General features: G+C 45.3%; 1 long non-coding RNA gene across 2 annotated transcripts; it reads left to right on the top strand.

The window, feature by feature from the left end:
* The first annotated feature begins 12,197 nt into the window (after positions 1 to 12,197).
* On the top strand, positions 12,198 to 37,505 carry LOC122240198. 2 transcript variants are annotated; one of them, XR_006219570.1, is made up of 4 exons: positions 12,198 to 13,067; positions 21,623 to 21,747; positions 24,013 to 24,113; positions 36,849 to 37,505. It is a non-coding gene; the product is annotated as an uncharacterized LOC122240198 (long non-coding RNA). The 2 variants fall into 2 exon arrangements; XR_006219569.1 differs by lacking the exon at positions 12,198 to 13,067 and having other exon boundaries at positions 21,328 to 21,747.
* The last annotated feature ends 34,584 nt before the right edge of the window (positions 37,506 to 72,089 follow it).

Raw genomic sequence — 72,089 nt, forward strand, 5'->3', positions numbered from 1 at the left:
TGCTTTAGCGAGGTGGTTGAGGCCCCAGGCTGCCGGGTCTCTTGCAGTTTTGGGGAGGGGAAGGGAGTTTCCAGGTAGCCCTTGAAACGAATCAGGCACCCTAGAGGTTGGTGGGGCCAAGATGTGTGGGGGCACCCAGAGAAGGGGAGGTTTTGAGAAGGGCTGACCGCATACGTTTTTGAACACCACCCCCACCCCCACCAGTGCCGAATCTCTTTTGTGTGAAAAACGCGGATGGGGTGCCCGAGCAGAAAGCCGGATCCCCATCTCTCAGTTTGAGTGGAGAAGGAAGTGTCGTGATATGACTCAACCCCCTCATCTTTCAATTCTGTCACATACTCCATGCCGCACGGAAGGGCTAGGTCTGTTCTCCGTCACATCCACATGTCAAGGACAGCGGCTGGCCACTCGAGGCTCTCACACCCTCACTCAATAGATGCCAAACAAGCCTTCACTGTGGATAAAGACAACTTCTAAAGCCAGGTCTTATCGTTCCTTGACCATATCTGAAAAATGTTTGTTTCGATGTAAAGGTATACATCAGCAATGCAATGAGATCCTTGTATGGAGTCACATCAAATCTGATTTAGAGTAGGACTATTGATTTCTGCAGACTGAATTATAATCTCCTGGGGGGAAGTGAGTGGCTTTATTCGTCTCTGTTTCATCCAATGCGTGTAGCACACAGTGCTTGCTTTTCTATGTGGACCCTCCAAAACTTTTCCTGCTATCAGATTACATTTAATCTATTGAAAAGAACCAGAGTTGGTGGTCTTTGAAGAGAACGAATAAAACCGAAACTTTAAGAGTACCCCGCTGAGGTATAGAATGACAAAACAATTGATGTATTTAGTCAGAAGTTTTGGGCTATAAGTGGACAAAACAGCAAAAATTGCCTTAATTCTGCATGGAGTTGGTTGAATGAATCACGCCATTTACCATTAGACACACCTTTTTTTTAATCCAAATGAATAAAATTTTAATGAGCCGAGCATATCTTAAACACCCAAGATACTTAACTGAAGATTTTCCAGGAGAGGGGGATAACATTTCTTACCTATTTTCCTCTTGTGAGCATTTCATCTATGTAATAACGTTTTGTTGAATGGAAACATACACGTGTGTGATTGAATCTTCATTAGTTATTTTAATGTGAGTCATACATCTGTAAAGTGAATTTTAAAATTTGTTCAAATTAATAATTAAGAAGTTTCCAGTTATTTATGAGATCTCTTAATAAATGTGCCGATTTATTACCTCTGTTAACAGTGTTAGTAACTCTCTAAATACACTGACTTATTGAGGAATATTAAACCATTCGTCAAGTTTTTTCCCTATGAGGGGCTTGAAAATTACATTGACTCAGTTGTGACTGTTTGAGTTCTAGTGAATGTAGAGAAATGGCCCCTTCCTTCCTCAGGTGATGTACAGAGTTTGTTTGTTTGTTTGTTTGTTTGTTTTTTTAAGCCAAACTGCTTTCTGATTTTTCTCAAGTCGTTTTCTTTGGAGATTATTTAGTTATGGAATCATACCTTTTATTTATTTATTTTTTTAATATGAAACTTATTGTCCAGTTGGTTTCCATACAACACCCCGTGCTCATCCCAACAGGTGCCCTCCTCAATGCCCATCACCCACCCTTCCCTCCCTCCCACCACCCATCCACCCTCAGTTTGTTCTCAGTTTTTAAGAGTCTCTTAATGTTTTGGCTCCCCTCCCTCTCTAACCTTTTTTTTTCCTTCCCCTCCCCCATGGTCTTCTGGTAAGTTTCTCAGGATCCACATAAGAGTGAAAATATATGGTATCTGTCTTTCTCTGTATGACTTACTTCACTTAGCATCACACTCTCCAGTTCCATCCACGTTGCTACAAAAGGCCAGATTTCATTCTTTCTCATTGCCACGTAGTACTCCATTGTGTATATAAACCACAATTTCTTTATCCATTCATCAGTTGATGGACATTTAGGCTCTTTCCACAATTTGGCTATTGTTGAAAGTGCTGTTATAAACATTGGGGTACGAGTGTCCCTATGCATCAGCACTCCTGTATCCCTTGGGTAAATTCCTAGCAGTGCTATTGCTGGGTCATAGGGTAATTCTATTTTTACTTTTTTAAAGCACCTCCACACTGTTTTCCAGAGCAGCTGCACCAGTTTGCATTCCCACCAACAGTGCAAGAGGGTTCCTGTTTCTCCACATCCTCACCAGCATCTCTAGTCTCCTGATTCGTTCATTTTAGCCACTCTGACCGGCTTGAGGTGGTATCAGTGTGGTTTTGATTTGTATTTCCCTGATGAGGAGTGACGTTGAGCATCTTCTCATGTGCCCGTTGGCCATCTGGATGTCTTCTTTAGAGAAGTGTCTATTCATGTTTTCTGCCCATTTCTTCACTGGATTATTTGTTTTTCGGGTGTGGAGTTTGGTGAGCTCTTTATAGATTTTGGATACTAGCCCTTTGTCCGATATGTCATTTGCAAATATCTTTTCCCATTCCGTCAGTTGCCTTTTAGTTTTGTTGATTGTTTCCTTTGCAGTCCAGAAGCTTTTTATCTTGATGAGGTCCCAATAGTTCATTTTTGCTTTTAATTCCCTTGCCTTTGGAGATGTGTCGAGTAAGAAATTGCTGTGGCTGAGGTCAGAAAGGTTTTTTCCTGCTTTCTCCTCTAGGGTTTTGATGGTTTCCTGTCTCACATTCAGGTCCTTCATCCATTTTGAGTTTATTTTTGTGAATGGTGTCAGAAAGTGGTCTAGTTTCATCCTTCTGCCTGTTGCCGTCCAGTTCTCCCAGCACCATTTGTTAAAGAGAATGTCTTTTTTCCATCGGATATTCTTTCCTGCTTTGTCAAAGTTTAGTTGGCCATACTTTTGTGGGTCCAATTCTGGAGTCTCTATTCTATTCCATTGGTCTATGTGTCTGTTTTTTGGGCCAATACCATGCTGTCTTGATGATTACAGCTTTGTAGTAGAGGCTAAAGCCTGGGATTGCGATGCCTCCCGCTTTGGTCTTCTTCAAAATTACTTTGGCTATTCGGGGTACCTTTTAATTGAAGTGAAATCAATCAGTTAACTAGTTAGCCTCTTGTCAAAGGCAGGCAGAAGTCCTTTGGACCCTTGGCACTTGCTACTTGCAAGAGCAAATTTGCAAGTTATTGACTGAAGACAATGGGGCAGAGATAAGGGTCTCTCCGAATGGTGGAGACACACAGAGGCTCGACTCTGCGTTCTTTGCAGTACTTTCCAGCTGGAGACCACGCACTCTGGTTCTTAAATTACTGCTTTGCACCTTAGTGTACTTAAAGAATCAGTGATGTCTTTGGGACAAAGTTAGGCCGGGGGTATCTAGCTATACCATTTCCCGAGAGCCTGCAAAGGTGTGATTCTAGTAACATGTGGTTATTTGTTACTGCTTGTATTTTTTACCAGCTGACCTAAGTAATCTGGTATTCTTGTCTCCCCCAACAAGAAATAATGCAAATAAAACAAATCTGATATGGAGTCAAATGTTATGACTGGGTTTTCTTTGACCAGATTCCCTGGATGATTGACAAATCGTCAATCCTGCTTTGGCCACACAGAGTTGGTGAAGTGATAAGCGGCCATTCCCAACTATTCTACCATTCGTCGAGAGCCCGCTGGGTGTGGAGAAGGGAAGGAACTCAAGCCAGCATGTTCATTTCTGATTCCTGCTTCACCGGTGTTTACTTAATCTCTCTGTGCCTCAGTTTACTTCTCCAACATATGGTACCTACCTCATAGGGTTCTTGCGAGGATAAAGTGAGTTAATCCACTTCAAGTAATTAGAACAGTGCCTGGAATGCAGTGATTCCTGTATTTGTGTTGACTTTTCATCTTTCCAATAATGGCAATAATAAAACTCACCATGTCCGAATTATCTGAGACGGTTTAAACATTAAATTTAAATCATAACACTTGAACGAATTTTCTGTGACGTGCCTGCTTTATTTTTTAATGGCAAAAATTTTATGACTGATGGTATCTTTCTAGCACATGTGAGTGGTTTCAATCATCTTTATTAGTTTAATAGTGCCTTGGAGTGCTTTCATGGCATTTCCACACCTCAGTGATTCCTTGGGAATTTTCTGTAGCCCTCTGGCTTGCACACAGCAGAGTCGCACGGATCGCCTTTAGAATCCCACCCAGTCAGCCATCCACCCTCTTGGGTTAGGCTGGGCAAATGGGATTCAGGGCCCGGTTTGGGGATGATCTCTTCTAGAATGAGAAATGCAGAGCATTCTCGCATTTTATTCGGCTTTAAAAAATATTCCTTCTAAACACAATGTGTCACAAATCCCTCCCCCCATGCTGGTTATTAGGGGGCTCAGAGAAGTGAGGGGCAGATAGTGTCCAGGGACTGAAGGCAATGGTAACACTGGTCTAATAAGCGTTACATTGGATTTCTAGTGTGTTCACAATGCGTGTATTGTGTTATTATAATTTTATCAGTACCTATTCAAATGGACTGAGACAATTTAAATGCTGCAATGATGTGCATTTTAATATATTCCTTCATTCAACATGGAAGTGTGCGCTTGAAATGGACTGACCCATGGAGGAAATTCGAATAAAGTGAGATTAATCCAGGAGAGGCACTGAAGGCAGCTAGGGGCAGTTCTCTGCAGGGGAAGCATTGGGCGGAATCCAGGGAGGCCCCTGGAGAGAGCAAGGCAGTGTCTGGCGCTGTCCGGGCAGGTGGGGAGGTGGTGACATGGTCAGGGGTCTGTGTCCTTGCTCGATGGTGCTCAACCCCGAGGCTGGGGCGGGGGGGAGGGCGGCGATCCTAGGGTGAGACTGGAAAGGGGGCATGTGCCTGGCCCACTAAGCAAGGCCAGACTGTGCCTTAGAAGTGATGGAGGGCATCACTGCAGGATTATAAATGAAGAGACTGTGTAGCCAGACAGGGAAAACACAGCAAAAATAAATATAACAGCAACAGAAGCAGTTTAGCGAGTGTGAGCGAGCCTCTAGAAGCTTATTGCCGATCTCCGCTCAGCTCATCTCAGAGGAGGCCCCCCTACGTCAAGAAGCAGAATCCGTTTGGACCCCCTTGACCCATTTGTTGGACAATAAACCTGGAGCTTCTAAACGAGACTGACACAATGTGTCCTTGAATATGGGGAGGAGGAGGTGGGGGAAGGGACGAAACAAGGCTGTGGGAGTGGGGTCCACTTCAGACAGAAGGAACGGTGAGTGGCTGCGAACTCAAAACCCGATGAGAGATCTCTTCGCACCTGTCTGAGCGGCTGTCACCAGGGAGACAAGAATGACAAGTGTTGGCAAGGATGTGGAGAAAAGGGGACCCTCGCGCACTGTTGGTGGGAATGTAAATGGTGCAGCCACTCTGGAAAACAGTATGAAGTTTCCTCGAAAAATTAAAAATAGAATTGCCATATGATTCAGTAATTCCGCTGCTGAGTATATCTGAAGAAAACAAAACCACTAACTCGATCGGTGCCCCCGTGTTCGCTGCGGCGTTGTTTACAATAGCCAAGATGTGTCCATTGGTAGACGAATGGATAAGGAAGAGGTGGTGTCTCTACACAATGGGATACTATTCAGAGGTAAGGAAGAATGAGGTCCTGCCACTGCAACAACATGGATGGAACTTGGGGACATCATGCTGAGTGAAATAAGTCAGACAAATACAGTGTGATCTCTCTTATATGATGTGCAACTGATAATCATATGTCAGTCACATTTTTATTTTTATTTTTTTTTTAATTTTTTTAACGTTTATTTATTTTTGAGACAGAGAGGGACAGAGCATGAACGGGGGAGGGTCAGAGAGAGAGGGAGACCCAGAACCCAAAGCGGGCTCCAGGATCCGAGCCGTCAGCCCAGAGCCCGACGCGGGGCTGGAACTCACGGACCGCGAGATCGTGACCTGAGCCAAAGTCGGATGCTTAACCGACTGAGCCCCCCAGGCGCCCCTGTCAGTCACTTTTTAAAAATACTAATCCTCTTTTGATTTTTTTCAGCCATTTAAAAAGGTAAATATTATTCTGAGATCGTGGTCATACAAAAATAGGCAGTGGGCTGGAATTATCCTGAGGGCTACTGTTTGCAAACCTTGGATACCACCAGGCAGGGAGAATAGGGCTGTGGTCTTGGCAATGATTCCACCCGTGATGCTCAGCGTTCCCAGAACAGAAGGGTAACACGTACTTGTTCACTGGAAGGGCCAATGAACTGGATGGTTGCTGTGGAAAATGCTGTTGGTTTTAAAATTATTGTTAGTTTTTTTAAAATATTTATTTATTTCTTGAGACAGTGGGAGAGACAGAGTGAGAGTAGAGGAGGGGCAGAGAGTGAAGGAGACACAGAATCTGAAGCAGGCTCCAGGCTGCAAGCTGTCAGCACAGAGCCCGACGCGGGGCTCGAACTCAGACTGCAACATCATAACCTGAGCCGGAGTCGGACGCTTAACCGACTGGGCCCCCCAGGCGCCCCAATTATTATCAGTTTTGTAATTCCAAAATACTGTTGGTTTTTGAAAGATGAATTTAAGTGTACTTACTGTTCCATAAAACACGCTCTATCCAGGACCAAGACTTCAGCCCTAACTCCTTAATCGGAGTCCTCAGGAACTGACCCTTGAATTCATCCTTAGTCCTCTAACGTGGACCCTCCTCAGCTCCCAATCATATTAGCACAGTCTGGAACCCTGCTCCCTGCAGGGCTGAGTCAGCTGAGCCCAAGAGAAATGGGGGTTTCGGTCAGCGCTCTGGCCAGTCAGACGCTAATGCGGGAAGCTGGCCCCACACCAATCCAATTTGGTGCAAAAGCAAACGGAGACTCGAGGTTGGTCGTGCTGGTATCCGACATAGTCAAGGGGAGCTGAGACATACAACACCCCACAATCGAGCGCTGTCCCCAGCTGCACAGCCCATCCAGGAGAGCCCACGGTGCATCAGCCAATGAGGAGCTGGAGTGCAGACTGATCCCCAGAGAGCCTCTTGGGAGTGCGCTGGATAGCGGGTTTTCTAGACGTTGCTCTAGCCGTTCTATGGAGATTCCAGAGCTATTTTAAGCTCGCTGTTAGAACAACTGAAATGTAGAACAGTGCCGTCAACGCATTACTATTCACTACAAGATACGGAATGATTCCTGGCCGTGCGCCAGGCATTTTGCTAGATGTTGGGAACAGGGTGGTAAGACAGAAGTAATATCTGCCTCCAGGAAGTTTACAATCTGCAAATTATCATTACTTGTATCTGCACCTACATATCATGTCTCTGTATCCGTCTGTATCTTTATCTATCTTTGTGTGCGGGCACAAAGTCATGATGATGATGTGTTATTTAAATTAAGGACTAAGATACAGTAATAACATTGAGTTATTTAAAAGTTCACAAGAGTAAGAATAAAAATATTTACTTTTTGGTATGTATACACAGAACATTTTCGGAGAATAAGTGCGCGCGCAGGCACACACACACACACACACACACACACACACACACATTAGTCTTGAAGGAAATGCACGGGGATATGGGCCTAGGGGGCCCTTGCCTCACTGCACAGTCCTCAATCTTGCAGTTTGAGGTGCACCTGCGAGGTTAAAGCGCACACAGCGACACGCTCGATGAAATTTCGGGAAAAGGCCCAGAAGTCCGCTTTTTTCACAAGCTTTCTAGAAGATTCTGTGGGAGGTGCTATAGAAGTCACATTTTCGTTTTCGTAAGCAGACATTGTCTCCTTAGACTGACTTTGCATACAGAATTGTCTGAATATTTTTATCTAAAGTCATCGCTGGGCTTTAAGCTGCATGACACCCAGGGATGGAAATTAGTTTTGATGTCATTTTAAAAATATCTTTCCTCTTATTGTTTCTTTGTTGTGTTTTTTTTAAGCGGAATTTTCAGTACAACCGGCAGATTTATTGTTTGCTATAGTGTAATAAGTGTTTTACTCAGTAATTTTAACACACATTATTATCTAATCAGTCCCTTGAGGAGTACTTAGTTTTAGGCATTTTTTCTTCCTTCTCTTTCATTTCTTGAGACATATCTGGGTTAACGAAACACTCAGAATAATCAACTCCGCCATTGAACTAGCCATAGCTGTTGAACTGAACCAAACTGGGATCTGGGGGGTTATTTAAATATGCCAAATAGCTAATTACTGTGAGTTCTGGTTTACAGAAACATTGGCCTATCAGATGTTATTGTTCACTGGAAATTAGTAGGGACTCCTGATTCTTGACATGGAAATATATCTGAGATAATGTCTCACTGTATATGATTTGTTTTTACTTCTATTATTAATTAATTTGTTTTTGTATACGATTATTAAGCATGCTTTTCTCCCTGTCGACCTGCCCCTTGCAAACATTGCAATAGAGATTCCCGTTATCCTTAGAGATGTTAGTAATCTGAACAATTTTAAATACTGTTTTCCTTATTATTGAAATTTCTTCTTCCCTACAGGTCACATATTTTCCTGTTTGGTGCGGTGGGCCTGTGTTAATCAGTAGAGTTCTCAAGTAGCATAAACGCTGGGGCCAGTATTTACTCTTTAGCTCATTTTCTCATAAAGTGATGTCTATGAGACTGATTTCTGTATCTGCTCATCTAACTGCTCGCAACATAGACGGACTTGAACGTAATTTGAATCCAGCAAGGATGGCACACACTTGGGAGAAATGGGTATTTCATTTTTGTAAGTCCATACGGAGGAGAATTTTCTCCTCCACGTGATGCTAGATTTCCCACTGAAATTCGAATACACAGTCTGAGTCTGTCAAATCAGATTCTTCCATCAACCCCTTGACCAGAGTGCTTATGTACTAAGAATATTTAAGTTTTGTGAGTTTTAAGTCACTTGAGGACATATCTCTTGAAAACTTCACTAATGACGTTCTGCCTACGTGCAAGGCTTCAGCCCAGCCATGGCTGTGTCTTCTCTTCCCCCTCATTGCCCCCTGCTTCATCCTCACCAGCTGTCCTGGGTTTGTGCCTGACATCGAATGGGCTGCACAGATAGACTGTCAATCCTTTTTAAAAGAGAGTCTTTCATACGATGCAGAATCTTAGGCGTAGAGCTACACTTCATGATGGAATATTTTATTACATTATGATATGTGATGCCACTAAAGTTCTTCAGTAGTAACATCCTAACCAGATTTAGTCATTACAAATGATCAGATATCAAATAGGCTTTTACAAAATTTTATTAGAAATGGGACATGGTGAGCACCTGGGTGGCTCAGTCAGTTAAGCGTCCAACTTCGGCTCAGGTCATGATCTCACGGTTCGTGGGTTCGAGCCCCGTGTCGGGCTCTGTGCCGACAGCTCGGAGCGTGGAGCCTGCTTCGGATTCTGTGTCTCCCCCTCTCTCTGCCCCTCACCCACTCACGCTCTGTCTCTCCGTCTTTCAAAAATAAACATTAAAAAAATTTTTTTTTAAATTAGAAATGGGACATGGTGAGCGTGTTATTTCCAACATGGACTACTAATTGTTAGGCCAGCCATACGACCAGATAAGTGTTGCATTTATTTCACGGACTTGGGAGTTCTACGGCCCATTCATCTCATGTACTATATTTATTAATATCAATATTTTTTAATCCCTCTAAGAAACTTCATAAGAAGGTGAGATGGTAAAAAGGACGCTTTCACTGACTTAAGTTTTTATAACTCCAAAGTGATTCATAAATTCAGACCATCTCCCCTTGGGTACAAAACTGCACACATTCATTGCTTGGAAGTAAATACTCAAAGACGTTGGTTGTTCTCTCTAGTGGTTATTTTTTCAGCCTGGGTTCTAATTTATATAAAACCCAGAGTCCGTAGATGAGCTCCGGGTGCTTCAAAAAGCAAACATACTGTTTTGCTTGGGGTCAGCTTTGTGATTTAATATAGAAATGACTAGATAAGAGTCAGTCCTCTAACATACTGAAAGTGGATCATTGCTTCTCTGCAGCTTTGTTCGATCTTGATGTTAAGATATTTGGAAACAGATCAATAATCATCAGATGCCTCAAATCTACTGAAAAAATAATTACACAATAGTTAACTGGTGTCATAGAATGACAGAATGCTATTCCTTAAAATACAGAATGATAGTTATGTTACTATCTTTAACTCAAGACAGAGAGAGGAACCGGGCATCTCTCTCTCTATGTGTTTATGTGTGTGTGAATGCGTGTAACTGTGTATAACTGTAACTATGTATAATTTATATATTATACATAAAGTAGAATAATTTTATGTATGTTTTATATATAGCAAAACATATGTAGTACATATATATTTATATATTAAAGTATCTATTATTAAATAGAATATTAATACGATATGAATATAATAATAAATATATTACATTATATTTATAAACCTTTATCCCCTCTGTTCCATACTAATTGAAACAATTTCAATAAAAAAAATATAAGGCACCCTGAATCTAGAAAAGTGGCCGTGGAGATTCTAGGTAATTTCACTTCAAATTTACTGAATCAAATGATTTGCTGCTGAGTAGAAATGAACTATATCAGTAACCTTTATGAAATAGTGATTTAATTTTTGGAAAATCTGTTAACTGGAACTCCTTATAGGGGTTAACCTCTCTACTTGTTTTGGGCGGGGGCTGGTGAATCTCTTTCTTCTTTCTTTCTTTCTTTCTTTCTTTCTCTCTTTTTAGAAAATTCTCGCTCAGCACTAGTCAAGGGGGAGATGCTAGTGGGGGGCGTCACGGAACAGGGGGAGAAAGTGTGAGCTGAGATTGTGTCACGTACGGTTTCACTGAGGGGCAATAAAACCACAAGAATGTCGCTGTTGACGACCATCACATTCCCTCGGCTTGCTGATCCAGTCTTACTGGCCATGAGGAGTTTTATGTTTTCCACAAGGTCACTGTCTCCCAGCGAGTTTACTCCATTTGCTGGAAGAAAATCATTGAAAGCATAGCACGTGTAATTTAAGTTGTATAACTGGGTACGACATTTCATATACACGTAAAATTACTAATCTGAAAAAACCATGGGTCAGGTCGTTAATTTTATTTTGGGTCAGAAAGTATATACGTGATGGTTCAAGCGGCAGAGGAGGCTTTGGGAAGGCTCTCTCGCTTCCGTGTATGATGATCACGTGTTTTTCTTTTGCGTCTCCGGGTTGAAATGTTAACGTGGGAGCTTCTCTGGTTTGAATGAGTTTATCACCTGTCTTACTGAAGATAAAGATACTTTGTGTACGTGCCTGACTCTGGAGGAGTAGGACAGGGTACGCCATCAGTGTGATGGAGTAGGGGCATCCCAGAGAGGTTGGGGTGCCCGGGACTTCTCGGCACCCCACGTGAGGAGCACCTCTGGTCTATGGAGTCCTTTCGCGGCCTGGGTAAAATGATATTAAATCCTTACATTATGGGGAACATCTTGGCATGTTAGTCTAGCCCAATAGATGAATTTTAAATGAGATGCAAGAAAAAAAATAAAGTTACTCTGTTTTTGTCATTTTCACCCTTAAAACTAAGTGTTTCCAAGTCTAAGATAAGTTTCTGTAAAAGAGCTGGGGCACCACTTTTGTAGGTTTTCAGAGTAATCCAAATCATTGAAAAGCATATTTATCTGGTCATCACTAACTGTTAAAACCTGCCCAGAAGGACATCTATAGGAAACAGCCTCTTTAAGAATCACTTTCGAGGCCCATATATGATTTTTGTTACTGTCTGTAAAAATGGTCATGGCCTTTAAAGATGCCAATGTTTGGTTCTGATGAACTATATCTTCTAGTAGTTACTCAAGGTTAAAGTCAATACTAGCCCGTGGACAGATCAGAGATGAGACGAGGCTCCACATCGACCCACGAAGCTGGGAGGCACATGGCCAGGAGAGGCCCACATGTGACCACAGACATCCAGAGTTCCAGGGACCAGCCGAGTCACAGGAGTGGGGTGGTAAGATTTCGCAGAACTCTTTTCGACAGCGCAGAGTTGAGCACCGAACGGCTCTCGCTTAAGTGATATTTTAACGAACGATTCAGTGACAGACACACATGATTTTACCCCTACAGCCTTCATAAAACAAACAGGACAATGGGTAGGGAAGCAAGTTTCTTCAAAAACAAGCTGTATGCGTTGGGGGTAAGGGAGTGCGATATACCACCCTATCACAATACTTGGCTTCCTCTTTAGAGGCTGACAAAGCTTCTATGTTTTCTTAAGATCTCCCAGAAGCAAACAGACAATGCCGGAGTGGGGGGGGAGGGGGGAGGAGGGGAGAGGAGGAAGCTAAACAATGATTTGCTAAATTTGAAAGAAACCCAACTTTTCACATGATACCAAACCTTTCCCGAACGCAACATTCTCTGCCCCGTTCTGTTCTCCAATTTTCCAGCTGGAGCCATCCCGAGCAAGTGGTGTCATCAGCTCAATTAAAAATACTTCCTTCGTCTTGGCTGTACAGTGGCCTGTGGGCTTTCTGCATTTTGGCTGGATTTTACCAAAAGGAGTGACTCAGCCTCTTACAAGCCTTTGCTGCGAGTGTTACTATAGCTGATGGCTACGGAAACCCCTTTCACATGGGCTCTTTCGGGACCAGGAGTTCGGTTAGGTAAACCCCTCAGTGTCTTCGGGAAACAGAACGGTTATTGAAGCTCCAACTATGTCGGTCGGGTTAAACTTTGACCAACTCAGGTGACCGGTCAGTCGAGCTCAAAACCTGGCGGAATACTTCGTATCAGCCGAGACCACACACCCAGATTCCTGGAGCATGTCTGGTGTTTGTAATCAAACATAACCCCAGAATGTTTGCTCTCCTAAGTAGTGGAGACACGTTCTTCTCAGTTGAAAGCTTTGTGTCTTACTCAACAAGGTCTGTATCTGAACTATGTTAAAGGTGCATAGTAAAGGGATGACATCACAGGGCTGCTTTGGTTCTTTGAGCTCTTGTGCTGAGCTGAAGTTGAGCAGTGACAGTGAGTCATGTCGTCTTGTGACCGGCCGGGCACTTTCCCAATCAGAGAGACTGTTGAGATCTTAGACAATAGAACCTGGGGTTGTTTGAAGAGGAGGGATCCACAGGACCCGTATGCTTGGTGACACCAGGCTTGTGTGAGTAACAAAATACGTTCCTATGCCTGCTGAATAGCAAAACGCCAATGATGAGGTAACACTTAGTAAGGCTGACTCATTTCCTCATTTGCAGATGAAAGGGATTGTTTGAGAAATGACTGTCTCACAGGTACAGGTGATGCGTGGTGAGTCTTTTTAAAGCAAGGCTGGCCATGACCTCGGCTCGTCAGTTATCGGGTCTGTTGAAAAGCACGTTTTGTTAGGAAATCATGTCAGGGGTTAAAAGCCAGGTCCATTTCAGTCCTTAACGGTGTGAGGGTGGCTGATGCCAGACAATATTCACGAGAAAGAGCTCGTGTAAAGCTTGTACAAATCACGTGTCAAGACGGTTGAAAATTGAAAACAAAAATGTGGACTCAACGCAAGGTTTCTTTTTATCTTCCACCAGACATGTTTTACTGGTGAGGCCGCAGCTATTACCCTGGACATCTGTGTAGGACATCTGTGGGCGGGTGCTGGATGGCCCCCTCCGTAGGTAGGGACGTCCCGATGGTACGGGGGCTGTGGGATTTCCAGCCGTGTCCTGTTGACTTGAGCCCGCTTGGCAGGCACTGCCATCATGGGAAACCGAGAACCCCCCTCCTCCCTGACTCGCTGTAATCTCCTGGGCTTTATAATCAGGCTGCCTTTACAAACACATTCCTCAAAGCTACTTTGGAGCGTACTTATTTTTAAAAATACGAGAAGCCTGTTGGGAGAAAAACATTAGATCAATGCGTTCCTCCCCCAAAGTCATAACTCTTTCCTTCCTGGCGTAGATTTTACTAGGAGGTTACCAAAATGGCAATAAGCTCTCTGAAGAGGATTTTGTTATTTTCATTCATTTGTAACGTGTGACTTGCCCTCGACCGCCTCCTTCCCTACTTGGTGTGCCTTCTTTTGAATTCTCGTGTAATTTCAAAGGTCGTACAACTCTTTTTGTTGTCGGGAAACCGCAGATTGTGAAACACGTTAAATGGAGCACATTTAAAAATAACCTCGCCTTTTCTGCCGTTTGGGTAAGGCCGTTTGCTTGTTTGGGGTTGCTAATGGGAATAAGTGACCATGTGTGGAGTACCTCCAGCGCCAGCTTGTTTGCTCAGAGGAAAGAATTCATTGAATGGCCATAGACTACATTCCAGAACGTTAGCCAACCACTTTGCAAAAGTGTACTGTTGGGTCACAGCAAAGCTCTCCAGCACTCCTCAAAAAGCAACGGCAAAGGTCCGCCCAGGGGACAGAGATCTCGTTGCAGGACATCCATATGAGCTCTCCTAGCAAGAATTTTTATTAGCGGTTCTTGCCTCCTCTTGGTTTCCTGATAAAAGGCTATTGGAATTTTTAGTCTCTGGGAATCCACGGGACTCTATTTTTTTTGTTTGTTTGTTTTTTTGAAGTTACCTCCTACGTTTTGCGATTAATTCTTCCAAAGAGCTCAAGCTAAATATTGTGATGCAGGGTGGAGGCAGGGATAATTTCAGATACTTCGGGGCCTAGAGTAGATTCGTCGCGTGGTATTTGTCTCCTTCCTCGCGCACAGATCACAACGCGAGGGCTCAGCATTTGGAATCTGAGAATCTGCAGAGGCATCTCGTGGGTCTCCGGGGAGGACGACAACGAACTTGGGGGGTGGGATGCTGCACATCCCGACTCCCCCCACCTCGTTTATCTGTGTGAGGAATTGGGCAACTCTACTTTGATCTGCTTTCAGACGAGTTCTTTTTAACACGAGCGGATAAATACATGCATTTCAAGGTTGTTTAGAAGGGAATGTCAAAGCCGACAGAGAAAGAGGCCGACGCACCTCATCTGGCCGTTCACAAGAGGAGTCAGGGCAGGGTGACGAGCCGGTCTGTCGAGGTGGTTCCTCCTCTGGATTCTCAGCACAGAACGGATCCTGTGCTGGTGCCTGGTATGCCCAGGTGGAGTCCGGACCCCGTCCTCTGCCCTCTTTCCCCCGTCCCTTCCTCTTGACCGTCTCTGTGCTATGTGGCCTTACAAGTGGTGGGACTCTGCAGGAAACCCACTTTCTGTGATGGGGACGGCTAAGGCGGCAGGTTCAGTCTCTCCCCGTGAGACCTCCCCGCCCCGGTGAATGGTGACCTCTTCTCCCGAGCCAGTAAGCCCGAGATCCCGAGAGCCAACTTTCTTCCCTTCCCAACCCCACCACTCCCCCCTTCCAAAGAGCAAATGGGCCTTCTCGGCGGCCCTCAGATTTGTCCACCCCAGCCTGCCCGTCCCCACGGCCACCGTCCTATTTTGGGCCTTCCCTATGTCAGGCCCATCTGTCTTCCCAACGTCTTCTTGCTTGGGCCACACTCCTCCCTCCGGCTCTCGTGAATGCTTCACATGACGGCCAGATGGGTCCTCAAATGCTGCTTCGAAAGTGTCACTTTTCTAATAAAAATCTTTCCCCCTTGTCTCAGGGTATTCGAATCCCGCTGACTCATTTATCTATTAGTTTACTCAATGAATATCAAAGCACTGCTCTTTCATTGTTGACCATGGTGTGCATAGAGCGGCCTGAATGCAACCATTTTAACTCGACATACAAAGCCGTTTTAAATGTAAGGGCCAACGATGCCCTTCCTAGATGACGAGGACCAGGAGATACTTAGAGCACACGTCCGCGACGCCCGTCAACCATCCTTCCTTCAAACCAGAGTGAGCAGCTGTGTGCCAGGGGCTGTGTCCCCTTGCGAGTGTGTGCTTGCGAGTGCATATTTCAGCAAGGGGCTGAGGGGGAGAATCCCATCTGTCTTCCACGAGCACGTAAGCCTCTGTAGGAGATCTCTCCCGTAGAGCAATCGAGTAATAAAGAACGACAACAAAAAAGTCACTTCCCGTAGCTCATAGCTAACAATGCAGTCTCTGGAAATCACATGTGTGTGAAGACAGAGATTATAACTCCCGTCTCTTTCATCTCTTCTGGGGGGTCATTTCGAGTTGTTTGGGTGAAAAGCAAAGGCCCGTCGAGGGCACGTGAACAAATTCTGGGGCTGGGGCCACCGGAAATCAGACTCTGAGGGTTTTGCACCCTGCAGTGTGACAGTAGTGGCCTCTGAGAGACGTGCACTTCATGCCTCTGAAGGAGACAGCCCAGACTCACTGTCGTGCAACCCGCATGACACTGACCCAGCTCTTCCGTGGCCCCCTCCAGCCCACGGGACTGCTGCAGACTAAATCACGTCCCTCCACAATTTATAGGTTGAAGCCCTAATTCCCAGTGTGACTGTATTTGGAGATGGGCCCTCTAAAAGGGTGTAATTAACATTAAATGAGATTATAAAGGTGGGACCCTGATCCAATATGACTGGAGTCCTTACAAGAAGAGGAAAGAACACCAGAGAGTTCTCTCTCACCCTCCTCCCTGTGAAGACACAATGAGAAGGAGGTGGTCTACAAGCCAAGAAGAGAGCTCTCCCAGAACCTGGCCATGCTGGCACCTTGATCTTGGACTCGCAGCCTCTAGAGCTCCGGGAGATAAATGTCTGTGGTTTAAGCAGCCCGTCTGTGGGGTTCTGCTCTGGTGGCCCAAGCCAAGACAAGGTGTCTTCAACCACCATTACAAGGAGGGTGCTGGCAATGTTTTTCCCTCTTTGTCTCTGCTCCGTGGTGCTCTGGGATCCCCCACGGCGTGTGTGTTCTTACCTGCCCAACTTGATTAGAAGCGCTGCTGTTAGGACTCCAGGAATGGGTCATGTAATTATTTGTACCCTGGGGGACTAGCCAGATATGTTCTTCACACTATGAAAAGTAATATTTGTTGCCTGATTAACTGGTCTGCCAGATGACTAGCCAAGATGTACCTGGGTGTGCTGAAACAGTTTGTTTTTACTTCGGCTTCAGGATCGGCAACGAAATATTGAGAATATTCTGCACACAATTCTGGCTGTTTTGAGATTTGAGAGTTGTTTATTTTCTCCTGGAATGATCCAGAGAGTTAGCTCAGTTCTGCCCTCCAACTGGGGTATAGACATAAAATAGGGCATCAGACACCAATTTCTATGAAAGGCTCACTTTGATTTTCTTTGAACGGGGAGTGTCTTATCAATAAAATTAAAACCCTCCATTTCCATTCTCTGGTACTTGACCAGGGAGCTTCATCCTGAAACCCTTTCTTTAAAATTATCCCATCTTGGGGCGCCCGGGTGGCTCAGTCGGTTGAGCGTCCGACTTCGGCTCAGGTCATGATCTCGCGGTTCATGAGTTCGAGCCCCGCGTCGGGCTCTGGGCTGACGGCTCAGAGCCTGGAGCCTGCTTCCGATTCTGTGTCTCCCTCTCTCTCTCTGCCCCTCCCCCGTTCATGCTCTGTCTCTCTCTGTCCCAAAAATAAATAAACGTTAAAAAAAAAAATTAAAAAAAAAAAATAAATAAATAAAATTATCCCATCTCTTCTTAGTACAAAAAGGGAAAATACCTTTCCCTTTCACGGCGTTCCTTTCTTCATCCTGCATGAAATTAATTTCAAAGAAAGGAGGTGAACTCTTTGGCGCAATAGCAAGATTTTCGATTAACAGCAATAACCTGGACTGGATCAGAAAATAAAGCCATGTGGGCTGAAGCCACCCAGGATGGACACTTCTCAATTGTTCTCACAGATAGCGCCCGTGCGTCGTAAAAAACAACCCCCAAAACCATTTTCATGTGCATTTCTAACCTAACATGACCCCGTGTGTGGTGCGTGATCCAACTGCTTGATGTGGGGCCACTGAAGCATGAGTTACCTTTCTGTTCAATTACAAAAGTGATCTTTCATTCAGACCGCATGTTAGGAATATTTTGCTTATTCGACAGTGATGTTCAGACATTTGTTATCCGCGAGGTTAACCGTTTCTATCTGAGCTTGGCAAATACATTTTTTAAAACGGTTCTGACATTATTTCATTAAATTACAACATCTGGGTCTAACGGCCACACGGCAAGCTAGTTGGGTGATGTCGCGTGCCTGAGCCCCACCTCACAGATGCCTGGTGCCTTCGGCTCAGGCTCCAGAAGTAAAGGAAGGGAAAGCATTGACTTCACTGCTTCAGTAATTGTAACGACTGTCTCCTTCGTCAGCAAGGCCAAACTGGCACTTGCAAAATGATCAGGATTGTTGATGTTATAAACGTTTTGCTCGGACTGTTTACCTAGTTAATTGCCTGAAAAACCTCTGTGTTGTCAACTTCCCCCTTTCCGAAATGACTCTACATAACTTCATGCCGTTGGGGTAACTTTCAGCTGCAAGTTACAGAGGGTACAATGAACAGAGATATTCACAATTGACCTCGTATTTAGTTCACATAAAGTTAAGTGCCAAGGAGGAGGATCTGGGGCTGAAGGAACCTCTCAGTAACATCTTCAAAGATCCAGTATCGTTTTTCAATTTCTGATTCATCATCTCTGCTTTGCAGTTTTTATTCTCATGGTTCTAGGATGCTTGCTGCCTGTCCAGGCAGCTCCAGGTTCAGGTTAGGAAAAGGGGGGAGATTGTTGTTCAATAGGCATAAAGTTTCACTTATGTAAGATAAATGAGCTCTGGAGATCTGCTGTACAACCTTATGTCTGTAGTTAGAAATACTGTGTCGTGCGCTGAACAAAGGGAGAGGGTAGGTCTCACATTAAGTATTCTTACACCAATAAGAAAGAAAGTGAGAAAGGGAGACGGAGAGAGAAGAAGGAGGAGGAAGAAAGAAAGGGTGAACAGGGGCACTAAGAAACTTAGGAGGTGATAAGTATGTCCATTACCTTGATGGTAATCAATTATATAATTGAGTTATCAATTATTACTCAGTAAAGCTGTTAAAAGAAGAGTCCAAAGATTTCTCCTGAAGAAACTTTCCTTTTTATCTGTTATCTTTTATCTTTTTTTTCTTTTTTTTTTTTTAAACACATTTGGAAAGTATAGTCCTCCCAGGAAAGTCTGCCTACCTCTCACGATTGCGAACTTTGCCGTATGTCTGCGCCCCAGTTCAAAGGAGGCTTGGAGTCAGCTTTCTGGTCTGGACAGTGACTTGCATGGTTTCTGGGTAGCAAATCCAGCCCTCTGCCATAGCGTCTTTCATGTATGTGTTACGAGAGGCATCACAGAAAGTCAAGTTGTGGGTTCGTCTCATTATTTGGTGACCTCACCCAAACAAAATACCAATAGAGAAAACAATGCCTGATGATTTTTTTCTAATTTACTAGAACTAAGCATAAAATGAAATAAGCCACGTGGGACTCAAATTCTGTGCTATCTATCACCCACTAGCTGCATGATCTAGGCAAGATGCTTCCTGCCTACCATCCTTGGTTTCCACGTTGGTAAAAATGAGATTACAATGCACTTGGTAGATTTTGGCAGGAACGGCCCAGTGCATCGCTCCTTTGGTATGAATTCCTCTTCTACATTGAACCTAGGCTTCGCCCAGACTTTCTTTGGCCAGTCAGACATCAAACTACATGAAACAAGCAAGCAGAACACAACACACATGGGACAAGCTTGTGCAGGGGGCGAGGGCGGTGCGTTGGAGATTCCATTCTGTGAAGACGCTTGGCAGGAAAGACCTTCTGGAAAGACAGGCACAGATCGTAGCCGTCCCCACTGAGCCCAACGTCTTTCCAACCTACAAGCTAAACGCAGCTGCGTGTGTAAGCACAGGCTAGACCTGCAGAAGGTCTGAGCAATAGACCCACAGATATGCTGAAGGACTGCGGGCACTGTTGGGTTAGGTCACGAAGCTCCGTGGCAGAACAAGGTTACTGATATTCACCAACTTTCCAATGGGATGATTTGCAAGGATTGCGAGATCCCGGGCACAAAGCAAGCACTCAAAAATACTGGTTGTTACTACTGTTGTTGTCATTGTGATTTTCATCGTACCCCATAGATCTGTGAAAAGGTCTTGTCAGTTAGAAAGAAAAAAACCCCCTGCAGATGCCATCTTAACACCTGCAATCTGTTTAGCATCCTGTGCTGTGGGGTTTTCCTTTAAGAAGATTATATCCCGGCTAATCCATTTAAGATAAAGAGACAATGCGTTTGTTACCACAGGCTATAAATAAATAATAAGGAACCCGACTCTATGAAACATGTCAAATAAGTGAACATTCGGAGAATCAGGACATAATGGAGGTTTTCAGGGAACACTTTGTAAAACGTATCTCTCGGTCAGGGTCTTGAATGGAGGGAAATATTTCAAAAACGTGGATGCTAATGATACTGTTAATATCTACCTTTGTTGAGAGCTTCTTGTGTTCCGGATGTGAGACTAAGCACTTCAAAAGCAATTTCAGATTGTATCCTTACCGTAGCCTTATGAGGCGGTTTGATCCTACCCTACTTTACAGACAGGGGCACAGCATGGGAGAGAAATTAAGAAATTTCCTGATCTAATACTGCCCTTCTGGTCAGTAATGGAGCTGAGATTTGCTGCCACGGTCGCCTGATTCCGGACCTAATGCTCTTTCTCTTTGCGCAGAGGCTGGCAGAGAAATTAAATGTATTTATACTCTTCAGAAAACTCACTTAGAAGTTGGAGGGAGACTTGATTGTTACCACTGCCACAAGTCTACCTTGATGTATATTCCGAAAGGTCCTGAGTAAATGTATTAGCAGAAAGTTATTTTTGTGAATAAAAGGCATGTATTGTTCTAAAGCAAAAGAATAACAATACAGCAAAATCTTGGATTATGAGTAACTTGTTCTGGGAGCGTTCCACAAGATGAGCAAACATTTCTAATACGTTTTAACCTGATAAACGAGCGATGTCTTGCAATACGAGTCGTATGTGACACTGAACGTCACATGATCACAACTGAGTCTACGGCTCTTCCCTCTCTCTCTCTGACTCTTTGCGGGATTGTGAGTGATCATCTCCCATGCTCGGATGCTCGGTCTCAGGCCGTGGTGTTTGGCAGAAATCAGTGATTTTTCAGAATGATGGAAGGTGCCCACACCAGCACTGGTGTGTTTTTGTCACTTCGGAGCACCTAGGGACAGTCCTTTGCTTTTCCAGACAGGAGTAAGCTTAGGGATGCTCTGCTTCCTTCTAGGTCAGGCTGCCTGCAGATAGAGACCCTTTCCTCTGCTGCCTTATTGCCAGTTACATTCAATACAGTACATGACAGGAGTTTATTAATACTACACTGTAGTCAACACCCATTAGTGATAGTGAAAGTCGTCCTACACAATAATCCTCCTCTCTCTTGTCTCCCTCATACCAGCCACGAAGGTTTTCAAAGGGACGTGCAGGTTAATTTGTTTATTCTCCTTTATATTTTGTATTTTCTTTATTATTTTGTGTTATTTAACAGTATTGTAATCATTTTTATATGAATGTTTTTGAGCGATGGAGCAAATTATCTGACTTTCCATTATTTCTTACGGGGAAATTCACTTTGACAGACAAGTGTGTGATTACAAGCATGTTTCCGGAACAAATTATGCTTGCAAACCAAGGTTTTACTGTAGCTAGCACGTATATAGTGTTTACTCTGGGCCAGGAACTGATCCAGTGTTTTATGCATTTGGTAACTTTTTTTTCCCTCCCAACCAACATGTAGGTTCTTTCATTTTCCCCACTTTATAGGTAATATAACGAGATTCAGAGACGTGAAGTCACTCTCCAAGGTCACAGAACTTTAAAAATGTTGGGTCAGTGGCGGGAATCCAGGCCCTCAAGCCCCATGCAGCTGAAAGACTGCTCCACACACGGTATGAGCCCTTCTAGACCTGAACTCAAACATCAGAGGAAGGAGAAAGTGAAAAGTCAAAGCTTGTGCGTGCCTAGCTTCAGAGACTGGGGTTTCTTTGTTACTACAGCATGATGTAGCTCGTCCTGACTGATACAAGTGGCCAGTCAGAAGGCATAACATTCCCACTAAAGGAGCTATTCTCATTTTTATTTTATCCCACTATCCCATTTAATCCTGTTTCTTCTTGAACCCGGTCTTCCCACTAAGGTATGTCCTATCAGTTTCATTTTACTGATGAGTAAAATGAAGCTCAGAGAGGTTCAGAAACCTTTCCGATGATCCACTGAAAGCAGCAGAGTTTGGATTTGAACTCAGTTCTGTCTGATGCCGAAGTCCCTGAAGCCTAAAGTTGTAGAGATCAAGGTGGCCTTTAAAGTTACTTAGTAAAGTTACTTCAAGTCTTAGAAAAGTTTTGGCAATCTAATGTAATTCACATAGCAGGGACAAAATTTCCTCCGCAAAATTCTCCTAGTGTTGCCAAGAACTTATAGCAGAAATAAAATTACATTTGTTAAAAATAATGGTGTTTAAATGCCTGAAATAGAGTCTTTTAAGGCATTAAAAACTCATGCAATTTGTATTTAGCCTTTCTAGAAGCCAGTTAAGATGAATACCTGCTTTTGTTTTTAAAAGTGTTTACATGTATAATATACATCCCCCAACCCAGTCCAGTTTTCTTGCTCTTTGGTAAAAACACATTTATTTTTTTTTTAAGTTTTTTTATTTACTTTTGGGAGAAAGAGAGAGAGAGAGAGAGAGAATGAAAGAGAGGAGACAGCAAGTGAATCCTAAGCAAGCTCCATGCTGTCAACACAGAGCCCAACAAGAGACTCGATCCCACCAACCATGAGATCATGACCTGAGCCGAAATCAAGAATGGATGCTTCACCAACTGATCCCCCCAGGTGCCCCAAAAACACATTTCCAAATGATCCTTAGGAATGATTCTTTTTCCTTTGTTGGGATTTCATAGAACACAGGGAAGAGGAAAGGCAAAAGAGTGGATCACCGGGGGGACCACCATGCTTCGCATCACACAGATAAGAGCGAGGTTTTGCAAATTACTTCGGGTGGATCCCTGCCACGATTGTCCACTGTTGTAAGGCACGATCCAACCAATGGTTCAGGTCAGAATCCAACTTTGACATGAATTGTCTGAATAACTGCCTCGGCACTCCACTTCCCCCGAACATGTAAAAAGCCACAGAGTGTTTTATTACGTTCAGTTGACCGATCAAAATGGCCATCCCCAAAACTCAGTAACTCCGTGGATAATGTGATACCAGGGACAGTCAATTGAATGCACGGCACGATCGATTTCTCCAAAGGCTAAATTTAGGAGTCTCAGGACAGCTTTTGCCTGCGTCTTCAAACCTGTGGAGATAACTCCAGAGGCCCAGTCTGTGGATGCTTCTTAGTGGTAGCTGGAGATTAATCTGGGGAAGGCTGCTTCTGGTAAAAACAGACAAAAAAAACGTTGAAGTATGATTCTCAAGCCACGAGACTGACCATCTTGCGTAATGAACTCCACCTGAATGCATTTCCAAAAGAGGAATTTCCTGATTCTTTTCCATTATATCTTTTTAAATTTTGAACTATGTGCCTATATAAAGATAATGAAAAATTAAGGTTAAATTAAGCACATTTTTGGATTACATGTAGACGGATCTCACACACACACACACAAGTATTTTTATTACTGCAGGAGGAAACACACTTTTGGATGCAAAAAGTCATGTGTGTTTTATTTTACTTATACGCTGCGTTTCTTACTTTCTTGTCAACCCGTTGTACTAGCACACATACTCCCTTATCTCCCGGAAATGTTACCGTTCACTCAATGGGAAATTAATTGCCCCCTGCTCCATGCATGAGGCACGAGTGTTCTGGGGCATAGTGTAGGTCAGAGGCCACTTTCTATCCCTTTAATTGTGTCCTCACGATTGGAGCTAACTGAGGCAAACAACAATGTCACGGGACTTACAGTAAGTCCACGAATCCAGAGATTTCTTCCTTCTGCCCAAGCAGCTTGTCCACCAGCTGCCAACGTCCTGTCTGAGCAGCTGCCCTGTGCCCCCAGCCTGCACCTGTGCCTCGCTCCACACCCCCTGCCCTCAGTGCCCTGCGTTCCTCCTGCTTCCATGAGTCCTACGGGTTTCCTCCCGGCCCTTCATGATTTCCCGCTCACTGTTCCTGGTAATTGGAGCCTTTTGCTTCTTTGCAGATGGGAGAGTGCCCACTGGCATTTCCTGGCACAGTGAGGACAGCGCTGCGACATGATCTGCACTTGGCCACTTGTGTGGGATGTGGGGCAATGGCCACCAGGTGATGACTGGGCTCTAGGGACCGCGTGTCCCCTCCAGCCTGACAACTAATAGGCATGGATGCTGTGTACTTTCTGCATTGATATCATTGGACATAGTCGTTTTAACCTCGACCGAGTCTTATTATTTCACTCTTTTTGAAATACAATATTAATATAATTTGTTGCTATTCTCTAAGGGACACTTATTATGTGGGGATTCTAGTATGTTTTACCAATGTAGTTGTTATAATGGCCTGCAAGTGCCTTGATTTTAAAACCTTATTTGCCAGGTCTTTTGAGAGCTGGCTATAACCCGAGATTATTCTCATAATGGACTGCTTATATAATGTGCTTCCTAAAAGCCAAGTGGTACTTATCACCTGGTTTTGCATATTGAGCGACATTTCTAGCTTGGTATTAATAATCCAACATTACAATAAAAATAATAATTACAGGGATTTTTTTGCATATTGAGCGACATTTCTAGCTTGGTATTAATAATCCAACATTACAATAAAAATAATAATTACAGGGATTTGAAAATTCATTACAATCTCCTTAAGCCCAGGTGAACTCATTAACTCTTAAATGAAAAAAAAAATGGAATTAAAAAAAACAAAGACTTGACTTTATTCTGCCTGATGTGATGACTTTGAGGAAGAAGGAGAAGTAGAAGTGGGTTCTGCGACCCTCAACTCCGGGGTTAGACCTGCTACACTGACTGCTTAAAATAGTCTGGGATCTGGGGCGCCTGGGTGGCTCAGTTGGTTGAGTGTCGGACTCTTGATTTCGGCTCAGGTCAAGGTCCCAGGGTCATGGGATCGAGCCCCATGTCGGGCGCTGCACTGAACGTGGAGCCTGCTTGGGATTCTCTCTCCCTCTCTCTCTCTCTCTCTCTCTCTCTCTCTCTGCCCCTCCCCCCCACTCACATGCACTCTCTCTTAAATTAAAAAATATATACTAAAAAAAAATAGAAGCAGACAAGAAGCCTGCCTATCAGCTCTGAGTCAAACTGGTGGCCGTAAAGGAGAGCTTTCTGCCTCTGCCCTCCTGAGGGAGGTGAAAGGAAGAGAATAAGAAAGCATCATAGAGGAACCCCCAAATCGCAAACAAAACGTGCAAACAAGCTGGCATTTTTAAGCAGTTCGAGACCTGTCAAGATAGGCTTCCTGTCCCGTTTTTGCCTTCACGATGTTGGCGTCTCGGTCGGCAAAGGCCCTATGGGTGTGAATTCAGTGATTTGCAGGATTTGGGGACATCTCCTCGGCATAACCTTTTCCAGGTGTAATGGGTTGGATGGTGTCGAATTCATACACTGAAGTCCTGGTCCCACTACCTGAGAACGTGACCGTATTCGGAGATAGAGTCTTTTCACGGGAATGAAGTTAACAGTTGTCACTGGGGTGATCCCGACCTGAGCGGTGTCCTTACAAGAAGGGGGTGCCCTCGGAGGGAGAACGCCAAGTCGAGATGAAGTCTGAGGTGGGGGTGAGGCAAAGAACGCCGAAGTTGGCCAGGACGCCACTGGACGCAGGAGAGGGGTCTGGACCAGGCAGGCCCTCCCTCAGAGCCTCAGTAGCAACTAGCCCTGGATCTCAGACCTCTGGGCTCCAGAAGTGCAGGGACAACACATCTGTGTTGTTTTTGTATGGGTCTTTGCTCCGGCCGCCGTAGCAAAGTAAGTCCTTAGGTCTACACAGGAGATAAGTCATACCCGAGGTAGTCATGTCCCATCCAGAGCTTACAGCGAGCGACCCCATGAAACACTTAGCAATGGTAGGAGACAAATCACTGTCTGAAGGCCACAGGGCAATTCAGAAACCACAAATGCTGTTGGATTCACACGACAGGAGATAAGTAGAGACGGACACCTCCAAGGAGCACCATGCAAGCCGTGGGCATGGTCCAGAGCAAGAAAGCTGAGCCCAGGGTCTCAGAGATGAAAGTTGGCGGCCAAAGCCGAGGCAAAGCATATCGTGTGTCCTCACGGGCGACGGGAAGAGACTTAAACTGGGTAGAAATGAACCCCCACGTAGGCAAGGTGCTTTCATGTTGTGGGGAAGGAGAAGGTCCTTTGTCACACTCAAACTTTCCAGGAGAACGTGCATTCACTCTACACTGTATCCCACTTCAAACATCAAAGAAAAGCAAAAATGCCCAATTTCCTTTTGTTATTTCCATATACCTCTATAATGAGGGTAAAAATGTAAAAGTGCCGTGTAGGAAATACCCAGGGGAGCATCCTTATTGGGGATGACTTTACCATTTACAATCATTAAAGAAAAGTGGATTTCATCCATAAAGATGAGAACATTTATTGCCATTGGTAGAGCTTATCTAAATTCAAATTCCTTTTCAACGCTCGATCCCAAGTCATATGAAAAAAAACTATCTAATAATTGACTTAGATTTCCTTTACATATAGCTCTGACCTGTTTTTTTGAGAGCTTTTCCCATCTGCTCATTTTCTATCAATGGACGCGACACTTGCTCATATCTGCTCAGATTATAGTCCGTGCCACCCTCCCAACAGCTCATTCAAATCTTTTACGGCGCAGGATACAACATCACTGTAGTTTTATTTTCCTCTAAGGAAATTCCCAACGTGTAAGTCTAAATATCAACGGTAGTAAGGAAAGCAAATAGGGTAAGACCACAATGGAAATTTGACTCATCCCGAAACGTCACAAGTTGTAATACGCCCCGAAAACAGTTAGTTGTCCCTAATGCTTGGCAAGATTTCTTCTTAGATCTTCTGGGATTGTGAAATACACTGCAAATACTCCACTGTTCTTTAAACGTCTTGGCTTGCTGGGGCCGGTGGGCACCTGAGACGGCATCTGTAGTTGGTCTACAGCATGGCCACCCTTGCATTACTGCCCTGTGTACCTCCGTCTGCACGAGGAAGAAACGGGAGCTTCATCCAGGCCACGTGTGCGAGTGAAGGATATCCGTTGCACTGTTTCACTTACTGAGTTAAAAGTGAAAAGCAGGGAATTCTATTGCCATTTCAGTAATGAAAAACGTAGATAGAAAGGTTGACGTCGTATTTTAAAATGGGCATTGGAGTAAGTGGGTAGAGATTTGATAAAGTAAGAATCCGCTTGCGGTGTGCTCTTGGTTTGGGGGTAGATTCCCACGGTTCATTGCTTCCATACAACACCCAGTGCTCATCCCAACAAGCGCCCTCCTCGGGGCCCAGCCCCCACTTCCCCCTCTCCCCCTCCCCCCCATCAACCCTCAGTGTGTTCTCTGTGTTTAAGAGTCTCTTACGACTTGCCTCCCTCCCTCTCTGTTTGTAACTATTTTTTCCCCTTCCCCTCCCCCATGGTCCTCTGTTACGTTTCTCAAATTCCACCTATGAATGAAAACATATGATATCTGTCTTTCTCTGCCTGCCTTATTTCACTCAGCGTAACACTTTCCAGTTCCATCCACGCTGCTGCAAATGGCCAGATTTCATGCTTTCTCATTGCCAAGTAGTTTTCCATTGAATACATGAACCACATCTTCTTTATCCATTCATCACGGATGGACATTTGGGCTCTTTCCATACTTTGGCTACTGTTGATAGTGCTGCTATAAATAGCAAACTTGACAATAAATTATATTAAAAACTTTTTTTAACATTTATTTATTTTTGAGAGGCAGTGGGAGCAGTGGTTGTGATTTGCATTTCCGTGATGAGGCGGGATGCTGAACAAATTTTTATTTACCACCTGACCGTTTGTCTTTTTTGGGAAAAAAAAAAACGTCTATTCTGCTCCCTTAACTGCTTTTTAATAGGGTCATTTATTTAGCTCGTTATTTACCTATAACTCAGTAGCCTATACCTCAAAAAGTATTCTTTACACGCTTTGACTGTTAATGCCTTCCTTCTCCAGCATATACTTTGCAAATATTTTCTCGCATCCTGTAGGTTATCTTTTCAGTCATTCTTTTGCTCCGCAGAGGAAACTTTTTGGTTTGATGTAGTCCCACTTGTTTATTTTTGCTTTCGTAGCCTGTCCATTTGATGTCCTGTCATGCGATGTTTTGAACACGGAGGTTAAGCAACCATCAGCTATTCTGGAGCTCTGTCGGAGGGCTCCAGGCTCTGCTCGATGAACAGCAAGGATGGGAGGCATTGAGGACGGTAGTGCAGGTAACCGTCTGACATTTGACTTTGGTCCAGCAGCGGTTTCCACTTAGTTCCTGCTCCCTGCTGTGGTGCTAATTAGCTCATGGTCGCTAGCTAATGTAGGAATAGCTTATTCCAAAGGAATCAAGCCTTACCTGTAATTCAGAAACAGCCCTTAAACCCAACCACGTTCTTTTCTTATATTTTTGTGAAACACGTTTGTTGCAAGTTGGGTGGCATAACTAGACCCAGCTCATATGAATGCTAACTGGCGGCTGTGACTCTAATGTTAACACTCTCAGCAGAGGTTTCTAAACATTTTGGGGACACAGCCCCCATCAGTGAAAAGTTTTCCATCATAAACATCCAAAGACGTTGTTTTTTTCTTTGTAAGTCGTGGAGATGGAAATCTTCTAATATATCTTAAGCATTTAAAAAGATATACAGAGGGGCGCCTGGGTGGCGCAGTCGGTTAAGCGTCCGACTTCAGCCAGGTCACGATCTCACGGTCCGTGAGTTCGAGCCCCGCGTCAGGCTCTGGGCTGATGGCTCGGAGCCTGGAGCCTGTTTCCGATTCTGTGTCTCCCTCTCTCTCTGCCCCTCCCCCGTTCATGCTCTGTCTCTCTCTGTCCCAAAAATAAAATTAAAAAAAAAAAAAAAGTTGAAAAAAAATTAAAAAAAAAAAATAAAATAAAATAAAATAAATAAATAAAAATAAAAAGATATACAGAGGGCCCCCTGGATGGCTTGGTTGGTTAAACATCTGACTTTGGCTCAGGTCATGATTTCACAGTTCATGGGTTCGAGCCCCGCATTGGGCTCTGTGCTGACAGCTCAGACCCTGGAGCCTGCTTCTGATTCTGTCTCCCTCTCTCTCTGCCCCACCCCTGCTTGCACTCTGTCTCTCAAAAATGAACAAATGTTAAAAAAAAAAACAAACACACAAATAAAATGCCCACCTTGGGGCACCTGGGTGGCTCAGTCTGTTAAACGTCCCACTTCGGCTCAGATCATGATCTCACGGTTCGTGGGTTCTAGCCCTGCATCAGGCTCTGTGCTGACAGCTGGGAGCCTGGAGCCTGCCTCGGATTCTGTGTCTCCCTCTCTCTCTGCACCTCTTCTGCTCTCACTCTGTCTCTCTCTGTCTCAAAAATAAACAAACATTAAAAAAAATTAAAAAGATATACCGACACATCAAATTAAAACACGAATCAGATAAGCATATACGTGAAGGGATAGTCACACCCATGAGCACGTATCCATGCAGGTGCACATCCCGATTATGAGACCCCGGAGCAAATAGGAGAGCCAAGGGCTTCAGTGAGCGGCTCAGGGGGAAAATGAAACAGTTCTTCCCTCTTGAAGACTCCAGCCTGAGTGAGGATGTTTCTTCCCCTACCGAAGTAAAGCCACACTGGATAAGAGTAACTTTTAAATATTCATTAGTATGATTCATTGTAATGTTTATGACTTTGAAATCACAAAGGATGAATTATTTTCTTCTAGGTAGAGCACAGCTACAAGATGTTTGCCATAATCACAGAGGGGAAGTAATGGATTTTGTATCAGGGCACATCAGTGAGATTGCGGGCATATATTCATGCATAAATCTCTGAGGGGAGAAGATGGGGAGCAAGGTTTATCGATGACCTACCGCATGCCAGGCACGCTTCTAGATGGCTTAAACATGTTCAGAGAGATAGGGCTGTGCCACTTGCACATGAAATGTTTGGTACATAGCACGTGCTATTATTGTCTGTCTCACATAATTGCCAAAACGACGCACACCGTTAGGCAGCAATATCCTTACTGTGTACAAGTGGGTCACCTAAGGATAAGAGATGTTTAACAACTTGGCCATGGCCACCCAGCAAAAGGTGGGGGAGGCCTTTCTGATTCCACAGCTACTTACCCTGGGTCTTCGTCTTTGGTTTTGTTGTTGTTGTTTTGTTTTGGTTTGGTTTTTGGGTGTTTTCTTCCCCACTCCTGCCAACTGGTTTTGTCACATCATATGGTGGATGTCATTCCTGTGGCCACACCCGCAGAACGGATCCCTTGAATCCCTTGTTGTTCCAGTGGGACAACCACGAAGCGGGCACTACAATTACATCCAAGCATCCAAAGCACGCTTTAAAATACATTACCTCTATCTCCCTACTTTTGTTGTGTGGGCAACAATGTGCTTAGGACGATTGCCTTTCAAGATCCTCTACCTGTCTTCTGTCCTCGGCAATCTGTATTAGTTCTCTATCGATGTATACAATCACCCCTAAGATGTAGTCACATATACCAGCTACCTTTGTTTTCCAGGCAGAGGTCTCTCTCTTTACCAGGTTGTCAATATGCCGTGTACATTATACTAGAGTTTTCCCTTTTATCACCTTTCCAAGGTCTTTTCTGTGTTATGGAAGAAACTTGAAAAATGTAATTTCATGGAATGAACATGTAACCTTCCATGAAGTGGTTAGACCAGTTTAACAATTGCCTTCTGGTTGTTGTTTCTCTTTCTTTCTTTCTTTCTTTCTTTCTTTCTTTCTTTCTTTCTTCTTTCTTTCTTTCTTTCTACCATGAACAACAGAGCAAGGATAATATACCACTATGGACTGAACTGTGTCCCCTCAAAATTCACATCCTGAAGGCCTAGCCAACAGTGTGTCTGTATTTGGGGTGAGTTAGGTTAAGTGAGGTGGGAGAGTGGGGCCCTGATAGGATAGGAGGAGACAGCAGAGAGCTCCCTCCCCTGCACCCAGTGAAACCAGGAAAGAGAGCTCTCACCAGACACTGGGTCTGTGCTCCGAGGGGACCTTGTTCTGACACCTCCAGCCTCCAGAGCTGCGAGGAATGAATGCCTGTTGTTTATAAACCACCTCATCTGTGGTATTTTCTTACTACAGGCTGAGCTCACCGATACCCTTGTGCATAACCACCCCCCCTCCCCATATCCTACCCTACATCTGCTCATGTTTATGCTTCAATGTCCCATCAGACCTCACTTAAAAGCGTAAGTTCAAAGATAAAATAATTAAGAATTCAGGACACAGTAGCAGAGTATGGACAAGCCCGAGCCCTCCCGAGCTGGGGGGGTCCCCTGTGATTTCACCGACCTCCTGCCCGCAGACCCGACCCTGACCCTCACCGGCTTGCGGGTGTCCACGGCGCAAACAGGTGGGTGTTGCTCACTCTCATTCGTCCCCGCCAGGAAGTGCTCCTGGCACGCGGTGGATGTTCAGTCCGCGTCTGATGTTTATAATGTGTAATGTGATGTGTATAACACGTATCTGACTCTCAGCTCGACTTTAAAGAGGCTCTTTGATTAAAAACACTGTTTTAGTGGTTTGTTTCATAATTCTCTATTTATTGAGAAAGTAACCAGAGAATCACAGAAGTATAAAGCTGGAAGGAACTTTCTGTCTGGCAGTTTTGAAGGTCGCTTTTGCTTTCTACTTTTTGTGAGCAGCAGAGGCGATCCTGCGAGGGGCAGTTTGAAGGGGGCAGCTTGTTGGGTGAAGCGGAACCCTGACCCCCCCCCCCCCCCCCCCCCCCCCGCCAACCACCACCACTCTGACCTCCCCAGGCCTCTCCTTCCTCAAAACATAATTCACAAACCAGTGATCTGGTCCAAAGTGCTTATCTAAAATCTTCATTTATCTGTTGCCCTCTTAGGTATCTTCAAACATGACAGTGTTCCAAATTAAAACAAACAAAAACAGCATTGTCCATGGGCTTAAAAAATGCCAGGTTACACAGTCATGTTTGCACACGGATATTAGTTTGCTCACACCTCAAGGATCGGGAACTGGCAGCTGAGGAGAGAACGCGGCCCTCAGCCCCAGGACTGCTGTATGCGACTCCTTCTGGCCTTTCCGGGGCGATGGTGGTGGGCAGCTCACGGGATCACGACATCCCAGGGGGACCTGGCGGGTCTCCGGCTTTGCCCCGGTGAAAACAGCCTGTACCTTCCCCCCCATCCCTTGTTGGTGGTTTCACTTGTGTTACTATAGCACTCCTGTTACCCTGGCCCTTGCCTGTTAAAGGAGATCAGATCAGTTCGTGGTGATCCAGTGAACTCCTTGAATCACGGCCAGGGGGTCAGGCGTCCTGTGGCTTCCTGTTGTTTCTAGTGTATTGCATTGTTGTGAGACGTGCTGATCTTTTTATAACTTGAGGGACCCACTCATGCCACTGTGGTGGAGTATTTCCTGGGGCCTGGCAGTCTAATCAATGTCAGGGGAATTGCAGAGGTAAGACGTGGTCATTAGGTTCCATTAGGACGCGAGGTAGCAGGGAATCCGTCACAAATGGAGGAGGAGTGTCTTCCAATTATGGTTTCAAAAGGTCCTCTCATTTAAAAAAACCTCATTTTCCATTAATTAAAAAATTTTTTTTGTGGGTTAAACATCATGTACAGGGCTTTAAAAAGTATTCTTTTCAGACCTCAAAATGTAATAAGTTAAACATACCCTTTCTGCCTTTTTTTCCCCCATTTTAACATTTTTAGGAAAAGGAATTTGGCTTCTGAAACGCTATCAGAGTAAAGTTGAGTCAAAAATCAAAAACAGTTTTCAATGAATGTTATCGGTAAGTATAAATAGGTTACAAAAAAAATTTAAAAAAAAGATTATCATCTGGACAGTTAATGGAAAAAGAGAAGCTACCAGAAGATTCTAGAAAACACGGTGAAGGTTTTGAAAAGAGCGTAGAAGTCTTACCAGGAGACAGAAAATATATAACTGTGCTTGTTTTACCAAAAAAAAAAAATAATAATAATAAATAGAATTTCTCCTCCCTCCACCTCCTCACTCTATTCTTCTTAGAATTCATATGTTAAGTTTACATGGTTCCCCTTTCGGTATCTTTATTTACAACACTGTCACTGTTTCCATAGTTATGCAGAATGTCTGTTTCCATAGCAACACTCTTGGTTTCCTAAACAAATAGTATCGCAGTGTTAATCTTGTTTCAGTGTTATTGTACTATGTTATTAGATACAAAATTCAAAAAATAATTTAAGCAGGGTTTGGAACTAGGTGGGCTGGGTTTATTGCTTGGTGCTTTCGATATTAAATTTCAATTTCATATTAAAATGCACATCCATTTGAAAAATCGTGGGGATTTTGCATAGTAAACATGATACCAATTTTATTCAGTAGTTATAAAACACCATAATTTAATAAGCGGCTGTTCTGATACCACAGCAGGGCACAGGGAGACGTTTACCATCTTCGGATTAAAGTGACAGTTTTTCAGTTGGCCTGGACGATTTAGCTTCCCCAAATCTCTAAAGTCATTTATAACCTACCCACAGCAATATTTCCCTTTGCCATTTTTGCATTTTAAGTAATTTCTGCGCGTTTTGCCTTTTATTTTGTGGCCCCGGAGGAGATGCTGTGAAATAGACTTCAAGGGAATTTTATTACTTCCTTTCTCTCCAATTGAAAAAAAAAGAGAGGGAGAGAAATTAGTGTTTTTGTGCTTTTGTCTTTAAATTTGCTTAGTCTTACCCTTCGATTCTTCTCTGGGGAGCAAATCGTTCGGACTCGTTCTGCAGTGGGACTGTGTCTCAGCCCCAGCACCCCACAGGCGGGTTTAGGGAGCACCGAGGGAGACTGCCAACGTGTGGGACAGACAAGGCCAGGGTGGGGATGTTGCTTTTATGTAACAGGAGCCAGAGGAGCCCTCCCACAGTCCCCCAGCACTGCCATTTCCTGTCAGGTGTTTGGAGGAGGCCGGCTCCTCGGTGCAAGCCTGGGTCTCCTTGCCCCAGTCCCATTTAACCAGGCCCGCCTCTCACTCTCCCTCTGAGCACCCCTTCCTTTAAGAAGGTCTTTAAAGGACTTTCCCTTCCCGGTGTTAGCCGGAGAAGGAATTGATATGCAAGGGCAGGTCATGATTTGCAAATGGGAAATAGTTTGTTTTGCTTTCTGGAGTCCATGAGGAACCAGAGGTGAGGTCGGAAAGCGGCCCTGGGGGCCAGGCCTGGGCATCTCACTCAGCTCGGGTGTCTCCGTGTCTCCTGGGCTGTGTGGCCCGTGGTCCCTGTTCCCAGGCTTCTCCGAGCCCTGCCTTCCTCACCTCTAAAATACCACCCACCCACCCTGCAGCCTGGTGGGGAGATTAGAGACACTGTAAAGAAACAGCATAGTAACTTGCTAAGTGCTAGCCTTGTCACCCGGGACTGATTTCCCCTTCTTTTTTTTTTTTTTTTTTTTGCTAATTTGAAGTTGGGGCTCAGAGACAGTCTGATTCCTCTGTAGGGCCACAGGGAGAGGTGCAGGTGGACAGAGCACTGGCCATGCGGCTCCCTCAGCTTTGTCCCCACTGCCGTTGTCCCCAGCCTCCCTGCAGCACACAGCTTGGGGTCTTGAGCTCAGAGGAGGTGAACTTTCAGACTCCGAGGAGCTGCCTCATCGTAGGTGTGGGAGGGTCTCCTCGATGAGCAGCAGACTCGTAGTACGGAATGTCCCAGAGAAGGGGTCCTTCCTGACCTCCGTCCCCCCACCCTAGCGTCCCTCAGCCTGCTGGCACAGCAGTCACCTGGGGACCTTGCTGAGATGCAGATTTTTGTTCAGCACATCTGGGTGGGGCTTCTGTGGGGCTGACAAGCTCTCAGGTAACACACAGCCTGCTGGTCCAGGGGACTTGAACGAGAAGGATCTAAACTCCCCGCAGCAGAGATTTTCTCAGATTTGTTAGGATCCCAGTTAGGGGCCAGTTCCCATAACACTGGGCCCTCAAGCTACTTTGGCTGGGGCACATTTGGGGTTCTTTTCCTAGGACAGGATCTAAGCCATCCATTCTCATTGAACTTGGCTTCATTGTAAGACTGAGGGACCGGGCTGCCTGGAATCTTCTGGGTCCTTTCCAGTGATCGAATGTGGCACATTTCCTTCCTTTAGAAGTGGAACGAACCAGGGAAGATGCAAAATTGCATCAAAACCGTTTGTCACCTGCCAAATTCTGTTCAGCTGATTTGAATCTTCCATGAGCCTAAGGATCCAGATGACTCAGTTGTATTAAGGAAAATGTACGACATCTATCAGAATTGATTATCACAAATAGTTTAATACCCTGATTAGGAATTCAGGGATTTATTTATGAATGAGTTTAGAAGCTGGCTGTCTTATGCAATCATCAACAATTACGATATGCTTAATGTTTCAGAATTCTCTGAGAAAGTGCCTTCTCATTGCTTTTTGTTATGCTGGCGGTACAACAAGCTAAGTTTTCTTGGATAGTGTTGTGTTCGGTTTCTGTTCTCTTGTCCTTCAGAACCCTGTTGGCGTTTTACTTGTTGTATGTTAATAGCAATGTTTCTTGAAAATGAACCTTTTCGTGGCATTTCGGTCTTCTCTGAGATTATATTTTTAAAGGAAATTGTATCTGAAAGGTCTAAAAAACACCCACCAGGGCTTTCTAGGGGATTTTATCACTTGTGTTTTCTTTGCTTATGATCTCATTGTCGAGGACCGTATACGCTTCTAAGAAGCAGGGGGTTGTGGTTTCTAATAAATAGATGCAAACAGAATTATTTTCATTTTTATTCATATGCCAAATATATTCACTCAACTGGCATTGACCTCATAATAAATCATGACGAATCCATTTGCCCTTCTCAAAAATAACAATACAATTGTAACAAAACCAATTCCCTTCGGAAAAGAAGGCAGCCCGTTTCCTCACAGTGCCTGGCTTGCCCTGGAAAATACTCCCAATTGTCAATGAAAACTCACATAAACATATAAAAACTGTGGATGAAAACAGTATCATACTCACACAGTGAGGGGCAGAGGGCTCATGGAAATTAAGCACTTACCACCTGGCACATATCAAATGTTCAATAAGTATTAATTATTGCCATTATCCCTGACTTTTTTTAAAAATTTTTTTGTAATGTTTATTTATTTTTGAGAGAGATAGAGAGAGACCAAGTGCAAGCAAGGGAGAGGCAGAGAGAGGGAGACACAGAATCCGAAGCAGGCTCCAGGCTCTGAGCTGTCAGCACAGAGCCCGTCGCGGGGCTCAAACTCATGAACCCGTGAGATCCTGACCTGAGCCAAAGTCAGACGCTCAACCGACTGAGCCACCCAGGTGCCCCCGTTATCCCTGACTCTTATCTCACTATTTATAACCTCATCTCATTGTTTGTAACAAGCAGGATTGTGGCAGCCCACTCTGTCCCCAACTCTGTGCATATGTTAAGATATGAATGTATATATGTATATATAATTTTTTTCTATGAAGGAGGACCCTTTCAGAGATAATCATTTCAGATAGTTGTGGAAAACTTGACACAAGACAGTGGAAGGAAATAATGCAAAAATTCTCTGAAAGTCTACCATTACTATAATTTGAACATCCAACTCAAACAGATTTCTTAGGGTTGTCTGATCAGAGAGACTGTCCTATGGAAAATCTTGATTTATAAAGAAACTTTTTCAAATAAAAGAGTAGCGTATCTCAATGGAGAAAAAAAAAACCTATGCTCGTAACACACACACGTACGAACGAATGTATATACTTCGATGAGAAAGGCATATAAGCTTTTCCTCTAAGTGTATTGATTAAAAATTAATCTTACCCAGCTGTATGACTGCTTCTGCTATAAAGCACTAACATTAAAGTACTGTTTTCGCAGAACGAAGAGGGAGGAAAACTGAGCAAACTGTTGGAGGTGAAGTCAACCTACCATTCTAAAGCACCAGAGTCAAGCATTCCATCGGATGGATGGTTTTCACTTACGGTGGGCCATTAAGTCATTCTCTTAGGGTCATTCTGGGTAATCGCGAAGGGGCGTGTACAGGAAATTCTCCATTATTTTGCGGGGCTTTTCCATAGTTTATTTATGAAGGTGATGCTCACAGTATTTTCCCTGCATAAAGACACATCATGATAGACACCAGCTTTGTTAAAAATGCACAGCAGCAGTGGAAGGAGAACCTGGGGACCCTCATTGGAAGGAATAACAGCTGAAGGCATCCAGGAAAATGATTATGGACACTAACTCAGCTGTCAGGTACCTGGGTTCAAATCTGGGCTCCACCCTTCATGTCTGACTTGGAGAAAATTCCCTAGCTTCTCTGTGCCTCAGTTATTTACTGATCTTTGCAATCAGGATGTAATAGTACCTATTCCAAAAGGCTATTGTAGGAATGAGCATTACAGCATACACAGTGATTCGAGCAGTGCCTTATGCACAGTAATCAATACATGTTAGTGATTAGTGGAAAGTGAATCATGTCTCCTATAACTGCCATTAAGACCATTAATCATACTTCAGCGCAGGTCATGATCTCACGGCTCATGAGTTCGAGCCCCGCGTCTGGCTCTGTGCTGACAGCTCAGAGCCCGGAGCCTGCTTCGTATTCTGTGTGTGTGTGTGTGTGTCTCTCTCTCTGCCCTTCCGCCGCTCATGTTCTGTCTCTCTCTGTCTCTCATAAATGAATAAATGTTAAAAAAAATTTTTTTAAAGGCCATTAGTCATATACAACAGTTTTATGACTTGCTTCCTATTTTGCCAAAGCTGATTCTAAACTTATTACGGTTTGATCCTGTAATGTTGGCAAACATTTAGCCAGCCTGAAGCTTCTAAGTCATGTGAGGATCTCAAATTCTAGAAAGAACCTAGTAATTGGTCGGGCAGGTACTATTTGTTCAGAAAGGTTGTAAAGGTCAAGAGTTTTAAGATAAAGTCCAGATGGCTTGGATATTCAATAATTCTTAAACTCGGGGATTAACTATATCAACAGAATTACAGTAATAACTCATTACCCAATGGTTTTAGCCCAGTTGACCACCATAAACACCACAGACGGGTGACTTAACACACTTATTTTATCATAGTCCTGGAGCCTGGAGTCAAAAATCAGGGCATGGGTTGATTCGCTGTCTGGTGAGGACCTGCGTCTTGCTTCACAGATGGCGTCTTCTGTGTCCTCATGTGACTTTTCTTCCGCAAGTGCTTGAGAAGGGCTGGCATGAACACGTGTCTACTTTCCTCTTCGTACGAGGCCACTAATCCTATCGGAACAGGGCCCTGCTCATATAACCTCATTGAACTTGGCTTCCGTAAAGACCCAATCTCCAAATATCCCAAATATCGCAGGTTAGGGCTTCACCAAACGAATTTTGGGGAGAGACAAACATTCAGTCCCTAGTGCCAGTCCGTAGGTGTGTTTCTTGTGCAGGCATCTTGTAAATCTAGAATCACACGAGAGCGCTTCTGTCCAATGCTCCTTCTCAGGACACACCTTCCGGTCCGTGGCCCCTCGGTGTCCCCACCCACACCTCCCCATCTGTGGTCCTGCTATCTCGTACGTGGAGTCTGCATGCTCTCCGTGGCTTTTGTTTGCTCTTCTGTCTGAGAACTTTTATTTTATTTTATTTTATTTTATTTTATTTTATTTTATTTTAATACTTAAAACAATTTTTTTTAATGTTTGTTTATTTTTAGAGAGAGAAAGGGAGACACAGAATCCAAAGCGGGTTCCGGGCCCTGAGCTGTCGGCACAGAGCCCGATGTGAGGCTCGAACCCACGAACTGTGAGATCACGACTTGGGCCGAAGTCAGACACTTACTGGCCTGAGCCACCCCGGCGCCCCTCTTTCTTGGTTTTGAGGGCCCCGCTCATTCCCTTCCTCCTGGAGAGGGAACCGCTCTCTGAGCAGCAGTATGTGAGTTAGGTGTCAGCTTTTGTCTAACGTCACCAGCCTCCTTGAGGTCGTGAGGCCGACAAGTGCCAAGCTGTGGGGACACTAGTCCCGTGCGGTCTGGACGCCAAGGGAAGCTGACGAGGTGACAGAGGCTTGTGAACAACACGAGCTGCGCCAAGCAGGGGTGAGTGAGGCAGGCGGGCAGTGGGGAGGAGAACCACAATGCGGTTCCTGCAGAGGGCTCAGCCGATCCCCTGGGCTGCTGCCTAGGAGCTGTTCCCAGACAAACTTAGGGGGCACAACGTTGTGGCCGGCACGGACCAGACACTGGATCCGGGCCGCCCTCGGGCGCCGGCTATAATCTGGGGCCTATTGGCTCCCCGAGCAGGGCCATTCCTGGAAGGGCTCGGCTGTGAACCCTGCACTGGGTGGGGGGGGAAGCCGGGCGGCGGTGGGGCAGGGGGCCCGGCCCCCCTCTCCACGGGAACTCGATCGGCCAGTTCCGAACATTCTGCTGTGGACTTCAGCGGTGGGTCAGGGCTTTGGCACCGTACTTTGCGAAGCTGTTGATCAAGGACAATCGTGAGAGAAAACTGTGCAAGAAGCCTGGGGCCCGCTTCTCCAACCATGACTTCTCTGAACGGGAAAAATAGTTCTCAAGGTCACTCTGAAGGGTCCACTTGGAGGCAGAGAGCATTCCAGTTATTTGGAGACAGCAAGCATCTACCACGAAGAGCTGGGAACTACAGGGAAGGCGGCTACCGGGACAATTGAGAGGAAAAAGTAGAACTAAGGTCCCATTCCCGGGGCCGAGGGAAGGAGGCAAAGAGCCCGGAGCAAGGGGCTCCCGGAGCCGGGACCCGGGTCTCTGCGAGGGCAAGTGTGGGACCGCAGCTGGTGTCACGCAGAGGGGAGGTGGTAAGGGTGGTTCTCGGTGCTGGAAGACCACTCTGGGGCCAGCGGCTGCTGGAGGGAAGGCTCCCCGCTGGCCCAGAGGACCAGCATGGCTAGTGTCACAGCAGTAGAGGCAGGTGGCACAAGAGGCCAGGGGCCGCCACAGGAAGGGTGGGGGCGGGGACTCTGTCTTCCCCAAGCCCGGGCTCCAGCTGGCGCCCCTCCGGCCAGGCGGGCTCGGCATCACCCAGTCCAGGGCCGGCAGAGCGGAGCTGAGACTCGAGGCAGATGTGGTGAACATTTTCCTGGGGCGCGAAGTCAGCAGACACACGGCTTCGTCCTCCCTGAATAAAAATCCTGAGCACCAGTCACTGTGCACGCTTTGAATCCCGCGGCTGCCTTCTGATACAGTGACTGATGGTGTATTAGATGTCCCTGATGTTGAATAAGAAATAGACTGTTCTTTTCACATGAATGGCAGTTTGTTAACACTGTTTTGACTGAGGGGTGTCACCTTGGTCTGTGGGTTAGAAAAATTGACAAGGGGTTGAAATTTGAGGATGCGTGAGATGGTTTTAGATGGATTTTCTTCGATTCGCAGTAAGTATTTGATTTTATTTTAAGTTGACTTATTTGTTTTGAGAGACAGAACACAAGTGAGAGTAGGGTAGGGGCAGAGAGAGAGAGAGAGGGAGAGAGAATTCCAAGCACTGTCAGTGCTGAGCCCATCGGGTGGCTTGAACTCATGAACCCGTGAGATCATGACCTGAGCTAAAATCAAGAGTTGGACTCAACCCACTGAGCCAGTCAGAAGCCCCCTGGGAAGGGTTTGATTTTGAATTTTTTTTTTAACATTTTATTTATTTTTGAGACAGGGAGAGACAGAGCATGAACAGGGGAGGGTCAGAGAGAGAGGGCGACACAGAATCTGAAACAGGCTCCAGGCTCTGAGCAGTCAGCACAGAGCCCGACGCGGGGCTCGAACTCACATACCGCGAGATCATGACCTGAGCCGAAGTCGGCCGCTTAACTGACTGAGCCACCCAGGCGCCCCGGGTTTGATTTTGTAAGATGATGGTCTTCCAAAGAAATCCCTGATATTTTTCAACAAAAATGGGTGAAATTTTGAAATGTGGTTCCAATATGCCTCCAAATCAGATAAAGATCGGAGAGCGTTGTGACGCGGGGAAATTCCAAATAATTGGCTCCTGGAAGGAGCGGAGAAGGAAGGAGCCAGAAACAGAAAGTGCGGCAAGGGAGCGCCTAAGGAAGCTAACAGCAGCGTCCTACCTGGTGGTTCGCCAGGGCCTGGGATATGCTTGATGGTGGCCGGTGGGGGTGCGGCAGGTGGGAGCTTGGAGCCCAGGGAGGTAGGGGGCCTTTGAGGAGTTCTACTTAAAGAGGGGTAACCGCAGACAGACAGAGGTACAGGGTGAGTTGACGAAGGACAAAACCCCTTTTCTGCCATCGGCACGCAGCACACAGGTCACACAGTGCAGGCCTTCCGGCGAAGAACCTTGAGACCGCTCGTCTTGGAAAACAGAGACCGACCCTTCGTGCCTGTAGTTCGTGGGACGCTTCCGAAGAAAGACGTCTTGTGCTCCTCGCCTGGCCTTGTGAAGTTCTCTTTATGGACATAATCATTGCACACCACCTTTTCGAATCCTACAAGCCCCACAGCGGCCCCCACACAGACCCAGAGCCACAGGCCGGGTCCCCGAGCAGCTCAGGCACAACTCACCACGAGCTGGGCCCTCGGGACGGGAACCCGGAGGGCACGCTGAGACGGTGCACCCTGCGCTTATCACCCCCTTCTTTCCTCCTCTCCTTGCAGCCTGCCAGGCCCCTGCTCGCCTGAGTCAGGATGTTCCAGCCGCCCGCAGGGACTGAGTCCTTTTCAGGCTCAGGAGGGCCGCTTGGGACGGTCACCCCCAACCAGGGGCAGAGCCTGATTTTCGCCCTGTGGCTGCCTCCCAGTCTTCTCCTGGAGCATACTTTTCCTCGTAGAGGAGGAAGCCTTTCTGATTTACCCGCCCCTGTGCAGAAGAAGCTGGCTGGGTTCCCGGAGGCCCCACCAAACCCCCAACCTGCCACAGGACCCTATGCTAACTATCATTTGACAGCTTGTACTGGGCCAGGAAGCCCAGTGGTCTGCGTCCTCTTAGACATCAACTCTTTGCAGAAAACGGTCTTGGACCCTTTTTTTTTTTTTTTCCCCCTTGAAATACGCGCTGATTGTTTTCTGTCGTATGTATCTTTATGCACCTCTGCGGTGGCATTTTCCAAAAATTATGGGTGCTTTTGTCTTTCAGAGATTTCAGTGACCCGAGATTCCTTTCTCCTACTGCCCAGGACAGCTGCTGCCTGGATCTGCCTGCCCTCAGGTGCCAGCGCGGTCACTTCTGTAATTGCTTTGAAAGTGAGGAACTTCCAGAGACCCAGAGAAAGAATTTGACCCCGGGGTCTGAATGGGTAATGGGGTGATGTTTGGGTTAACTGGTGGGTGGAGCAGACCCTGTAATCTTAAGGGACCCCCCGGGGAGGTTTTTCACTGCAGGACCCAGTCAGCAAAACGTTTGCTGAAGACTCACCCAGATAGCGATCTGGCTCTGAAGAAGGCATTTTCTAACTTTCCAAGGGATTTCTCCCTGTAGCATGGCTCACACAGGATTTCCCCTCCCCCAGGCCCCCGAGAGAGTGTGTGTGTGGGGGGGGTGGTGTGGGGGTGTGGGTGGGTTTTTCCCATTACCGTGTCATGATTTCTGGTCCTCTCTTTAAGCCTCCACTTTCAGATGAACAGCCCAGGGCACAGATAAATAGGTCAGTTATTACTGACGTCACAGGGAACTCCAAGCGGCAATGAACCGTGCATGCGTTGGGGAGGGGACATAGAGAGCAGTGTGACCAAAAATGTAAGCAGCCTAATCTCACTTTAATAACAAAGTCCAGCAACAGGCGAGGAGGAATCGGAGTAAAGTTCCTCCTCGAACTACATAATTAGGGAAATGAAATGACTCACTTGTACTAGTTAATGTACAATGAACTATATGGGGCCAGAGGGGACTCAGCAACTCTTCTGCTTATCACTAAATTCCAGGACGCCTTCCCTTATTGTGGGGGCATGCCCATCCTCACCCCTACCTGGATGAGCCAGACAGGCGGTGAAACACTTTACCTTATCCTTTGGGTAGCCCTAACGACTAGACATTTGTCATATCGTCAGAGGGGTTTGCCCTGTTTCCCATTTTGTTTTATCCATCGTCCCAAATTTCCAGACATTTTCGGAGACTTTTGCGAACTCAAGGCAGGGAGGTGAAGTAATAGATTAAAACAGATCCATCCTTCCCAGGACGGAGAATTTTCTGGCAAAACTGGGGCCCGCATATCCGTGTCTGGGGTCAGTTATTGTCACGGAGCTTCTGGGATCGGCGTGGATGAACTTCCAAAGCCCGAGGCGTCACCAGACTCATACCTGTCTCCTCAAACTCTTGGAAAGATTTCCGGCGCCCCCAGCTCTGTTCCCGGTGCCACTGATTCATTCATTCAACAAACGAATGACAACATTCATCTGCTAGTCAGTAGGGATCCAGCTGTGGTTTTATTCAGTCCTCAAGGAATTAACAAAATAGGCAGCTGCTTCTAGACAGTCAGAGAGGCAGGCAGGGTATGGGTCCCTGTGGGCAAGGTCACGGGTGGCCTGCTTTGCAGGCTCTGTGCTTATCGTCGTGCTTGGCACGTCGACCGCTCTGTAAATATGTGTGACTTAAGTACGTGAGCAAATTGGAGCGGCAAGATAGGGAGCTATTTTCCAGGGCACTTATCTCGTGGCACAGTCACTCTGCTGTGAGATCAGAGGTACTAAGATGCTCTCACTGCGCACGACGACATTGATGAACCAAGCAGCGTTGGGGTTGGAGGGTTTAGGGTGGACGAAGGAATGGAATCCAGGGACTATGGGTGGAAAAGTAGACATAGACTGTACATGTGTGTCTGCAGTCTAAAATGCTGCATTTCTTTTGATACGAGGAATACAAATGCAAATTTCCTCTTCATTGTCGTGTCCATAGCTGATCTCGCTGAAGCTATGCAAGAAAATTGCCAGTTTAGTGGTAGTGGTAGGGTCAGTCGAATTAGTTTAGTTTTTTTGTTTTTATTTATTTATTTTTAAAAAAGTTTTAATGTTTATTTTTAAGAGACAGAGACAGTGGGGTGAGCGGGAGAAGGGCAGAGAGAGAGAGAGAGAGGGAGAAACAGAATCAGAAGCAGGCTCCAGGCTCCGAGCCGTCAGCACAGAGCCCGACACGGGGCTCGAACCCACAAACCGTGAGATCATGACCTGAGCCGAAGCCGGACGCTTAACTGACTGAGCCACCCAGGTGCCCCAGCTTTTTTTTTAATTTTTACTTTCAGTTTTTATTTCAATTTCTGCTAGTTAACATACAGTGTAATATTAGTTTCGGGTGTACAAAATGACAAGATTTCATTCTTTGATATGGCTTAGTAACATTCTGTTGTATGTATATACACCATGTCTTCTTTATCCATTCGTCAAACGATGGATGCTTGGGCTCTTTCCATATTTCAGTTATTGTAAATAATGTTGCAAATAAATAGGAGTACATTTATCATTCTGAATTCGTGTTTTCATATTCTTTGGGTAAATACCCAGTAGTGTGATTTCTGGATCAGAGGGTAGTTCTATTTTTAACTTTTTGAGGAACCTCCATACTGTTTTTCACAGTGACTGCATCAATTTACATTCTACCAGAAGTTCAAGGGGGTTCTTTTTTTCTCCACATCCTCACCAACCCCTGTTGTTTCTCTATGGTTGATTTTAGCCATTCTGACAGGTGTGAGGTGATCACTCATTGTAGTTTTAATTTGCATTTCCCTGATAATAAGTGATGCTGAGTGTCTTTTCATGTGCTTGTTGGCCATGCGTACATCTTCTTTGGAGAAATGTGTTTGTGTCTTCTACCCAATTTTTAATTGGATTCTTTTTGTGGTTGAATTGTATAAGTTCTTTATGTATCTTGGATACTAACCCTTTACTGGATATGTCATTTGAAAATATCTTCTCCCATTCTGTAAGTTGCCTTTCAGTTTTGTTTCCTTCACTGTGCAGAAGCTTTTCATTTTGATGAAGAACCAATAGTTCATTTTTGCTTTTGTTTCCCTTACTACAGGAGACATATCTGGAAAGAAGCCACTGTGGCTGATGCCAGAGAGGTTACTGCCTGTGCTGTCTTCTAGCATTTTTATGTTTTCAGATCTCACATTTAGGTCTTTCATCCATTTTGAATTTATTTTTGTGTGTGGTGTAAGAAAGTGGTCCACGATCATTCTTTTGCATGTGGCTGTCCAGTTTTCCCAACACTGTTTGATGAAGATACTGTCTTTTTCCCATTGGATATTCTTTCTTGTTTTGTCAAAGATCAATTGACCATATAATTGTGGGTTTCTTTCTGTGTTTTCTATTCTGTTCTATTTGTCTCTGTGTCTATTTTTGTGCCAGTACCATACCGTTTTGATTACTATTGCTTTGTAGGATAACTTGAAGTTTGAAATTGTGATGCCTCCAGCCCTGCTTTTCTTCCTGAAGATTGCTTTGGCTTCGAGGTCTTTGTGGTTCCATACAAGGTTTAAGATTGTTTATTCCAACTCTGTGAAAAATACTGTTGGTATCTTGATAGGGATTGGCTTAAATCTGTAGATTGCTTTGGCTCATATAGACATTTTAACAATATTTGTTCTTCCAACCCATGAGCACGGGATATCTTTCCATTTCTTTGTGTCGTCTTCAATTTCTTTCATCAGTGTTTTATAATTTTCAGAGTACAGCTCTTTCACCTCTTGTGAGGTATATTCCTACCTACCTTATTATTTTCGACGCACTTGTAAATGGGATTTTAAAAAAATTTTTCTTTCCGCTGCTTCATTTTTGGTGTATAGAAATGCAACAGATTTCTGCACATCGATTTTGCATCCTGTGACTTTACTGATTGAATCTATTATTTTAACCAATCAAAATATACATATTTTTTATCATGATACAAAAAATACCATTAAGACTGTACCTAATAAAAAGTTGAGAATAACAGTTTCTAATTGGTTATTGGTCCCCCTACACAACATACACACCCTAGTTCTAAGTCCAATTTTAAATTAAAACAGGTTGATAAATTCAATTTTTCTGTAATATTATTCAGCTCTAGATTCCCAGCTTGTTTGGCAGCCACTGGCTTGAGGAATTAAGATTCTCATCTAGTGAACAAACTAATGAGAATTTCTTTCCAAGATGAAAGCCAGTCTTTGTTCTCAGGACGCTGCTTTTTTTTTTTTTTTTAAATGATGGTGTTTATTTTTGTACATATTGTTCTTTTTGTGTGTTATCTAAGATGTCATAAAAATATTGCTGTAAAAGCTCCTAGACCGATTTGAACTCCTGGCTTCACATTTCTCTCAAAGGGCAGGGTGACATTTCCTGAGCTCAGCTTGGGTCTACTGGTCTACTTGGGACCAGCGTTTGCCACCGAGCTACCTGGCCATCCGTCATGAGCACCCTATTTGTCATCAAGGGCCCTCTGGCCAGAGGGGGATGTTTTGGTTTCATCTCCATGTATGTTGGGTTGGCATCAGGAATGTTCAGCATCAGGGGGAAAAAAAAAGAAAGAAAGAAAAGGTCAGTTTCACATGAGGCCAGATGATCTCAGCCGTCATTTCCCACAAATGACCTGGCCATGACTTTAGCTTTCACTTTCTTATGAGTGCTCTCTTTGACAGTGTCCACATTCCACATTAGCTAATTAACAATTCCAGTGAATTTTGACATCAATATGATAGCTACTCAACCTCCAGCCCCTCCACTTCCTGCCTCTCGTCTTCTCTCTTTGGAAGGGGGTGCGATTGGCAAAGGGATCCAATGGCACGTGTGTTTCCTGGGCCCCCATTTTCATCTATGGGGTACTTGGGGGCAAAAATATGAGCCAACATTTAAAAAATGGGAAGATTTTATAACATATCTAGATTTCCATCTTCTCCCCCCAAGTGAGGGAAATCCAGCAAGATTAGACTGAAATTTCCCTGAGACAGCGCTGCTTTCATTAAGGGATGCCTGCCCCCATTTTCCCAAGGTCTGTAGCACACCCTCCAGATCCCCCTGCTGAAGCCAAGTGCTTCTTGCTAATCATTATTCTGCTTTTGTGTCTGTTTTTCTTACTCTCAACCGGCATTTCTTCTTCCGTGGCCTTCTTGGCCCACGTAGGCATTTTTATTTGCAACCTCTATTCTATATAGCATTTTAGTCATAAAAATCTTAGCTCTGGGAGTTTTGGTAGACATAATCCAATTAAATGGCAAATAGTAGTTTATTAACAGCATTGATTTCCCTTAACCCTGTCACAGTTAAATAGGATTCCTTCCCCCGTCTTCTCCTAGGAGCAGGCTGGGATTGTTGGCATAGCCTTTCATACCTGACAGAAGAACTTGCTGGAAGTCACTATCTCCACATTAGGCAGATGATATGTACATGAGACTTCATAGTTTACAATGGATTTTCCCCAGGTATGAACTTATTTAAATCTCAGGACAGCTCTGAAAGGGAGATTTATCATCTCTAGTTTGTACATGGGATACGGTTTATAGATGTGGCCCCAGGCCACACGGTGAGTAACTGATAGACTTAAGTGCAGTCCAGGGCTCCCGGCTTCGAGTCCCCTCTTTCATAAAAGATGCTATCTCCTTGGGTAAGTTCTGGGCTTTACAATTTGAAATCTCTTCCATTATTGTCAATTCAAATAAACATATGGGCAGATCTGTCCCACCCACTGGAGTTTTCCAGCTGAATGTCTTTGAAGACCAAAACTGAATATTTAAAAACAAGGCAGGGAGAGAAACCGCCAGTGAGTGTTTGCTGGGTTTGGAGACCGTTATGATTTTCAAAGGACTGACTGGATTTTTGTATAACCTATTCCACATTTATTCCACTGTCTCCAGCGTGCTATCCCGTGTATTTTGACGGGCAAATCACTACTTGATGCTGTGAGATGAAGGTTACTTTCCAGTTTTCACGTTTGGAATGAGTAACAGAAAGTGTCATTTAAATCTTTTTCTGCTGAGCTCTGGACTTGGTCGCTAACAGGTGGTGCGAACAAGCTGATGCCACTGCCTTTCTTCGGCCGCGCCAGGTACTGATGAAGAATTGGTTCCTGGAATGTGGAGTCCCTGCATGTGTGTCCCTGACACCTGTTTGGTTGTCCTGCTGTGCTCCAGGGCTCAAGGACCCCAAGGGAACTCTTAATACCCGCCTTTAGCACCACCGCCCTCGACGGACGGGCGGTCCCTTAGAGTGGGTGTGATGTACTAAAATCTTCCAGCAACATCTAGGCCTTCCCATCTTCAGGAGGGCTCAAGAGCTTTCCTCGTGGGTCTTTCTTACCAACACCCTCTGCCCTGCTGTGTTCTCTCTCAGTTGCTTGTGGCAAACACATTCCCCTTCCTTTTGACGTTTCAGAAATGACATTTGATATGTTAACCAACATTGTCATTTTTGCTAAAGCAATTTGCAAAAGGTGTGCTTCTTTTCAGTTCCTGCTTTTCCCAGGGATTATCGCTCATGCATCAGAGGGCTTTCTCGTCTCACATGAAGACTACTTGTCTGTAACACAACATAAACAAGAATGGCAATGCTCTCAGGTTTTGTTTCGTTTTTTAAAGGATTGTTTTATTCCAACATGTGTGTATTGATGAGTCTCAAATATTTAAAACATATGGTTTGCAAAATTTATTTACAGCAGAGGGGGGAAACTTGATTCGTGGGATTCCCTTCCTATTTTGTGACCTAGTTCATTTCTGGATAATGGTTTTGGATAGAGTCATAAAAATGGGGTAGCTTGATTAATGCTTGCATATTTCTTCTTGAAAACTGAATTGATGCCAACCGATTGTCCTGCAGAAGAGAACGGGCCATCCATCCGGACTTCCTGTTTGAGTCCTATCTTCGTTGTGGCAAGAGTCCTCTCTAGCCTACAAACACGGATCCCCCCAGCCCCGTGGCACATTCTGGCGGCCGGCTGTTCCTTCCTCAGAAATCAGCACGTTAGGGTTGTTGTATAACTCCTTTGCAGGGGCCAAACCTCCTCCAGCTGTCTTTCCATTGGGATATTACTGTCCCTAAAAATTAAAAGTTTGGAAGGAATTACTGTAAGACACTCTGAAACCATGAGGAAGGGTTGGTTGTAAGCCATATTCACTGGTTTTCAAATCTAGACTAAAGGTGAAGTGATTCACTTACAGGGCCTTTAAAAAAAATCTATTTATTTATTTATTCCTCATGATAAGGGTGCTCTTTAATCCATATCTCCTATTCCCCCGTCCTCCCACCCACCTTCTCTCTGGGAACCATCAGTTTGTTCTCTGTAGTCAAGAGGCCGTTTCTTGGTTTGTTTCTCTCTCTCTTTTTTATTTCTTTTGCTCATCTGTTTTGTTTCTTTAACTCCACACGCAAGTGAAGTCACGTGGCATTTGTCTTTCTCTGACTTATTTCTCTTAGCATTATACTCTCTAGCTCCATCCACGTCATTGCAAATGGCAAGATTTCATTCTTTTTTATGGGAGAGTAATATTCCATTGTACATACATACGCATCTTCTTTATCCATTCGTCAATGATGGGGACTTGGGTTGCTTCCATGATCTGGCCATTATTGGTAATGCTGTTATAAATGCTGTTATAAAACATAAGGCATATAAAACATAAGACAAAATGCGTATAGTCGATTGAATGAATGTTTTTGTATATTTTGGGGAAATACCCAGTAGTGTAATTGCTGGGTCGTAGGGTAGTTCTATTTTTAACTTTTTGAGGAAGCTCCACACTGTTTTCCAGAGTGGCTGCACCGGTTTGCATTCCCACCAACAGTGCATGGGTTTCCCCTTTTTCTGCATTCTCACCAACATCTGTTTTTTCTTGTGTTGTTGATATTAGCCATTGTGACAGGTGTGAGGTGAAATCTCGTTGTAGCTTTGATTTGCATTTCCCTGATGATGAGTGACGTTGAACATCTTTTCATGTGTCTGCCAGCCACGTGTATGTCTTCGTTGGAGAAATATCAGTGCATGCCTTCTGCCCATTTTTAATTAGACTGTTTTTTGGGTGTTGAGTTGTATCAGTTCTTTATATATTTTGGATACTAACCCTTTATCAGATATGTCATTTCCAAATATCTTCTCCCATTCAGTAGATTTCCTTTTAGTTTTGTTGATTATTTCCTTCACCATGCAGGAAGATTTTTATTTTCATGAAGTCTCAATAGTTCATTTTTCCTTTATTTCTCTTGCCTCTGGAGACAGCTAGAAAAATGTTGCTGTGGCCAATGTCAGAGAAATTGCTGCTGTGCTCTCTTCAAAGAATTTTATAGTTGCAAGGCTCACATTTAGGTCTTTAACCCATTTGAGTTGCCATTTGTGCGTGGTGAAAGAAAATGGTCCATTTTCATTCTTTTGGTTTTCTAGTTTTCCCAACACCATTTGTAGGAAAGACTGCCTTCTTCCCATTGGATAGTCTTTCCTGCTTTGTTGAAGATTAATCAACCCTATTATTGTGGGTTTATTTCTGTGTTTTCTCTTCTCATCCATTGAGCTCTGTGTCTATTTTTATGCCAGTACCATACTGTTTTAATTACTACAGCTTTGTAATATAACTTGAAATCTGGAATCGCAATACCTCCAGTTTTGTTTTTCAAGATCGCTTTTGCTATTGGAGGTCTTTTGTGGTTCCATACAAATTTTGGGACTGTTTGTTGCCGTTATACTTTTCTAGGGACTTTTCACAACTGCAGTAAATTAGATAAAAATAGCATTTTCGTAAAAGAAAAAAGTGTGTTCACGGATGATCCGCTGGAACAGAAATTGCTGAAAGGGAAATTTAAATTACATAATTTGTTGCTGCACGCTGACATTCTAAAGATAAATGAAAAGGAAATCAAGGGACCTGCATATGGTATCCATTGGGGTTGCCCATCAACAACCTTCCCAGTGTCCCTCGGTTCCTTTGGACACTTGACCCATTTCTCCATTGCTGCTTTCTCCCTTTGTTTTGCCTCATTTCTTACTTTCTATCATTCCCTCCTCTTTTTTCTCTCATATCCTTGTCTTTAAAGCCATAAGATCGAGGAAACCACCCCAGCTGGAACCTGGAGAGGGGGCTGGACTGGGGTCAGGGAGGTAAGCAGGTGGGGCCACAGCCCCTCCTGTTGATTCTGAAAGGGATGATGTCTCCCTCGTAAGCAACAGAAGATGCAGAAGCGATACAGCATGGCATCTGGGGCTAGGACAGAAAAGATAAGGAATTTTCTACCCGTTCTCTGGAATATCTGCATTGAAAAACTACATGGGGAGGCCCTAAGCTAGCAATGCCCAACCAAGCCTTTTTCAGATTTGTGACCCCAAAACTAAGTGAGCCAGATGAGATACTTACTTAAAATAAGTGTTTTTATTTGTTTTGAAAGTGAGAGAAGAAAAAAAATGCACAAGTGAGGGAGGGGCAGAGAGACAGAGGGAGAAAGAGAGAGAGAGAGAGAGAGAGAGAGAGAGAGAGAGAGAGAGAGAATCCCAAGCAGGCTCTGCACTGTCAGCACAGAGCCCGACATGGAGCTTGATCCCATGACTGCGAGCTCATGACCTGAGCTGAAACCAAGAGTCAGATGCTCAACTGACTGAACCTCCCAGGTGCCCTTGAAATGCTTACCTTCAACTCCTGAGTATTGGGGTAATTGGCTACACAGAAATGGATAACCAGAAAAATGAGTTTGATGAATTGGCTAAGAATCAAGAGGCTTGGGGACCTGGGTGTGGATTTTCTGATATGGCTTGGTTTGGGATACTTTTCTCGCCATGAGTTTTATTTCTTATCTGTAAGCAGATGAAAAAAAAAAATCCATTGCTATATCTTCTTACAAGTTTGTCATAATTTACTTCAAAGGAGATAATGTACCTTTGAGAAAAGTAAAAATTATTGGGCAATACAACGGTATTAGAAATTTTTACAAGAGAAAGAAGGGAGTGAAATAGAAGTATTTAGGGAGATGATCCCAGGAGAAAACTGAATGAAAATAAATCTGGGCATGTGTGATGCAGGAAGGAGCATTCCATATGAACACCCTCTTTCCACTGCAGTTTACCTCCAGCTATATTGTCATTACTCCTGTTATTATTAGCATTAACTTTATTCCCGAGAGGCAATGAAACGGCTCTCCCTCCAGCCTGTCTGGGTCTCATCCTGGCTGTGTGGTTTACTAGCATGTGATGGTAAGTAAATTAGCCAATAAATCTGTTCTATGATAAATGCTAACTGTCCATGATGTTCCTCCTATAAGGTTTTCAGCAATTATCCCTCTCTGCCGTCACATACCAGTCTTTGACTATCTTAGCCTTATTCGTCCGCTAGGGCATGGCTTAGACATCGTACTTTTGGGGGACGGTCCCAGGATGGGACTCTCCCCAGAGGTCCCACTTGGATGTGACTTGTGCCCTGCTGATTCTTCTGCAAAGTCATTCTGACGTGTGTCCACGGCTGGCTTTCTTGTCGCCCTGGCTAGAGTCTGATCCTCAGGGAGAAAACATGTCCTTTGTTTCCATCTGCCAGAATCTAGTGCAAATAAGGCACAGAGAAGGGGAAAAAAAAGATGGGTGAGTCCCTAAATGAGTGAATTATGCATTTGCTTTAAGCCACAAATAATGCAAGTTTGGAACGTTTCGGAGGCAAGGTGCTTCTAAAACTTCATGTCACGTAAATGATCCTTTCCCGACTAGTGATGCGGTGGTTGGCTTGATTTGCTATAGGCTTAAGAAAGAAATGGTAAGGGTCTGGAATTTTAATGGAAGTTCTGTGGTATTTTTTGAGGCTTCTGCATCTCTAGGTAGAAGAATTTGGTCATTTAAATTTTCTGTGTTTTGTGAAAGGGAAACTGGGCCAAGGTGGATTTTCCAGGAAGCTAGAGAAGCTTCAGGCCTCCGCAATGACAACGTGGTCAGACCTTGAGACTATTTTTCCAAAGGGCCGTAACCATACCGGTTGGGACCACTGCTCCTTCTCCCTTCCAGGTCCCCTGTGCAGCTCTGTGGTTTCTGCTGGTGGTGAGAAGCTACAGGAATTTTTGAGACGGGACTGAGGGGAAGTTAAGTCGGGAATATGCCGTTTTGACAGCAGTTTGGAAAGCCATTTTAGAAAGTTTCAATGAAGCAAGAAATTCCAGACTTCTGATTGTGTGAATCTAAGAGGTACTTTTTCTAGTCATCTAGTCAAAAGGACTGGGGGGGGGGGCAATTGAGATGAAAATCAATAGAATATGAAACCAAAACAACAAATATGAGCAGTGACTCGGTAGAAATGATTCCCACACTGAGAATTAAGTTGTTTAACTTTTTTTTTTTTTTATCATGTTGAAATGGTAACATACTAAACGGAAGAGGTACGTTTCTAACAGAAGTGCCAAGTACTGAGTTACAATTAATTCCTGGGCAGGAAAACCTAAGACGCTATTTTTACAGTTTGTAGATGAAAGAAGTCAATAGAGGTTTCTCAAGTTTGACAAGAAATCTAAAACATTTACTGATATCATCAACAAGGAGTTGTAAAGCTGGGAGGGAGTCTTTCAAGTATGACTGATAAAAAAAAAAAAAAAACAACTACTTCTGTTTTGCTGAAGGGAAGATTGAATTATCTTTCTTGTAGGTTAGGAAGATTATGTCACAAAACGATTGCCATGATGAGGCAACCAAAGAATAGGTAGGAGACAAAAAAAAAAGTGAGGAAGTGTGTTAGATATGTCAGGAAGAGAATTAATCAAATATTATGGATTCTCCTGGAATTTGTGATGTTGGTGGCATTTGTCAACTTTACAACATCTATCATTTATTTCGATTTCTCTTTCCAACTACACCCTGACTTTTATATCTGTATTTTGCACTATTTTTTTCTTTGATTTTTTAAAAATTTTTTCTTTGATTTTCTTTGCTCCCTAGCACGAGCAGGGGAGGGGCGGAGCGAGAAGGAGACACAGAATCCAAAGCAGGTTCCAGGCTCCGAGCTGTCAGCATAGAGCCCGATACGGGGCTTGAACCCATGAACCATGAAATCATGACCTGAGCTGAAGTCAACTGTTTGACTGAGCCACCAGGCACACCCTGATCTGTTTTACTGGTTGCCCGATTTCAGGCTTCTGAGGTCTGTACTTTGCGTGTATTGTCTCATATCCACAAACTTGAGAGATTTTACATCACTCCACAGTCTTCTAGTTAATTGATTGCTAATTTTCATTTAAACCCGTGTGAAAAAACTTTCATCTCTCTTCCAAAGGAGATTTCCATTTTTATTAGTGTCGACTAAATTTCTTTTAGCAGTTAACAGTGGTTGAGGAAGAAAGAAGAAAATGTGACATATGGAAATTGGTTGGCACGTATTTTAAATGATGTGAATACTCCCGGAACTTGAATATTGACCCAACTGGATGGCCGACAGGCTAACAAAGAATTCAAGTTATGGAACCTACTATATTGCTTTGCCTGTCTGTCTGCTTAGTTAGCAGTCATCGGTTTGGTACGCTTGAGGCAAAGAGTCCTGGGTCTGGGGAACCTAGGAGATTTTTTGTAAAGACCAGTCTTCCTTGGGAAGGGGTTTAAACTTTGGGGAGAAATGAGTGGTGAGATTTGAAGTGATTTTGTAGGCACTCATCTTTTCATAGGGTTCAGGTACAAATTCCTGAAGAATACGGTGGCTGCTGCTGGTGAGCCCAGTTCCCATTCTGGAAGGAAACTCACGAATAGGTGTCTGTGTGATCAATAGCGTTTTCACACTGGAAGTTGTTTGAAAGAGGAGAACTGTGTTAACCCGTTTGCTCAAGCACCTTCTGGAGAAAGTATGGCTTACTCATGGTTAGGGAATGTAGATCTCACTTACTTTGAGAAGGGCAATGGAGCTGGATTCTTGCACAACTTTTCCTTCCTCCTAACTTTCCTTGACCTGCTGTAACACGGAATCAGATGGCCCTTCCCTCCTCTTGACTCGCTTTCTTCCCTTATCTTGTGTTTATCACGCCTTTCCCACCTACCCTGCCTTTACTCCCCCATGGTCCTAAATTCCCTGTAAGACTGACAATCTCTCCATTTTTTGTCACTATCCGGGTGTCTCCTGAAATCCACTTCTGTATGTCCAGTAACCCCCTTGACATTTCCGCCACAGAGAGACATCTTCAAATTCACTTATCAAAACCAAAGTCCAGATTTTATTTCACCAGCCCCAACCTGCTTTTTGGATTTCCTGGGCTTTGTGGTTTATTGGCTACTCTTGAGTTGGGTGGGTACCAAAACTTTGAACAAGATGGTTGTACGCTGTTTTGTAATAAATGTATAGCGAGGCATCGTAGCTTTACTTTCATTGTCGTTTTGTTGTGCTGTTGTTTCTTTCTTTCCGGTTTGAGGATGTATTAAGATACTCCAAGCATATGTTGAGCATAGTGGGCTCCTTTCTCCGGGTCTAGGAATGTGTACATTATAAAATCATCATAAGCTCAAGTTTATCCAACAAGCCATGAGTGTCTTCAGTGACTTTCTGAAGTGGAAACACACTTCCCAGTCAGTGTTGGTGAAAGGCAGGGGCCATTAGGGGTCATTGGGCAAGGAGAGGGAGGGCCTGAGCCTTTTCTAAAAACCCTCTTCGTGGAAAGTCCCTTCTCTTGTAATTTCCCCTGGTCCCTGACCGTGGTTCATAGCAAAACAGAAGTAGAGAGAAATTCTTAAATGCAATATCATGTTGCATCAGACACCTTTTGTAATGACCCTTCCCTGGTATCCAGTTAACTTCTGAGTATTTAAAAGGCAGGGGTGGATTTTTGCTCCTTTAAAATAATTAATAACTCTTCGCAGTAAATACTTTTCTCCTGGATTTCTTAGCAGTGGATGAATGGGCTCCAGCTTCTGATTCAGCTTTTACTGACAATTCCAGCTTAATAGAAAATAGTTTTTAAAGAACATTGAATTCAAATAGCATGTGACTCATGGGCAGAAATAAGGGATTTTAATAAGGGGGAGGGCAGATGCCAGAGAAGGAGGGAGTCACTGTGGCCCGGTGCGATCGGGGGAGGATTTTCCCGCAGAAGTGGGACTGGAATCGGGTCTGGATGGATCGCAGAGGAGCTGGATTTCTGGAGAGAAGAGAAAATCGTATCGGGAAGTACACATGTGTGCACAGCCATGCAGACCGGCCACGGTGCTGGCATTCGTGGACAGCAGGATGATCTGTGTGTCAGGATTTGTGTGGGTGCTGGCAGGGGCTGAGATTGGTGGGTCACAAAGATGAGCCCAGTTTAGAAGGAGTTACGTCATTTATTAATTCAAGAAATATTTGTTCAATGATGGCTGCATGGCGGCTAGTGGCGGTGTAGTGGCGAGCAAATCAGATAAAGTCCCTGCCTCCATACACGATATTGGAAGCAGTAAGTGCCAGTGAAAACACACACAGCCCCAATACTAAATAACAGGGTACAGAGCGAGGGAGGTGAGCATATCTAAGAGGAGAGGCAGGAAGGATTCTCTAGGGAGGTAACCTCTCTGTTTGTATGTTACGGGGCTCAATGACGGCTGGGCGGTGAAGGGTTTGTAGGGTCTTGGGTGGAAGCAGGAATACCGGCTAGCGGCCACAATCACAGGGGCTACTTAAGACGTGGTGTAGGCTTGTTCCCCAATGACGGCAGCGGTGGGCCAGTGAGAAACGCTCCCATTCCGCATACGTGTGGAAGAATGTCTCGATGGTTCTTGCCAGTGAGTGTGGAGTCAGAGAAGAGGGCCGTCAACGTTGACTGGTTTTCTGCCCTGAACAGGCGGGTGCAGGCGTGCTACCTGCCGACATGAGAAGCGGCATTGTTGGCAGATGTGAAAGTCTAGTTATGGACACGTGCTCTCTTCACTCCCTACGAGATATCTAAGCAAAGACGACATGTGTTTAGATACAAGTAAATAAAACACGTTGAGCGTTGGGTGAAAATAAGACCCTGTGACAAATGGACCAGAACTCAGACCAATAACTGAAGTTGGAAGTGATCTGTGCGGCTTCATCAGATTAAAGGACGGTTGAGAAGTGGGTATTAGTGTCCTGCCCCTTGCAAAACATCATTTAGGCACCACGGGACTCAACCAGGTAGCTCTGCAACTCAGCCTGGGAGAGGCAAGGGTGAAAACAGTGCCTTGGGTCATTGAGTGGAAAGCGGTCTTCGTTTAGGAATTTGTGCCGTATTTGAAGAATGGTATTATTTACCCAAATATTCAGAGATCTGCCACGATTTCATCCTGGGGAGTTCTACGGTGACTCATAGAGACTGGAGCTAAGGGTCAATTATTCTCCCAGATCCAGCTGGTTTTCTCTCTACCTGCCTACAATCTGTGTCATCATGAAACACGAGCTGCTAAGGAATGTATGAGTCATGACCTGCGACCGGGTTCAAACCGAGTCAGAGAGAGACAATGGGAGGGTCTGGCCCCATGTGCAGCATGTGGATGTATGGGGACCAGAAGAGCACCTCTATGGGGTGCTGGGTCAAGGCACGTTTTCATTTGAGAAAACACTCCTACAGTAGCTGAGGCATGCATGTGAGACAAGCAAGCCAGGAACCATCCATTTCCAGAGACAGCGTGGATTCTTTTTTCCTTTACAACGTCGACCACCAGAATGTGTGTTCAGGTTGCATGATTTTTGCTTGGAAAGAACTCAGTGGTTAGCAACAGAAGCAGCATTATAGGGAAGTACCTGTAAAGCTCCGAAGTGATTCTCTTAGGGCAACGGTGAGCACTCAGCCGTGACCTGAAGGTCACCCGCCCCAGGGTCCTTGGGTGGCTGCTCTGGTCACACAGTCCACTGCATGTGTGTTTGTGTGTGCGTTCAAACACAAATGTGCCTAGACTAAGTATTGTTGATGTCGATCGGGGTTCTGGGAGGAAACAAAATTCAGGCTACATGGCTCAAATGAGATCTTAGTTAAGAAACAACTCACGTCATACATCTTAAGCACACACGTATTGCATGTAACTAATATCTCAATAAAGCTGGGGAAAGAAAGAAATGTATTTGCGGTAGGCAAACTTCCTGACGGCCAAAATAAACGCCGCCCACATGCACCTCTGTAATCACTTCTCCTGGTCGGTGGCCGAGCTTAGTGACCGACTTCCAACCAATGGAACACAACAAAGGTGTTAGGGTCCCACTTACGAGATTAGGTTACAAAAGTTGTGGTTTCTGTCTTGCTGGTATCTCCCTTGCCTTCTGCACTGATGCCTTGATGAATTGAGCCTCCATGATGGGGAGGCCCACTGTTCAAGGAACTGAGGGCAGTCTCCCCCCACCGGCCTTTGAGGAATAGAGTTATACAAACAACCACTGGGTCATGGCTCTTTCCCTGGCTGGGCTTCCTGGTGACCACAGCCTGGCCCCCACTGGGTTGCAGCCTGATGGGACTACATTGCAGAAGGTCCCGCTAAGCTGTGCCTGGATCCTTGACCCAAAGAAACTGTGAGATAATAAACGTGTGTTGTTCCAAGGCACTAAGCCGTGGTGTAATTGGTTATGTGGCAATAGATCATTAATAATTCCAGTTTTATTGGGGGCATACTTCTATTCACAATCAACATATAGGACATTCCCATGACCCCCTAGAATATCCCCCTGTCCCTTTCCCGAGCCTCTGGTAACCATCACTCAATGATTGTTGAGTAGGAGGATATTCGTCTAGGTTTATAATCTAAGATTTTACTTGTGCATCAATTTTACTATCATGATTAAAGTGTAGAGTGCCGACGCCCATCTCTTTCATTCACCTTTTGATTAATGAGTGTGGAAAGTTTTCCTCTGCACCATTAGGGATGGGACGTGAAAAGTTCTGAGCTCTCACTGTCACCCCAAGTCTCTAAATCTTTGCTGAAGATTGTGTAGTCCTTCGGGCTGGGCAAGGAGAAGACGGCTGACAGAGGATATGTTTCCCAATTATTTCATCTTCCGGGCTCTTCCAACGTTCCTCTGATTCCCATTATTTGGTCTTTTTTTTTTTTCTTTCTTTTTTTTTTTTTTAACATTGCTGGGAATAACTGATGAATAAGGATGAGAGATGATGATATACGCTCTGGGATTATAAGTAGCAAAGTATTTTGAGGTACAGGAAAAATCAGGTCACTGAGACTTAGAATGTGTCTTATGGTGATGACGAACTTACACGAGAATCCAATGGAGCTGTATGGTAATTAAAAGATTAAAGGTCTTATTCTATTTTTAAAAATTAGTGTATTTTGTCTTTGGTTTTTGGAAGACTTCTAACAGGGGATAAAAGTCTTGAGATCCATTTAAACCATGCTTTAAAACCTCACAAGCTAAAATTGGGTCCAATGACTCCTGTTGGTGAATGTGAATGGGGCAGGGTGAGACCTGAGACCAGAGGTGGTAGGGAGCCGTCTCCACCCGGTGACAGGAGGGACAAAAGGAAGAGTTCAGTGTAGAGAAGGAGCCCCTGCAATTGGCAGAACCAGAGAAGAGGTCACTGGAATCTGTGAGTTCAGGAGGAGCCCAGCTGTTGCCATGGGCATTGTGTCACAGCAGGGGAGAGACACCAGATGCCTCCCTTCTCACTCTCAGCCAGCACTTGGTGCCTTGCCTTGGCCAGACGGAACCAGCTGGCACCTTCCGGGGCTGTAAGGGCATGACAGGCAGAAGGTGGATCTAGTGACTTCTTTTCAATCTATCTCGGGCAGTTTTCCACGTTAGCACGTGTCAATACACCTCATTCTTATAAATTGCCGTAAGGGATGAAGCATAGATGAGCCCTACCAGGGAGGACCTCATAAAGGGGGTGGCATTTCCCCTGAGGCTTGAAGCATTTAGCTCCTGTTGGTCTGTATGGAGCGGAAGTAGCAGTCTGAGCTGTGATGAGCTCTGAAGAGGGGCAAGACAGCCACATTCAGGTTTTACTGGGCAGAAGAGGTAATCAGAGGTGAACACAGACCCAGGCTTTGGAAGGCTTGGCACACCTCTTCAAAAATCTTAGTTTTTAATCAGGAAAGGTTCATCCTCTAAGAGGCTTCTTTAATGCCTGGCACAAAATAGATACTCAATAAATACTTATGTTAAGTTAAGCTTGTTGAGGAAGAGAATTAATCAACGAAATCTGCATTTTTTTGTTTGTTTTATTAGATATGCAGTTTCTTTAGCTACATGTTAACAGTAAAGAAATGGGGACATCTGAGGCAGTTATCTAGACAATTTCAAGACTGATAATCTGCTATTTAGGAAATCATTCTTTTAGGTCTAAATGAGCTATGTTGAGTAGAGTCAATTAAATCATCGCTCAAGTCCATTTTGCCTCTTTAATTAAACAAAGGCTGAACGCATACTATGCCATTTGGCATAGTTTATCTTTTTGTTCAAAATGGTAATTAGTTTGTCTTTGAAAGACCAGCTTGACTTAAAATTATAGTCTTCATATAGAAGTATTAATATTAATTTTTCACACTCACAGAAATGATTTCCATAGCATTAATTACAACACTTGTGTAATGGTGCTCTCTCTTTTTTATTTTTTTTACATAATTCTCCAGTGATTTATTCTTTCATCTTTGACTTCAGCCATAATAGGAAAATGGTTTGAGGAGAGTAGCATTGGAGGGGAGGGAGCACTTCTGCAATTGGGTATTGGCATGGTTTTTCATGCCCGCTTTTTGTCAACTGCCTATAAAGCTGTAGAAGAAAAATTATGCTTCAATATACAGTTTTCATTATGCTTCAGATACTTCTAATATCCCCTACTAAATGCCATAATTCCACAACGCGTCTTGTCACCTGGCATATGCAGACATGGAATTATTTGGACATTATCACATAGTTACATCAAAATGCCAAGCAGAAAAAAAAAATGGCATCTGATATTCACCCAGGGCTTAGACAAGAAATTTGTGTTTGATGTGAAAGCATTAATAATTTGATCACAGAAGAACATTTTTCAGTCGTGCTCACAGATTGCTAGTAAAAAATGATTCTTCCCTTGTGGACATGCCGTACATCACACGCCCTCCAGCTGCTGATGGAATCTTGCACGAAGGGTGCGAGCCCGCACGTTATCTGTGGAGGGAGAGGAGACACCCTCAGGTGATAAAGAGCCTGTGTGTCTTTGGGAGCTTAAAAAAGTTGTTTCAAACCTCAGGTTATTGAAGTTCAGACCGACTGGCTCAAAAGACCTTGGGGCGACCACCACACATCTACCTGCATTAGGTTCTTTCCTGCCCAGCTTCAAAATCAGGACTTAAAATTTGTTTTGTGGTGATCTCACGGTTCATGGGTTTGAGCCCCAAGTCTGGCTTTGTGCTGACAGTGCGGAGGCTGCTTGGGGTTCTCTCTCTCTCTCTCTCTCTCTCTCCCTGTCTCTCTGCCACTCCCCTGCTGCCACCCCCCACCCCCCGTCTCTCTCTTTCTCTCTCAAAATAAATAAATAAACTTAAAAAATTTATTTTGTGGTGTGTGGGCTTACACCTGTACACCTACGTTCAAAATGAACTCTTGACTTTGAGGGTCTAATCTTTTATCATTTGGGGACCATCCATTCTCCACTTGACCCCCCACACCTCCAAATGGCATAGCTCTTCATCACCTTCTCCTCCATTTATCTGGCAGGAGTTACAGGGAGGGAGGGCAGAAGGGAGGAGGGGCAGGTTCCATAGGTGATGTTGTGGGTTCTCGGTGCCTCCTCTCTCCTGGCCAACTATGAGAGCTATCTGCAAGTTTAGGAGATAAGACACAAGACAAGTTCTTACATGTCCCAGTCCCTGAGAGGGCACATCCTTCTTTCTTTGGGTGAGAGGACAAACACAGGTGGGGACCTCGAGAACCGTCTCTGTTTTCCCTACTGACTCCCTTGGCTTCCAATTAGTTAGCAGGTGATATATCTGGGGCAGGACTTTCCAAGATGGGATGGCTACATTCACAGAAGCAGTGGGTGGGACATGGTGGACATGGGGAGAGAGCACCTGCCTGTGGGTTTCTCTTAATCGAGAGTTGTCCGTGCTTCCTCCTTATTTCCTCACCTTCCCAGCGAGATGGCCCCACTCGGCAGCAAGATGGCCCCATTCAACATGGCCACCGGGACTTTTCTCAAGCTGCTCTCAGCTTCAGGAAGGTGGTTGCTCACCCCCTACCACCCTGTCACACCCACTGGCAGGTCATTGTTTGGGTCCTTTCTGTGAAAAAGAAGGAGATGGATTCATTGTCTCCTGCTCTTCCTTCCAAGAGTCTTCAAGACCCAGCTTACCAGCCCACAGGGAATTCTCCAGTTGTGGGGAGAAAGGATGGGTTCCCCCCATTTCCCAGCAGCGGCAGTCCCCATGGGGTGGGGTGGGGATCTCGTGGGGTCCTCTGCCCTCCTTCTCTGTGCTTCCTGGATATTTGTTTGCCCTCACAGGACTTAGTTCATTTCAATTGTCTGTGAAAATGTTTCCCCTACCAGACAGGGGAAGCTGCCAGCTTAAGGATTTTGAATTATTTACCTCCGTGTCTCTAGCCCCAGCATACCGCCTGCCATTTTAGTAGTTAGAGGGCAGTGTTCTTGGAGAAAAAAAAAATTGGTACACAGTAAAATTGGATTTTTACAGTGGGATGAACACAAATGTACTCTGGATGATATGCAAACGGCCCAAGTCCAAGAAAAGAAAGGGTTTGTGAGGCGCAAATACTGGAAGAGAAGAGAAGAGACAGCCCAGGTTTTCCAGAGAAGGCCACAGAAACACAGACTGACCCGGAGGCCCGGAGAGCGAGGGCCAGGCAGGTGGAGGTCACAGAGCGAAACCTGTTCACCACTACCCCTCTCTACAGAGAGCTGAGCAGGAGGAAAGAGGTAAAATAGGACCAGAGGGTAAGGAAGAATCTTGTAGAGAGCGGTCTGTGCCAGAGAGGGGGGCCAGTCAGTTCCAGAAGGATGGGAGTTTGCACTTAACCGTCGTTCACAGCTCACTCAAGCACTTGAGTTCCGTGATTGTGTGTCCTAGCTAAGAGTTCCATACACAAGGGGCGAAAGAGTGATAGTTAGTAATCTCTATACTAACTAACATTTATTGTGTATCTATTACGAACCGGGCAACAGCTCAGTTAATCCAGTTGTCAAGACACCCACTCCAGTGTGGGCTGTTGTTATGAGCCCATCTTACAAACGGGGCACTAGAGGAAGAGCAAGGTTAAATCACGCGTCCAAGGTGACGCTGACGGCCGGTTCTTGCAGGGATGACACGGGGTTCGGGAGCAGGCGCGAGGCTACGGTTAGAGCAGAGAAGGAAACAGCAGCTGGCCAAGAATCACTTGGTGTAGGCAGGTTTGCATCGACCCGTCTGCCGAAGTGTGGCTGCTAAATGTAGTCACTGGAAGTGACTCACTGCTGACCGATTGGATAAGAAGGGTAAGTATCAGATAGCGTTATTTCATAACCAAAATATTTCACTGGAGTGCCTGCTGGTAGCCGACATCTCAACTCCTCTTCTGTCTTGTTCAAGATCAAGTATCCTCTAGCTCATTTCACTGAGCTTCCGCCTTTGTGATATCAAGCCCATAATGGCGTCTCCCTCCGAGGAACGACGGACGAGGTCGCGTGTAAAATGAACGACAGTGCTGGGGCCGTACTGTCTGCCCAGTAAACGTCAGCTGCTATTACCCGTGGCAAATCAGCGAGTATATTCTGTACCGTTAGCGTGTTCTTGGGCTCTCACCCTAACTGTGTTACGTCCTTAGAGAAAAGGTGCCAGACAGATTTTCCACTTCTCCGTATTTCACCAGCGAACCACCGATATGTTCACTTGCTTTCCGTGCAAAACCAAGACGGGCCTTAGAGGCAGACACTCCTCTAGGATACAGGTCACCGTCCAAAAGGATTTCGATCCATTAGAAAGCTCTTCTGGAAAGCGCTGTTGGAAATAATCAGAGCTTATGGGTTTATCACGTAGACGTAGAGTCTAAGGAGAGTCAGCTCCAAGTGTGGACAAGTGTCTCTTGTGTCCAGCTGCAGACGGAAGGACCAGCATGCGCTCTGTTATTTGAAGCCTGGCACAGCCACCATGCAGGGCACTGTTGCTTGGTCCCTCCGGAAGAGGAAGGAGAGGCTGGGGGAGGCGGTCGTGCTCAGGGCCTGCTGGCTGCAGGGCCATGAGAGGACGGGACTTGAGTCCACCTCCAGCTCTCGCTGGGAGCCCGGAGTCGGCCCCCCGTCGGCCACATGCTTGTAGGTGATGGGCAGGATCGGGGGCGCGGGCGTTAGGTCCCCGTCGTCCCGCTGGCAGGTCCCAGAATCTGTGTCTTCGTCTCTAGCGACACCCTGTTGAGAAGACGTGTTGCTTTCTCTTCTTTACTGGGCAGGTTTCAAAGACCCACAATGGCTGAAGCTCCGCGAAGACGTGCTCAAGACTTTGAAGCAAGCTTTTCGTAAACGGCCGCCTGGGAAGGCTGCTTGGAGGCCTAGCTTCAAACCTCACAACAGGCAGGACGTGCTGCGGCTGCACGAGGCGCCTGGGCTCCCGGGCGTGGGGATGTACTTCAGGAGGCCTCTCTCTTGAGCAGTTCTGGTGAGTTCCCAGGTGTCCCAACTCGGCCCTAACCCCGGCCAGGGCCGCCCTCTGGAACGCCGTCATTCCCCTTGCCCCGCACACGTTGGGTTTCGTCTCCAACGAGAGAAAATCCTGGAAATCCGGCATTGTGTGGCCCCTTTTCTCACTAACCTATCCAGGCTTTTCAGAAATCTCTCCGCTCCATTCTAAACAGGAAGTTTCAGCAGGCAGTGGTACAAAAGGCATTGCATTGTGTGGGATGTCACCTATTGTTATCGGAACAAAGACGTCCTGAAATCGGGACAAAGCCTTCAAATCCGCCAGGGTCCCGGAGCCTTCAATAGCCGGGCATTGTGTCTGGAGGGTGATTGAGTGAATTGGGTCACTCCAAGAATATACCTAAGCTTCCGAAACTCTGCTATTATCATTAGGGCTGCTGGGACGGGGCTGCACACGGCGTATGCAAATAGTACGACAGTAGCTGTTCTCTCTGCTCTGCATCAATGCAAAGCAGAGATTTCTCAATAGATGTGGTTACCTGCACGGGCGTACGTAAGCGGGGGGAAACGTCTGTGGAGTGATCCGTCACTCACTCGACCCTTCTACCGTGAACGTGTTAGGAAAAGCAAAATAGCCTTTAACCAAAAGTGCACGTAAAGTTTCTCTTTCGAAACACTGTGCGTGAGCCATGTGATTCTCCAGCTTTTAAGGCCTAAAGACGGTAAGAGCGTAGACGTTTCATATTCCGTTGGAAAGAAATCCCGCGTTGCAGGAGACCGACTGGCGTCACCAGGAGAGGGACAGTGAGGTCCCTCTCACGTAGCCGCCAGCGCTGCACCCACGGCTTCTCCTCGCGAAGAAGTTCCGAGCGGGGGTTTTGGTACAACGAACTGTGTTTATAAATCGAAACTGACCCCAATTGAGACAGGATTGCATGGAGCAGTGTTTTTCTTGATCTCAACAGCGAAACTGCTACAGCAGGTCTCAAAAATGTTATCCGAGGCTGTGGCTACAACAAAAACAAGGCGATCACGATATGTTCTCTTCCCTCTTCGTCTCTGTATGAAACAGCACACTCAGCCGTGTCTTTCACATGAACACACCCTCCCCCTGCACTCTGGCTCCCCCCTCTCTGGCACCTGTGGAATAGCCACCGCCACACGTGCGAATTATTTGTTGGGCTGATGGTGCCTTGACATTCGAGTCCCATAGAGGAAATCATCTACCTCTAATCCTCTCAACTGTATTTTTAACCGGCACGGCTAGACAGTTCTTCCTTCTGTCTTTCCCTCTTATCTCGAGAAGATCTGCCTTTTCTCCACTAACGTACTACTCTGCTTCTGAGCCCACACGTCCCCGTTTCACTTGTTGCCTTCGGAGAGCTCTTCTGTCTTTGTCTACGTCTCGCTCCCATCCATAGGATGTTCCCCAGTGGGCTCCAAATTGATAGCATCTTCTGGCATTGCTCTAGACAGGGATACGCTGGGGCTCCGTAAAAGTGTCCCTTTCTCTGCAGACCATACTGACCCATCTCTGTGTTTGGATGAAGCACCACTTGAACCAGGCACCTGAAATTCTAGAAGTTGTGAGTACAGGAGCATAGATGCCACCTGAGGTTAACAGTCAACGTAGCAGCTTCACTCTAGAAATGCAGGGGTCTCATCTGCTATTTCTGCTATTAAAAAGCAAACGGCGGGGACGCCTGGGCGGCTCAGTTGGTTAAGCATCTGACTTTGGCTCAGGTCATGATCTCACGGTTCGTGAGTTTGAGCCCTGCTTCGGGCTGTCTGCTGTCAGCACAGAGCTTGCTTTGGATCCTCTGTCTCTCCCTGTCTCTCTGCCCCTCCCCAGCTTGTTCTTTCTTTCTTTCTCTCTCTCTCTCTCTGAAAATAAATAAATAAACTCAAAAAAAAGCCAACTGCCAAGATGATCAGTCTGATTAAAACATTAATACTATAATAATGCCCATTGACTTTTTGACAAATCAGTCTGCTTCTGGTGTTTCAATTAAACTGAATAATGATTTAATTAGAAGACCCCCCCCACAAGAACTCAAAGTTATTCTAAAAATAGGGTATTAATTTTCTGTATTATGAATTTAAGAAATGATAAATGGACAGTAAGCAGTTTGCATGATTGATATTGACCCTTTGTAAAAGCAGCCTGTGTGTTTTGTTTTCCTGTGATTTCTACAACATACTGTTTGAAAAAAAATCACAGGGCACTAGTTGGGAATCTCCAAGTTGTCCATGACAGGAATGCATCTCAGTCTGGATGAAACAAAAGGGAAACACGTGGGCACATGTGACCAGAAGCCCGAGGAGTGACCAGTCTTCAGGCAGAGCCAGACCCAGGAGTTCGAGAATATTAGTGGAGCTTCGTTTCTTGCAATTCCGCTTCATATAATGCTGGCTTCGTTTGAGATACGTTTTCCCCATCTGGTGGAAAGGAAGGTCTCCTTAGGATTTCAGGATTTCAGGATCTCAGAAAAAGGTACTTCCTGCTTCCTTGCCAATCCCCACCCATCTCAGGGCTTGTGCTGGCCCCGTGAGGGTTGAATGCTGACTTGGGGACAGATAGGTGTGACTTGAACGGCCACCCTGGATCACAGGCTGATCCTTATGAATCAGGGATATTGTCCCTCCTTGGACTGTGGCCAATGGGGAAGAAGCCACGCACGCTGATGGTTGCTTTTAAAGATGTAGGTTAGGACCTGGTCACTGGTAGAACTGGAGGCTCGTGTTGTGCTGTACTCGTCTGGTACCTTGGAGCCCATGGAACTTGATGTTAACCTTAGTGCTGCTGTTCATTCATGAGAAGGTCTTAGAATTGATGTTCCAGAACATGCACGGATAGCACGGACTCAGCACAGTGCATACAGTGTATCTGGTGAGTGCAGATCCCGGCCAGACCTTGCTGACTTTCTATGCTTATTAAGGATTTTATGGGATTTTATTATGATCTCTTGGTCTTATCCAAAGTAGAAAGAGAAAAGCTGAGAGAATTGGTCAGGGCCCAGAATACTCAACTTCGTAATCACCTGCTATAGGTTCCTGAGGGGTATATGGAAAGGGGATCCTCCAGAAATGTGTTGTTCTTATTTCTGGTTGGAGCTTCAGACTGAAACCCCAATGTACCCTCTCGATGAGCTGTCTTGGGACTCGTGTGAACGTGTAAAGACTCTTGGGCACATTTTCCTAGGCGCCATTCTATTCTTGGTCTGTGGGAGTAGTAACCTGATGTTGGTAACCTCTCACGAGGAAGAGAAAGGAAGACCTTTTGCCCAATATAGGCGTCTTGGTCTCCTCTGGCCGAAGGCTCAGAATCTATTATCATCCAGCCTCTAGTTACATCCTTTTTCTTAACTATCCAACATCATGGCTCCTCCTCTTTATGAGGTGGACAAGCAGGGCGAGCAGACGAAGTTCTGACTAGAGCTCGGATGGAGCCGCTAACGGGACCCGTGTCAGGTGCGGCAAAGGCTGGAAGGACAGACATGGAGCGTGGTGACCGCAGACTGGATTTAAGAAGCGTGCATATCTCCAGCATCAGCAAGTCCGGTTGGCCGTCTGCAAAATCGAAGTCTCAGCTGCTGCGGCCTGGCTGAACAAGCCATCGGCGGCCTGCCTTTGGGAAGTAACATGTCCCTTCTGACTCGTGGGTCAGAGTAAAAAGAATTAACGTAGGATCAGTTTCCAACGTACAAATCAATAGTGCGCTAAAGGTCACATTATAAATGTGTTTACGTGTCTGTGGGAAAACAAGAAAAAGTCTTCCCAAATTCCAAGGTTATAAATGGTGTGTAGGTCCCTAGGCCACCGTTCGTGATAGAATTATCCTGCACGACGTTGATTATCAGCCCAAAATAGTGTTGCGAATACACAGTATTTCTTCTGGGGTATGATTTAAAGACCAAATACAAGGATGTGTTTCGTTTGATGTCAGATCAGGTAGAGCAAAGCCCCATCCCTGTGGCTTGCTCTGGCCGTTGAATCATCCCTCCCACTGGTGCGATGTCCGTCAGAACCTCCCTCTGTTGCACACGCAAAAGGCCGTTGGCTTCGGAATCCGGTAGAGGAGTCTATCCAGCCCCTTTGAAGTACCCAACATAAATATGGGTCACAGCAAGCATGGGAGCACAAGGAGTTGTAAGTATCTGGGTGTGGCGCTCACACAGAGGAACGAGAAGAGCCTTCGGTTATAGAATTTGGAATCCAGGAGAGCCTCGTGCTCGAGGACTCACACCACGGCAGGCGAGCCATTAGCGAACTTAAGTTGAGGGAGCTTAACGTGATTGCTTCAAATGTCATGTTAGTTTTTTCTAAGAAAGAACACGTTACCAGAACAGCAAAATTCCCGACCTGCTTCCATTGCGTCATCCTAAATTATTCCCGCGAATGGACCTTCATTTTGAGAAAAAGCATGGTGTGATACGGTGTGCTTTGGGGATTGGACCCAGAAGAAAAGTCTCTGGACTCTTCAGAGCTGGGAGTGTTGATACGACACCCAGTGAGTGGGTGCTTCTCAACAAGATACGCTCCTCATTTAAACCCCCAAAACGCGTCAACGACATCCTTTCCCCTGTGTGAGTGTCTCCCGGACCCCACTTTTTAAAGCCCTTGTGGGCAAGAAGAAAACTCAACTGGAAAAGCTGCATCTCTATGTTGCTTTGTCAGCAGGTGCAGCACCCTGCTTCACCTGGCGATGCACTTGGCCTCCTGTTTCCCTTCCCGTGTTTGCAAAGTGGTGGGGGTGCGGAAGGAGGGCAGACATGATTATAAGCTTCGGAGCATTTAGCACACAAACTATAAAATTACCAGGTAATAAAGGTGCTAGAAACCTATTAGAGTGATTTGCCGTGATTCCCCGTGATTCCCGTAAGAGGTGGGATCTGACTAATTAGTCCGAAAGCTCCAAGCGCATCACAGTCCCCTGGTGAGGACTCCAGGCCTCTGCCCCCCAAGTCAGACTGTCATAAAGGAAGTCTGCACAGAAGAAACTGCTTTCGCGTTGGTGGAAATAACAGTGATGCCGATCTAGAAAGTGTGAACAACGTGTTAAAATACTGGCTTAAACTTTTAAACGTGTAGAGCGTGTGTGGATCAAAGTCCATTCTCCACCTTGATATAGTTATCTAGCGATCAAAGTCCAAAAAGTGCCATAAGTTGATTATTTTAAAATAAATTGTTCTTATTTTTAATATGGAGATATGTAAGGAAAAGAGTGGGCATTGACTCCACCACCAAGAAAACTTCTGCTGACATTTTTAACAATGAGAAAGAAATGAACTTCATGGGCAACCTTAAAGCAGGACGGGCAGCTATAAAATAAAATAAGCTTTTCTATTTATTTAATATTCTCTATCCTGAAAAGTAACCGCTGTTTACCCTTTATACCTTCTGCTTTTACATTTTTTTAATGCTTATTTATTTTTGAGAGAGAGAGAGAGAGAGAAAGAGAGAGAGAGACAGAGCACGAGCCAGGGGAGGGGCAGACAGAGAGGGAGACACAAAATCCAAAGCAGACTCCAGGCTCCGAGCTGTCAGCCCAGAGCCCGACGTGGGGCTTGAACTCACAGACCGCAAGATCGTGACCTGAGCCAAAGTCGGATGCTTAACCTACTGAGCCACCCAGGCGCCCCTACCCCTTGTTTACTATCTATCCCGCAAGATAATGCACCCACACACACGCACACACACTCGATGCAGCATTTAAATCCACCAACGCCTCACTGTAACTGTCCACCCACAGATACCTTGCTGGGTACCCATCACCCCGGGCCTTGCCTAGGGGTCATTAGTAGTGGCCACAGTGACCCACGAGGTGCGTTTGGGCTTTCTTTTACCCACTTATTTGCCATGTAACAGAGTTTTTTCTCACTTGAGCCCCGACTCCTTTGTGCTCTCTGACGAGTCTCTGACCTCGCTCAGGAGACTCAAGCACTTCTGTGAAAAGTCTGAGAGGAACGACCCAAGTAAACAGCAACAAAGAAAAGCAGTGTTGAATGCATATTTGTATCTTAAACTACTTCAATAGTTTCCATGATAAACTAAAAACTTGACTGTACCTGGCATCCGGTGTACATGTACATATTGGAGACATTTCACGGTGACACAGATCCTCAGTGTCTGGTCACTCTATTCTGAGTATTGCCAAGATGCCACACTGACTACAGAAAAGGATGCTGGCAGAAAAGTAGCAGCCACAGAGTATAAATATAACAAATGCCTAGCCAGCCGTCACAATAAAGGGCTTTTTGTAGCCTGTAGATGTCCAAATAGATGTAGAAATGCCTGCTTGGTCCCAGTGCCTTCACCAGAAGTAGCTGGCGGGAGGGAGGGGAGACACGGAGAGGGGGTCAGTGTGAGCAGAGAAAGTACGTTTTGAAAAACCCATGTTCCCTTTTTTTTGGGGGGGGGTGCCTCTCCTTAGATACTGGTGATGCCTGTGCCCTGCTAGATTCCACAGTGAGGCTTCTATGTGCTTGAGCTCTCCAGGAGGGGCTATGCCAACTCTGAGTTACAGCCAGACGAATCCATGTTGCGAGAGGTTTACAAACGTCCTTCCTTCCTGGGCAGGAGAAACGCATTCGCTTAGTCCCGGAGAGAATCAGCTTTCCCCCCACCCTGCTACATTTCATCCTCGTCAGTGGACTTTGGTCGAGCACCGCTCTGTGCTCAGCGCCCTGCGAGGCCCAAAAGGGATGGGCTGAGTGGGTCTGTGCGCCCAGGGCATCCACACTCGGGGAGGAAAAGGCACTTGAACAATGACCAAGAAGGAAAAGTTCGGTGACAGTAAGGGGGACGTGAGTGCTGCACCGTAGAGGTGCTAGTGAAATCCTCGGGGAGTGAAAGGTAGATGTTCCTTCCAGGGGAGGATCGGGAAGGACTTCTCTGAATCTACAGCCTTTGGAGGCAGGGAAAGGCGACAGAACTCAAAGGGAGCGGACAGAACGAGCACTGAGGCCAGGGAAAGTCTGACGCCAGCCGGACCTCCCCCCGGGATTCCGGTGCGTCCCAGCCCCTGAGGGTTCTAGCCTTGGCGGGGATTGTGGGGACAGCATCCCCGTCCTGGGGACGTCTGCCACCAGGCCCTGCGTGGGGAGTGGACTTTGAGGAGACAGCCCTTTCCCACACTGCGATTCTGGCCTTGGGAGTTCTGGTTTCCTCACCGGCACAATAAGGAAGATACCAGAGTTGCCTCCCGGGGCTGTTGCTTTTCCAATTTATGTGTCCCATGTATATAGTGGTTGCTCAATAAATGCCCATTGTCCTCACCATGATCGTGTCACCAAGAATGGCAGGCCTAGGTTTGAGTCTGGTCACTGCAGACTAGCTGCTCTCCGTGGGGGCATTTCTGATATTTTAGGGAGAAATACGCCCTCATGGTGGGGCACGGGTGTGTAACTATGATGTGCTTCGCAAGGGGACCAGCGACTCTACATGGCAGATACCCCAGTAAAAGTTAGATCTCACCATTCTGCCATGAAGCAAGACCCGAGGCATTCTACACCGGACTGACTGGGGCTTTGGAGATACGCGCCAGCCCAGGGCACATCCCCTCCGTCTACGTTTTGTGACGTGGGCAACGGGTTCCCACCTTTGGGTCTTGCCCGCCGCCCCACCTGGGCCCCTCCTGCTTCCTGTTGTCTCAGCACCGGCTCGCGGGGAGGTCCCAGAGCGCCCCATTGTAGAGATGTCACCACCGGCCACCGCTTTCTGCCCACG

The sequence above is a fragment of the Panthera tigris genome, chromosome B4, assembly GCF_018350195.1.
Source record: "Panthera tigris isolate Pti1 chromosome B4, P.tigris_Pti1_mat1.1, whole genome shotgun sequence".
Taxonomy (NCBI): domain Eukaryota; kingdom Metazoa; phylum Chordata; class Mammalia; order Carnivora; family Felidae; genus Panthera; species Panthera tigris.